The sequence below is a fragment of the Pogona vitticeps genome, chromosome 1, assembly GCF_051106095.1.
Source record: "Pogona vitticeps strain Pit_001003342236 chromosome 1, PviZW2.1, whole genome shotgun sequence".
Classification (NCBI taxonomy): Eukaryota; Metazoa; Chordata; class Lepidosauria; order Squamata; family Agamidae; genus Pogona; species Pogona vitticeps.
The window spans coordinates 66,497,105-66,569,193 of NC_135783.1; the positions used below are offsets into that span (position 1 = coordinate 66,497,105).

At 42.0% G+C, this 72,089-nt stretch overlaps 1 long non-coding RNA gene across 1 annotated transcript; it reads right to left on the reverse strand.

The window, feature by feature from the left end:
* Positions 1 to 10,228: 10,228 nt before the first annotated feature.
* Positions 10,229 to 32,880, reverse strand: LOC144585905 (uncharacterized). The gene is made up of 2 exons (XR_013540527.1): positions 17,830 to 32,880; positions 10,229 to 10,412 (listed from the first exon to the last, which is right to left on the reverse strand). It is a non-coding gene; the product is annotated as an uncharacterized LOC144585905 (long non-coding RNA).
* Between the last annotated feature and the right edge of the window lie 39,209 nt (positions 32,881 to 72,089).

Below are 72,089 nucleotides of genomic sequence, written 5' to 3' on the forward strand. Positions count from 1 at the left end.
CTCCAAGGGGCTTCTACTTTTGCATGCTGGAACATTCTGAAAAGCTTTTTTATGGAAAAATATGGAAAGGTACTTCATAGTCTCAGAACACAGAACTTCAACATTTGAAGATGTCACGTTCTGGGGGGGTTACAGCAGCAGAGTCCAATAAACCAGTCCTATGTCAGGAATTCAGGGAATGCAGAGCCAATATCCAAATACAACGTAGTCCAGGGTCAGAGTCCAAAGCCAAAATGCACAACATAATCTAGGGTCAGAATCCAAAGCCAAGGGTCCAGGGAACAAGGTTCAAGGTTGTCAGGAGCGTGGATGCAAACCAGAGGTTTGACTTGTTGCTTCCATGGATTTTCAGTCATCTCAGAGCTGTTTATATAGTAAAAACAGCCCTTGAACTGCAGGAAGCCTTTTCATCCTGTCAGAACTCAGGGCTAGTTGATAGGATGTTTCTGCGGGCAGCCTTCAAGCGATCCTCTGACCTTTTTGTCATAAGGCTTCTCTGAAGCCTGGCCCTCAGCCTGTCTACTGGGGGAGGAGATTCTGGAGTGATTCAGGTGTTTGTATTTCTGATGGCTCAGCATTCTCCTCAGCTACAGTTAACCCTTCGGGTTCCAGATCTTCAGCTGCACTCATGACAGAAGAGTGATTTTGCAAAACACATGATATTCACAACTCAGAATGATTCCATTTAGGACCAGCACTTCCCTCCACCCATGTTACTCCTTTCCCTTACTTTCAACGCATGCAGGAATTACTGATATCTGGTAACATATACTTTTAAACTCATTTAAACTAGTTTATATCACCATATAAACTAGTTTAAATGAGTTAAACAAGATGTATCTATTGGTCTATCAGGTGAAACAACTGTTTTCTTTGACTTTTGTTATACATGTATCTAGTCAGGGATTATAGGGTCAGAGTGGTAACACAAGATTAAACAAGAAAAATGGTTCTTTCTCACAGAATGGAATGTACGTCATTTACCATATTCACCTTAGTGACCAATGAGAAATAAAAAGGATCCAAAGTGACTGAAGGTAATATTATTTGGAATGGGGATAGGAAATTCACTTTCTGGGACAATGAGCAAGTTGGAAATTCAGACAATGATTAGAATCCAGTTGCACAAGTTATAATCATGCAACTGTGATGCTTGTTTGTTTGTTTAAATTTATATCCCACCCAATTAGTAGCAGGCTACTACTTTGGGCAGCTAACAGGATACACAGTCATAAACAATAATGACAAAAACAATAAAACAACAGTGAAAAAAGGGGTTCCGGACATAGCTGCAGGAACCACAACAGGAAAAAGGCTGGTGGCAGAAGGGATAGATAAAATTACTTGATTAGACTACAGTGGTGCCTCGCTTAACGAGCGCACCGTATAGTGAAGAATCCGTATAGCGATCCCTTTTTTGGGATCGCTATACGGAGCTGCCCCAATCGCCGCACTCGCTTTGCGAAGATTGGGGCGTCCCGCGGACATTTTGGAGCCGCCGAACAGCTGATCGGCTGCTCCAAAATGGCCACCGGATGACCCGAAATGCCCCCCCGCAGCGTTTTCGTGACCTTGGTAAGCAAGGGGAGGGAACGAAAACACTGACAGGGGGCCATTTCGGGTCATCCGGCGGCCATTTTGGAGCCACCGAACAGCTGATCGGCGGCTCCAAAATGGCCACTGGACCAGCGAAAACATCACTGGAGGGGTAAGTTTTGGTGCCTATTGGAATGCATTAAACTAAGTTTAATGCGTTCCAATAGGCTTTTCCTGCCCCGTACAGCGATGTTTTCGCATAGCGCAGGTTAATCCGGAACGGATTAACCTCGCTATGCGGGGCACCACTGTATTGAAAGACTTGGGAAAACAACTAGGTCTTCAGTTGCCTCCTAAAAATCAGGAGAGATGGGGCCAATCTTACCTCTGGTGGGAGGGAGTTTGTAACTGAAGTGGCCACCACAGAGAAGGCCTAGCTTCGAGTGACTGAATCCAGGCCTCCCTCAGAGTGGCCACTTGGAGCTTCTCAATATGAGAGGTGTGGGTAGGATGGGTAGATGTTTTGAGGGAGAGGTGTTCAGCCAGATAACCTCATCAGACTTGCCATTTCAGAAGAATTAAAACATTCCTATTTCTCCTACATTCTAGGGAACCCTAAGGATACTGTTAATCCTTGGGAAAACTTTGGAAGCTATAGAATGGGGTGTGGAATTTTTTTAATGCCTCAAAATTGCAGCTGCCAATTCTAGTGGCAAGACCAATGGAAGCAATTTTCCAGGCATTAAACAGTTCCTCTTACTATTGCAAGGCTTCTGTAAAATGAAGAAGATCCCTAGAGATCTCTGGAGCCTGGGATGTAATATGCAATTTTTAATTCCCCTGACACAGCATGGCTGATGACATTGTCATAGCTGTGCTGTTATAACTTGAGCAACAGGATTCCAGTCAATCTGTACTCAAACTTTTCCTGAAATTATCTGGAACTGATTTTATTTTTTCAAATGCATGCATGTAACTAAGCCAGTGTTTACTGGACATGGGACCCAAATAGCAGTGTGACTGTAAGAACAGATTATGTTACATTGCTGTGTGTAAAAGTTTCTAGAAGAGATCATGAAACCAATCAGGTGCTGTCAAGTAGTACAGAAATAGTTTCACCCTGCATGAGAACATGCCCTGTTTTTTGTTGAGCTCTGGAAGGCCTGAAAACTTTGTTTGGATCCAATGTCTCCATGGCATGTTTTAGATATACTAACTTAGTAATTCTGGGACAGTTCACAGTTGGTTTTTCAAAATCATCCATTTGCAATTCAGACCAAGCCTGATGGTAGTTCTTAGGCTGTTTGCATAATGATGGGAAGAGCTGAATTTCAATGACTGTTTGAAAGGTCATTCTCCCCTCTGCATACAGGCTCAGGCACTTCACCTCATAGAAATGACTAACCTATTTTACTTTAATTGCTTCATACATTGTTTGCAATGTTTTGGGCAATTACCTGATTCAGAGCTAGGAAACTTTACCCTTTTTTTAACCACAACTTCCAGAATCCTCCAACCAGCATGGGCATTTGCTGAGCAACTAGAGAATTCTGGAACATGTGGTCCAAACAACAAACTTCCCAAAGCTCTTGTCTTCTTGACACTCTACTGAAAGGAAGGGCTGGCATGCAGGAAATGGAGCAAGCTTATTTTCTGCCATTCCAAAGGGTAAGATCAACATTAATGAATTCAAATTACAAAAAAGGAAGTTTTGACTAAACATTAAGGAGAACTTTCTGATAAGAGGAGCAGTCTAGCAATGGAATGGATTGGTTGTTGTGGGTTTTTCAGGCTCCTTGGCCGCGTTCTGAAGGTTGTTCTTCCTAACATTTCGCCAGTCTCTGTGGCCGGCATCTTCAGAGGACAGCACTCTGTGCTCTGGTGTAGTTGGCTTGGGAGTGCAGTATTGATGGCTGTGAGATAGGCTTTTGTCTTTTTCTGTAGATGGGTGATTAGTGTGTCTTGTTGTGGGTATATTGTTGTGCTAATGAAATGGATTATCTTGAAAGGTAGTGGATAGACTTTCCAATCTAAACAAAGATTAGATTGCCATTTGTCAATGATGCTTTGTCAGAAGGTTGGACTCAGTTATCCTTATGGCCCCTTCTCACTCAACAGTTCTGTGACTATTCCAGTGATGGAAATTATCCTAAAAGTGGGGAGGTCTTAAGTTCTCCTAGTTCTCCTCTCTGCAGCTCACTCTATGCCCACCAAATCTGCTTGAGGAAGTCTGCTGACCCACTGTAGAGATTTGGGAGCATTGGGCTGGGGGGGGGGAGAAAAGGAATTATCAAAATCGCTCCCCTTTTTTAACTTCAATCAATGGTGTGGCTGTTATTGGATGTGACAAGAGATGGGCTCAAATTAATTCAGAATCCTGTATCTGAATATCGTTGCACAGCTGCTGTGCAGACTCTTTCCCCACCCACCCCCTGGATCAGCAAAACCACTCACCTTTCATGGTGTGCCATTGTGGGCCTTCATCGCCAGGGGAAGAACCAGGCAGCAACTCAGCCAGCTGATCCTCACCTCCACAGGCAGCCGTCCACTCATCAAGGAGGTGGGACAGGGATTCTCTCCACACAGCTGATGAGTGGATGGCTGCCTGCAGACACAGGGACCAGCCAGCCAAGCTCCTGCCTGGATTGGCAAGCCACCAGCAATAAAGGAGCCAGGTGATGCACAACAAAAGGTGAGGGATTTTGCTGATCCAGTGAGAGTCTATGTGGTAGCTGTGCTGCCATGAGACAATATTTGGATAGATGGTTCCAAATTAATTCAGGCCCATCTCAAGATGTGACCCATTATTATCTGATCCACAGGAGATGTGTACTCTGCACTGTAAGGAAAACATACATAGTCTATCTCAGGAGTTATGATTTAATAAATTCTGGGTTACTTTCCTCAATACAGCCCACAGTAACCATTGGCCATTGTTGTAATCACATCAGGCCTAGGTTTTATCCACACAAAGTCCTGTTAATTTCACAATAACCTTATTCAGACATTCTAGAGTAGAAGGAACATGAATGCAGGAATAAAGTTGCCATCATGGAGGCAGGTTCCATCCGCAACCTCCGTGCGTTGACAATTCACATGTGTACAGGGTTTATCAATCTATGGAGGCTGCACACAAAAAACTATGTTTTACAATCCTAATTCTAACCCTTTTTACCTATTGGTTTCATGTAGTTTCAGAAGCCTGAGATTCCTCTAAGCAATCCTACAGACTGTATAAAATGGAATACCAAAAAATAGGCAGCCGGCTCATCTTTGTGAGCCAGCCTTCCTGGTTATATAGTGCTCCATTTGCTTCATTACACTTCCGGGAACTGTAGTCTTCTAAAGCTGTCATAAGTGCTGACAATGATAAGGTAATGGTTCGTCTTCTACTTTGCTTCCCAAAGTCTCACAATCTTGCTCTCCTCCTTGATTTATGGAAAGTTGAAGCTGCTGCTGTTACTGGATCACTTCTCATGCTGGGTTATAATCCACAAATTTAAGAGCCCTAGTACTTCCAGTTTACAGGCCATACCCATTTGCTATGGGAATCATCATGGAACTTTTAAAAGAAAAAATGTATTTATTGACAACGTATTTAATTAAAATAAAGAAAACAATATTAGGGTTACTTGCTTGTGGGCTACGCACCCAACATAGACAGATCAACCAGTTGGCCAAGTCTATTCACAGCCACATATTTGGTGCTAATAAGGAAATCTTGGCTATGCATGAAACACGGGTATGTAGAGGAAGGTTACATGTATAAAGAGGATCTAGAGACTCAAAGAGGGAGGACTGAAGGTCTTCCCAGCTTGATTTACTATCTGACCGAAAATAAATTATGTTAGCGCTCCCTTTATATTTGAGGCACCCATTATAAGCTGCCCAAATTCATATCCCCAAACCTGAACACATAAATTTCAATGCTCTGCTTAAGCATGTGTTTTTATGGGCAGTTGCATTAAATGATACTGTGGGTAGATGATTATGGGTCAGACTCTGCTCTGATTCTCCTTTAGTCCATATGCATCAGAAACTGGACAGAAGGATATGTCACTGTTAGGTTGGGTGGACCTTTCAAGTGGCTTTCAGTAACATCATCCACAAGGTGCTTCTGGAGAACCTGGATGCAATGGGATTCGAAGGCACTCTTTGACAGTGGGTCCAGTTCTTCCCAGAGGGGCAATTTCAGCAGGTGGTGCTGAAGAACCTCATTCGATGCCATGCCCATTGGCCTATGGATTCCCCCAGGATTTTTCCTTTCCTTGTGCTCCTTAACATGCAGGAAACTAATGAAGGATGTCCTACAACGTCCTAGCTCTTCCTGGCACCTAAATCCACACTATTCAGAGCCACCCCATTGAAAACCGAAGGACTAAAGAAGTGTGCCTCAGATTTTTGGCTTTTTTGAATGTACTATTTGAGGAACTTTTTTTCAGAAAATTTTAATTAAGATTGTATTCTAAACAAATCTGTTTTTAAAAAATAATTACTTTTGTTTTGTTCAGACACCTTAAAGGTGTTCTGTAATTTGTTAATGCAGTTCCATATTCTGCTAGCAACAACCAGCACAGCTGTAGTGCCATTATGCCTGAAGGAAACTACAGGCACATTTCAGCTCTCAGCGAATCTTCCTCACATGATCAGTTTCATCAGAACAGCAGTAAAAGAGCTGTCCAGATACCTCTCTCTTTGGACCGGTGTCATTTGCAAAAGCAGAGAGTTCAAAAACCTGGCCACCTCAACTTTCTGGACAAGATATTCTTCTGCTTAGTGATCCACTTCACTCACCACTTTATACCTCATTTATGGAGGTTATTGGCATTGGCTTCAAATGAGTTGTTGTACAATTAGCTACATTTTTCCCTTATAGAATCATATGTCAGCAGGAGAGGTGCCCAGAAAAAGAACAATAAATAGTACCTTTAAGCACTTAATAATTGTAACCTATCTAATCTTTCCACGATAGGCTTGAATCCAAAAATCATGAAGGACACCAAATAATGTCATTCATTCCACATTCTTCAGAGAGACAAAGAAATTGAAGAAACTTTAACAAAAAAAAACACCTTAAAGAGAGAAGGATTAAAAGCATAAATGAGCATTTGTATTGTCTTTACAAAGAAAGCGAGGGCAGGGGAAAAGGCAATATTTTATCAAATATTCAGACACCTGTTCTTTGGCATCATGTATGATGACAGGCATGGACAGGTACGTATCTATTTGTATAACTTGGAAAATTAGTTTTTGAGCTACAGTTTCCAGTGATCATGCCAGCTGGGAGTTTCTAGAGGAACTGTATTCCCTCACATGCTTTGTAGCTTAATAGCCTTAATATATGGATGTGATTCTATGTTGTGAGGGGGGGGGGGAATTCACTAATTTTGAGTGAATTACACAACATTTTGTAATTTGAGAGTCATCTTTCCAACTGAATGGGAAAGTCTTGCTCATTGACTTTGCTTAATTCTTTCATATTTTCCCTGCAGGTGTGGGATGACACTGAGAATTCACTCTTTCTGAATGTGAGAATGACCTGCTCACCTGACTGGTTCTTGGATCAATAGGATATATTTGAGGATAGCTCTTCACAGATGTCACTGGATTTGGGATTGATTGTCAGGAGTGTACAAAGATAGTTCTGGATATACGGGCAGATCTCTAAGTGATTTGCAGTAGATCTGCAGGTGTTTCTGACCCCCTCACTATTTAGCAGGAGGAATTACAAAATGTTTCCTTGCATTCATCATAAATAAAGACTCTGCAAGGGTCCCCTATTTTAATTCAGGACCCACTGTGGAGATTTAGATATGAGCATTATTTAGCTCAGATTGATTCAGTTATGATCTTGTCTAAAGAAGCATCATGACCTGCTACAGTAAAAATCATACACAGTAACGAGATTACTGTTCAAAGAAATGAACTAGAAAGGCAAAAGGAGGATTAAGTAAGGCTTTCAGATTTTAAAGAAACAAGATTTGGATACGAAGAGGCAAAATTTAAAAGTTGTTAATAAAAAGACACCAGCCTAGGATTTCTGAAAGACTATCTCCTCTTGTAAATGCCTTCACAGAATCCTCAAAAGGGGTCCCCCACATTCTAGCCTTACCACAACCATCATTGTCTCCTTGCAAAGAAGGACATTCTGAAGAAGAGACATTATACTATATGCAGAGCCTCTTTATGTGTTTGGGAACCTGATTTTATTGATCCACAGCCATGTAGACACACTCCATGTGATGCATAACCTTTGTTCTTCAGACACTCAACTCAACTCTCCTTCTGGAAACAGCAACATGCTTTCATGTTGATCCTCCCCCCCCCCCGCTGCCCCCCATGCCTTATTCATGGCTAGAAACTCCAAGTAATCAAGACAATCAACAACCACCAAAACACTATCTGTAGCTTTCAGGAATCTGCTACTTACAGCTGAAGAAAAACAAAAGAACTTTATGGTAGAATTGAATGTATGAATTCAAGGACATCACAATTCCTCTCTATGAGCACTATTGCTGGTGAAAGTGCTGGTGAAATTCTTGTCTGAGATAGCAAGCTACAGTGGTCAATGAGTCCACCTCCCTTCCCATCACATCACCCTGGTGTTTTCCTTATGTGGTGCTGTTTGTATTTTGGAGACATGTGTCTGGCTTTCTTTCAATGTTTGAATGGCCAGTTTGGTCTGAAGATATTTGGACTTATCTAGATACAATTCAGACCCAACACAGACCAATCCGAATCAGAATTTGATCAAGATCAATCCAAATTGACCTATTAGTTTGCACAACCTTACAGCCTACCACCTTAATCGTGTCTGAAGCAGGTCAGACTGATGTGGATTTTCTTCAGATTCAACTTAGACCACTTTGTTCCCCTTTGGTATTTCCCCCCTCCCCCCAAAAAAAACCCAAATTCAGTTCAGGACTCAGCTAAAACAGTTGTATAGTCTTATCCTAAATTAAAACTGTTGACACGAAAAAGGTTTGTGGTAAGCAAGAGTAGCTTTATGTGTAGAATGACTTCAAGAGACATTAGGTGTTGCTTAACAGAGCAAATGTCTGGGTCCATAACTCCGTAATCACAAGAATGATCTTGCACAGGCTTCAGCTGGTAGTCCTTGGGGTTCTAATACAGAAACAAAGGTATCCCTGCAAACCTGAAGCCTGCTCACCATCTACAAGTCCTAGACAAGCTTGTGCTTGCCATTGTTCATCATGGATTCCTCCAAATTTGTGTACCTTTGCCAAGCCTGAGTCACCATAGCCTTAAGCTTTCTGAGTAAGCTTTGGGAAATCTCTCTCTGTCTGACTCATTGTTCCCTGCTTTCTAAATGCAGCAAATGAGATCTAAGGAAATATTACTAGCCAGCCCAAGCCTTGGGGTTAGGAGGAAACAGAATCCTATATAAAATCGTAGATGTCCACTGGCACACTACATACAAACACCAAGGTGATACTGATTTTCCATAGTGAAGCCCAAGATGGGAACATGTTTCAAAAAATTATTTCAGAGTCAGTATGTAGGATTCTGGTAGTTGTAGCAAAGGGAGTAACTCCCCCACCCCTTGTCTCTGATGGAAGCAGGGTTGAGTGTTTCCTGCATTCCCTAATGCAAACTCGCAGCTATCTCTGGAATACATCCAGTCACTTGCTGGCTTTGTAGGTATGATAATTTCTCAATAAGAAACAAACACCGCGATTGCACCTGATCCTTCATGCATTGAACACAGAGTCCTTTGACATTTTTGCACAGGAATAACAGGCAATGTGGATGAATTAATGCAAACATGCCAGATGGTACCTGATTTCACAAGGACTCTGGTGAGGCAGCTTTTGGAACGGAATGCTTACAATACTGCCTGTGGGAAGTGTGGAGGATTTATATTGCTTTCAAAATGATACTCTTTCACCCCAATGGATGCTTGTGTGAGGAAACTATAGCCAAGAAGACTCAGCATGGCTGTTTGGTAAAGGAGAAGAAGCACCACAATCTAATCTGCATGGAAGTCAGATGTAAGCACAGGTTTTTTTCCCCTTTGAAAAAGAACATTTATGAGGTCTCTATTTTAAATGCAAATTTAGCTATACTTCTAAGCAATGAGCATTTAATGGCCATGCGATGGCCTGCCATGAAATTTATTGTATCTGAGCGGTATATGGCAGGATGGGAAGTTCTTATTCCCAGTGATGAGTTCATCACTGCTTGGTTCCACTGGATGAATAGATTCAGAAATCAAGGTCTTTTTGCCCTTGCAGGTAGGGCAACAGTTACCAGTAAGCTATTTCCAGTCTCCAAGCAAAGCAATGCAGCAAGTATGACCAAGACATTTCCGAAGTAATGGAGTACTATATCTTCCTATCCCATCCCTAGAAGAGCCATGCCAAACCCACCTCAGGTCTCTGAAGAGTTCTTTGCCACATAACAGTTGCATAACAGTAGAGATGGCCTTAACCCTTGGCCACAAATCAGAGGCTTCTGAAAATAAGATGGGAGAGACTGTTCAGCACGCTGGAGTGACAGTTCCTCTCCAGATTAGAATTATGTCCTTGCAGTTCGCTTGTGGGGTTTCTCAAGGCACAATATTGTTCCCTACTCTTTTAAAGCTATGGCCACCTCTACCGGGCAAATCACAATTAAACTGTCCTTACTTTCACTAGGCTTGCCTTAAGCCCAAATCATAGGAGCCTGAGGGTTTTGAAGTTTGAAACATAAAAACAAAATTTTTATTAAAGCATAACAACTGGTGAAACTACATAGATTTTAACTCGAGGGCACATTCGGTTTTATCACTATTCTGATATCTTTGTGTGCCATGATGTCTCCTTTCCTTTCTTTGAAAGCTTGGTTTCCTCTTCCTTTCTTTTCTTTTCTTTTTCCTAGTGGGGCAAGCCAAGAATAATTAATGTTGGCAGCTTTAAAAAAAATTGAAATTGTTGAAGATTTTTCATGCCTTGGTTCAATCATCAATCAAAACAGAGACTGTGGCCAAGAAATTAGAAGAAGATTGAGACTAAGAGGAGTAGCAATGAAGAAACTAGAACAGATCTTCAAGTGCAAGAAGTGTCACTGGAGACCAAGGTGAAGATCATCCGTACTGTGATATTCCCAATAACTAGGCACAGATGTGAAAGCTAGACAGTGAAGAAAGGTAACAGGAAAAAATGATTCATTGGAATGTGGTGTTGGAGGAGAGCTTTGCAGATACAATGGACCATTAAAAAGTCAAATAAGTAAATTCTATATCTACTCTCTCCAAAAGCAAAACTAGCAAAACTGAGGGTATCATACTTTGGGAACATTATAAGAAGGCAATCACTGCAATAGATTAAAATGCTTGGAAAAATTTAAGGGGACATGAAAAGAGGAAGAACAACTATTAGAGGGATCAAGCCCCACCCTTAATGGTTGTTGTGGCTTTTTCGGGCTCTTTGGCCATGTTCTGAAGGTTGTTCTTCCTAATGTTTTGCCAGTCTCTGTGGCTGCCATCTTCAGAGGACAGGAGTCAGAACTCTGTCTGTGCTCCACACCCTTGAGTTTGCAAGAGCTGGGCAGAGCTGTTGACAATTAGACTTTTTGGAAATCATAGGGACATTGTTAAACAACTTAGCAGCACATGATAAAAACCACAATCATGGCACCCACATTTACTAATTCCTGCTCCCCTTAAATAAGCTGTTTTCATAGCTCTAAATCACTAATTTTAGTCCTCATGTTCCTTAACAAGCAGACAATTTTCAGGACTTAAAATTTTTAATTTATGTAATTTATGTGGATGGCAGGGGAAGAAAGCATTTTACATATTAATGGCATAGCACTGGAAGAAAGCAAACTGTAGCTCTAAATATCAAGCCAGAGAATAAAATTTCCAATGAGTCAGGATTTATTTCACATTTAATTGGTGTATAGTAAATTATATGAGCTCAGGACACCCAATAAATGACTAAGTGATTAGTCTATTTTCTGCTACACCTCCCAATTTAATATGCACAATTTTAATTAATGAGATGTTTTCATGACTTTGTTCCAAGACATTAAGAAAGATAAATAAAACTAAGCCTTGTACCAATATCTGTGATACCCCACTTGGGTGCCACCCCGGGGCTCCATAGATCACGATAAATTGTTACTATCTGTTTATCTTTCTTCCAGCAAAGTGACACAGTTTGTAACCACACCATTGAGAATTAATACCTCAGCTAAGAGGTGTTATTTTTGTACACTAATGGCAATAATTATTACCCTTACTTTAATCCCATTTTTCTTATTTATTTATTTTCTAATTTTACCTCCCCTAAAGAAGCAATATTGTCCATGATGATGATGACGATGATTATGATGATGATATGTTTCAATTGCTATTCCATTGATTTTGTGCACACACCTCTCCCACCAATGAGGAAGACTTTTGGATCTGCTGCATCTCATTTGGAACTGACACACAAAGATGCTAACCAGTTTGTCAGCCATGTGACTGTAGGAAATACAAGTTACAACTATTGCTTGTGGAGTTACTATTCACAGTACATTTGCTCTGCTTGCCCACCCTTTTGTTCCCACCACCAGCACAACATGCTTTGAGTTGTAGATAGAAAATCATCCAGTCACAGACACAGTAGATCAATAGTATCCTATCATCTGAGATTTCAGAGTCAAAATCTGAGACTGGGCACAAACCCTTGTGATGTCATGAACACAAGACAGGAAAGGGCAGAAGAGGAAGTATTTTTCCAGACTTTAAGTCTGCCAGGACTACCACTGTGTGAGTCACAACAGCAACATTCCACTCCCTGCCTAGTTTCAAACAGCATGGTAGATCTAATGATGGTGTAAAGCTATGGGATACAGCAGAACTGGACACTCTATCAGAAGCATTTATGGGAACAACCAAGAGACTATGTAAAACAAAGCTGGGAACTAATATACTGTTGGGCCCAGAAGAAGACAGAGCGTAAGGCAAAGTTTATGATATATGTATATCTACTTAGTATATACTGGAAACCAAACTGGGGAGAGTAGAGGGGTTAATGAGGCTAGAGTCTCTGACTCCAAAGGGGGGGGGGTTAGTTTAAATTGAGAGGTTAGTTAGTTTTTTTTTCTTTTTCCTTTATACTTGGTCTGTTGCTTTTCTTTCTTTTTTCTTTTATTCTGTGAAAAAATAAAAAAAATTTAAAAAGTAAAAAAAACTCAGTGAGTAAGGACAGCAGAAGAGTAGGAGGTCAATGAGTGCATGCATATGGGTACGTTTTGCTTTCTGGCGCAATGTACATACAAACACTTTCACACTAAGCTGGTGACTTAAAGCAACTTCACACACAGAAGTCAGTCTTTTTCTCCAGTACTGCTTGGTTTCAGCTCTGTCTGCCTTCCTAGAGACTCTGCTCTTCTAAGTCAAGCTGGTCACATCAACAAAGTCTGTGCAAACCAGAACACTTGGTGCAATAGGCAGATATCTGCCAGACCAAGTCCTACCGGTGTGTAAAGAAAGCAATGTGGATGGAGGTTGGAAGCAAAATGCCAGTATCAGATTCCAGAGGAGTCCAAAAAGTACAGTCAAGTATTTCAAAAGTCATGCAGAACAAGGAGTCAGCACAAAAGGTTAGGATGCAAAGCACGATCTGGAACAAGAAGAGGCATATTCTCTAATAAAACCGAGGTCACAACCCAAAAATGTGCATCACTGAGCTGCTGGAACACACACCCCAGTACTAAGCTGTAAGAACTTGGCCAGCTGAGGAGGAATTCAGCTGCAGGATTTAACCAAGTAGTCTCCCTGGGAGGAAGAGCTTTCCTCTGAGGAGCCATCTACTCTTGATGAGGCCTTTTTCCTGAGGAGCCTTTCTCTGATGCCAAGCATTTCATCTGAGGGCTTCTAGTCTTTGTCCTGTGGTTTTCTCCTGGGTTGAGTGGTGGTCCAACCTCCTTTCTAGACTCAGGACAGAGGCTCCAGGGTCTGCAGGATCAAGCAATCTCTTTGCCTTGTAAAGTTCAGAGGATTTGGGCTCATTTTTTTCTGAATGACTCATCCAGCAGTGCCAGGGCACAGACCTGGAAAGGCATAGCAATTCCTTCAGGCTTAAGCTACCAGTCTGAAAACTGGCAACTCTAAGCAGAGTAAGTACTTGTATATTTTGCTCTCCGTGGCTAACATCAGCTCTGGGGGGCAGGGAGCATTTGCATGAACAAACTGGGGTGGGAAGAAAAATTAAGCCCCCTGCTCTGAGTCACGGTCTCGATCCCAATTAAGAGTTGTGGGAAGGGAGCTGCTTTCTGGACTAGAAAGAGAATCAGGAAGTCCAGTTGGTTCTTTCCTCCATAAATTGAGATTTGGTCCTCGTCTACTAACCTGAGGTACTGTGATAAGTGAAACAACTTTTATAGTGATATTTATTTGTTTATTTATTTATTATTTGAATTTATATCCCACACCATGTGACAACCAGGCCACTCTGGGTGGCTAAGAACAATATAAGGCAATATAAAAAACAAGATAAAAATTAATTAATACATAACAAATTGGGAAATTAAAACAGATGACAATAAAGGTGGTAAAAAGGGTGATGGAGAGGATGGCAAAAAGAATGGTAAAAAGGGAGGGCGAGATCCTAGTGTTCTGGGAAAGCCTGGTGGAAAAGCCAGCTCTTCAATGTTCTTTTGAACCCCTCCAGTGAGGGTGCCAGGCAGATCTCAATAGGCAGGTTCTTCCATAGGCAGGGGGCAGCCACCAAGAAGGCCCAGTTTCTTGTTCTTTCCCTCTGAACCTCCTTCAGGATCAAGGCCCTCAACCGCCCTGCCTGTGAAGAACAGGTATTGTGGACAGATCTGGCTGGGAGCAGGCATTCTGATAGGTACTGAGGTCCTAAACCGTTTATGGTTTTGAATGTTATCATCATAAGCTTGAAGTCGATGCGGAAATGAACCGGTAACCAATGAAAGGCAGCCAGAGTGGGGGAGATGTGCTAGAATTTCTCCACCCCAGGTATTAATCTGGCTGCCAAATTCTGGACCAGTTGAAGTCCCCACATCAGCCTCAAGGGTAGCCCCATAGAGAGAGCACTGCGGTAGTCTATTCTTGAGATTACGAGGGCATGAATCAGCTTCATGAGTGCCCCCGCGTCTAGATAGGGGAATCCTCTAAAGATGGAAATGGGCTGCCCAGACCACAGATACCACCTGGGTTTCCATGGTGAGATCTGGGTCCAGGCAGATGCCCAAGCTGCGTACCTCAGTCTTCATGGGAAGAGTCACTCCACCAAAGGAGAGGGAGTTTCCCAACCCACTGACGCCAGGGCGGCCCACACACAAGATTTCCATCATGTCCAGATTCAACCTCAGTCCATTTTCCCTCATCCACTTCTGAAGAGAAGGAAATACTGTAACAGCAATTTGAAACCATATATCTTGGAACAGCCCTTCTGTAAACCTACAACCAACCCAACACTGGGTGTGTGTTTGTAGGAATACATCCCATTGGATTCAATGCAACTTGCCTTCCAAGTAAATATGGATAATGTTATAGCTTCCTGGTAAATCCCATTATATTCAGTGGGACTCTTTCCCAAGTTATGCCCTTGGGAAGGAGTCCCACTGAGCAAAATAGGATTTTAGCCCTGGTCTGAAAAATTACCTTGGCAGGGCAAAGGACTTAGGGACAAAGCATAGGTTGAAAAAAAAAATCTTTATATACAAAACTGAGAGGAGCAGTAAATTTCCAACAGACCCACAGGATATCACACAGAGACTTTGCACCATAAGAAGGATGCAGACATCCACACACTTCATAATTCTGCTTGTAGGAGAGCGGCACGGGGAATGAGAAGCACTATTATGCTATTTTTCTCTTAGAAGAAAGGTTTCAAAAACAGGGAGCTTTCACAATTGAGACTGAAATATTCATGTTAGCATATAAAGTATAGGTGGGATGCATTTTATGTCTCATAAGAGGAAAATAAAGGCATCTCATGTTGGTGACTGGAGCTAATAGGAACTGATAAATTACTTTCCATCCGAAAAGGCAAGAAATCGCAAAAGTTTTAGATTTCCATTGTCAGAGAAGTTACTTCTGCAATTCTGCCAAGAGAAGTGAATTTAGCCAGTAGAGTGAGTGTACGTGTGTGTTTAAAAATCTTATCAGAGTGTAACAAAAATTGGAAAATCCACTATTTTATGACTGCAATGTATGAATGCACAAGCTCCACTCGGACTATTTAGAATATTCTAATTTATGAATGCCACCTGCATACGACAGCCACTGACTTGAAAAGTTCAGAACTCTTTGGATGTTGGGAGCCTGTTCTTCAAGGTTTCTGTGCTGCATTGCCTGGAGAAACCAAAGGAAGAATGCAGAGCGGATTATCGCTTGAGCTACACGGGGCTTGTTTCACACTCCCCCAAGCATGTCCCTTTTTCTTGAGGTGATGCGTGAGCACCTTCAGCAGCTAGTTAAAATAGTGCAGTGCATATGGAATCTGCTTACTGAGGTTTGACGTTACTTTCTGAACCATTGACATTAGTAAAAGATTAGATGGTTTTAAGCAGAATATAATAATTTGAAGAATGAATTTTTCAAACTGTTCAGAGAGAGAGAGAGAGAGAGAGAGAGAGAAAGAAAAAGGAAGGAAGGAAGGAAGGAAGGAAGGAAGGAAGGAAGGAAGGAAGGAAGGAAGGAAGGAAGGAAGGAAGGAAGGAAGGAAGGAAGGAAGGAAGGAAGGAAGGAAGGAAGGAAGGAAGAAAGAAAGAAAGAAAGAAAGAAAGAAAGAAAGAAAGAAAGAAAACTGTGTGCTGCAACAGTGGTTCCCATTTTACAGGTAGAGAAAAAAAGAACTTTATTGGAGAAATGTTTACATGCATTTCTTTATGTCCCACTGTCATAAGAATAAAAGAACAGCCTTGCTGGTCCAAACCAAAAATGTAATCGACATTTGTTGGTAATACATCTGAGTGGCAATGATCTGGCCAGATATTGTGGAAAGGCTTTGATCCTGGATGTGTTGCACGATCTGACATGGCTAAAGGCCACGTATCCGGCTATGCAGATTATATGGTCAACTATCGTCCCTTGGTTGGCATGGAGAGATGCCAGGAGCTTTTTCTCCACTAACACTGCCCACAGGAGTGTTAATTGGGAGGTCTGCAGAGTGGCCTGCAGCGGCCTTGGATCGGTGATTGGTCACCAGAGGATCTGTATGGATAGGCCTGAGTTTTTTCAGAACGATGGTGTTCATCTGTCCAATTTGGGTTTGGATGTCTTCTTGGATGTCTGCTTGCTGAGCTCAATTGGCTCGATAGCGGGCATGGGACTTAGCTTGGCTAGTCCGTATGCTGTGGTGGGTAGTGCGGATATAACAGGTTTGGTTGATGAGTCCCATTATAATCTCAGGTAAGATATAGCCCATCTGACCTCCCGGCACTGCAGATTGTGCGATTACAGTGCTTGGGGGAAAGATGCACTGGGGCCACACTTGGACCAACAGTCAACGAGGAGAAGCTGGCTTGAGGCCCGGGGATGGTCAAATTGGGGCTGGCCAGGTTATCACTGTCTTTAAGACTGCGAAAACCTGGGACCAGGGACCCATTCATTTGTTGAGACCTCTGTGCTTAAATCTGATTCCGCACTATGGCAGGACCCCTCTTTGCCAAAGGATGGCAATATTGATTGTGTTTAATAAAGTGTGGCCCGTGATTAACCCATACTTCTTGTCTCGCATCTTTATTCCAGGGTTGGGAGGACAATGATGAAATGGTTATCTATATGAGCCTGTTCCATGTCTATTCTGTCTACAAAACAGTGATTGAATTTATTCCCCGCCCCCGGTTGTCTGCTGTCAGACTGTCACCTACTCATGAGAATCTAGGCAGAAATCTTTCCTATTATCTGTTTCTGGAGCATTTTTGCTGCCTATAAGCAAATACTCTGCCTCTAAGCTACAACCCTCTTTGGTAGCGGCCTACCACCATATACACCACGATATTTGCAATATGCATTTACATTTCTTCAACACACATCAGTAAGCTCAATCACTGTTCCTTCCTTTCCTAAGAAATAGAGCCATCATTGGAATTGGGCACAGAAGTATCAGTAAAAAAAGGTATGTGACATCTAAAGTATATGCAATGCTACACATTTGGCAATAAATGTCCTCCACAGGATGTCTTGCTCCATTTAGGGCAAATATCCTAGTGAGCTCCTACTGAGCAGAAAATCATGCCAGCGTAGTGACACAGAATCAAGTCTCTTACTCAAAGAACAATGTGTTGCTGTTATGCAAGTTGTGATTTGCTATGAAGAAAACCCACCTTTCACTTTCAGGACAGTAACACTCATCCAAGTAATGTGTTCACTTGTTGCTTTGTGATAGGATTTTCCACTCAGCAGACAATCAACTGGATGTTGGTCCATATCTTTATTTGCCTTCAGCTTAATTCACATGGCCGGGAATGCCTTCAGCTTAATTCATATGGCTGGCTGAAGTCCGTTAGTAAGCTACAACTAGAAAGGATGGGAGGGAGGGTATAGAAATATATGATTCATGTACTGTTTAATACTGTTAATATTGTAATTGTTGGTGGATGGCAATCTGAATTGTGTTTAAAAAGAGTCCACCGCTGTCCTGCATCCTCCTCCTATATATGCCCTTATACATCTCAGCTCACCTGAAATCTCTTTAGCCCATGAGCCGCCTGCAGTGTGAAACCCAATAGTGGCAATAGTTTCTTTCAAGAGATGATGATGTGAAGCAAAGAAGTACTTTGAGGATGTAATTTTCAAAGTTGCAAGGAGGGGAAAATTTAAGCACCCCCTTCGTCTTGTAACTTCTCTCTTTTTACACTGCCTCTGTCTCTCTCCTTCCCCTCCCCCTTTTTTTCTTACTTGAATGTAAAATTTTATTCCGTCCTGATAGGCAGTACTCAGGTGCAAAGAAGAGGTAGAGTTGAATCCTGTCCTGGTACTCCGCTAGGTATTCCGTACACACCAAACTTTCAAAATCTTTGTAGGCTTCTACCCTTTTTTTAAAGCAAACATCACCTGAAAGTACTTGATATAATGGGCTCTCGAGTAATTAGCGTTTCACCACGACAAGGAAGAGGCTGTGGTTCTTTAGGTTGCTACTGTGGTGCTATGCTAAAGTATAGTGTGCCTCCTAATTAATCAAGCCTTGCTAAGATCACTTATACACCAAAAGTGGTTTTTTTAGAAGCCTAAATACCTAGGAAGGAAAACCCCTGAAAATGTATATATACGAAGCACAGGAGAGGAGACAAAAGAGTTTCCTCTTGTCAGATACAAAATAAACATAGCCTGTTGGGACACTGGAAACAAATGCTGGACTATGATAGCAAGCATGATAGCCATCTAATTGTGTATGGCAGGAATGCTGTTGCAGAAATTGTTTCTCTAGCCAGCCACCAGACACCATTTTATTTTCTGGCCCATGTAGCAGCTCAGTCTGTGGTGTCTCCAAGGGCAATTAGTCCTGAAACCAGCAACACAATTTATCTTACTCCAGGGACATTCATCCATGTTCTGTTTTACACAGCATTTTCTTTCTTTCAGTCTCTTTCTCTTTTTGGCAGGCTACTGAGGGAGAAGGAGCACTGTATGTTTGGGATCTGTAAATGGCCTTCTTTCTTAAAGCAGAGGACCTGCTTTGGATCAGAGGTTGTTTGAGACAGAGAACATCTTCAAACAAGACAAGTGTCTCTCTCTTGTCTTGGAAGGGGTGTTGAGGGGTTGGGTATGTCTCATGTTTGTGGAGTCCATTCTTCTCTGTGTGTCAGCCACCAATGCAGAGCCTGGAAAAATTACTCCTTTGGACTGCAGCTCTCAAAATCCATCTCTCAGTGAAGCCACTGGCCATGCTGCCTGGAGGGTTATGGGAGCAGGAGCCCTCTAAAAATAATTCTTCCAAGCTCTAGCTAGGTGTAATGATTGGAGAACTTCCTCTACTTCTCCTCAGATTTAGGATCTTTAAATCTGAGCAGAATTTGTATCAGAGCCCCTTATTTTGGGGCTCTGACACAAATCTCAGTTCTTTCAAACCTCATTCCAAGACAATTTCCTAGGAGTGTAGGAAGTTGTAGTATATCAGTCAAAGTACAAGTACATTCACCTAGCCCGATATTGTCTACCCTGGTGAGCAGCAGCAGCTTTCCAGGGTCTTTTTATTGAAACTCAGGTTATTCCCATTCCCTTTTCCTTGAGATTGAAAATCACAAAGACTGGACTCAAAACTTGCTGCATGCTTGCTCTATAGAAGCCGGGCCTTCTCAGTGGTGGCTCCTCGCCTTTCGAACAACCTTCCTCTGGGAATTCGCGAGGCCCCAATGCTGGGTACTTTCAAATGCCAACTGAAAACATGGATGTACATCCAGGCCTTCCCTCCTGTCAACTACTGATTGCTTTGCTTTGCTATTTATTATTTATTTATTCCTGCACTATTTGTTATTGTTGTATGCTAATGTTTTTATGTTTTTTAATTGTTTTTTATATTCTGTAAGCCGTCCGGAGTGGTAGAATATACCAGATGGGCAGGATATAAATCGAACAAGAAAAATAAATAAATAAAATAAATGTTCCCTCACTCTATAGAAGTCATGTTCCCTCACTTCTCAACCAATGCCACATATATCACTGAGGAGGGACACAGAAGTAGCCTAGCACAGAACTGGAACTTTTACAGGGATCTCATAACCATTACTAAGAATTCACTCTCCCTCGATTCCCATGTCCTCCTATAGGCACAATGTGCCACCACCTCCTACAAGACCACTTGCAATGGATTATATTTCTCTAAACTTTGGGGTTTTTAGTATAACTTTGGATACTAGATTTTTCTATTTTCCCCCTACTCAAGTGATCAGTGTAATAATATAACACCTGTGGTGATAGCTTTCTCAGAAACAAAGTGGGTGGTGTTTTTTTTTGTTGTTGTTGTTGTTGTTTTTTGCTTCTGTCACAGTAGGAGTCAGGTTATTTGACACCAATGGGTGGGATATATCCCAGAAGGTGGAGAACTGACCCTAGAGAAGATGTCATCACACTCTCAGTATCAGTGGGAGCATGATAGGGCTCCACCATTCTTGTTCCGTTTGTTTGTTCGTTCATTCGTTCGTTCATTCATTTTTCAAACTTATACCACGCCCATCTAGTGGGCAAGCCATTACTTTGGGTGCCTTCCATGAAAGTAATATAAATATACAAATAAAACTGAAAAAGTAAGCATACACTCTAAAAACCCCTAGTCTAACAAGCTTCTTCTTTAGTACCCATGGTGGGGCATAAATGGCATGCACATAAATGCTGTATAAATACTTGTATAGTAATGCATTAAATAATAATGCTACATAAATTCTTCCTCCCCTTGTAGGAATCCTGGTATCTAAACTCCCTCCCCCACCACTTCTTTTCTCTCCCTGGACCTGCTCTGTGCTTTTACCCTTGCCATGCCTCTAGCAAAAGCAATGAAAAGCAAAGGACAAGTGGGTGTTCTTTTCCCTCCCTGCATTGCCTGGCACACAGCAGCAGCAGCAGCTGACATGAGTCTGCAGCTCTGGAAAAATGTTTCCCAGCAGCCCTTCCTGTGAAATAGTAACATGCCAGACCTTAGGGAAAGGATGGAGGAAAGCAAGGTCCTCTCCTTTTCTCTTCTGTCAGACAGCAAAAAAAAAAAGTCCTGGGGGGAGGGATTTAGACATTTGTGGGTCAATTGATAGTATCAGACAGAAGGCTATCTTTTTCATTGATTTTTTTAAAGAATTCTAAATCATGTTTGTCATTACTTGTAGCATAGCATAAGAAGACAAGCATTATAACACTCAGTGCTGGCCCTGTCATTAAGGAGTGTGAGGCAACTGCCTTAGGCAGCAAATTTTGTGGGGCAGCAGTGGCCAAATCCTAGATGTTCCACCTAAGACACCTGGCCATACAAACCTGCACTCCTTAAACTAGACTTTCATACTCGGGCTTTACTTCATGCCACCACTGAAGTAAATTGTGACTGCCAGTCCAGTCAATATCTGTATATGGCATAGAGAGGTGCCTCATCATGTTTTTTGCCCCAGATAGTGATAATCCTTGGGCTGATCCTGCAACCCACCTGGACTCATCTTCTGAGGCAAACTTAGGAAATGTTCAGAAACATTACATGGGCGATGTCTAGCCATTCAACTTTACTGTTCCCATCTAAGCTGGTAGTTCTTGCTATATCCTATGGGAGCAGATTTTTCTGTTAACTACACACCATGTGAAGAATACTCGTTTGCCAGGACAACATATGTTCCCTTTTATCATCTGGAAAGTGTAGGGCTTAAGGAAAAAGTCTGGCTTCCAAACAGACATCTTCTTTCAACAAGGAGTTAAAAAAAAAATGTTAGACGCCATAATGAACTGTGTTGAAATGGTTGCTTAGATCTGGATTCAGATTTCATCTCAGAAACAGGCTTTCTCATTGGTCTGAGGAAAAGCATCATCCCTTACTTCCAGCTTCTCTTTAGTACAGTGGGAATTGCCACTGACTATATTATTAGTGAAACTGGCTGAAATTAACAACCAAGATGACACTGGCTGATACATGTTCCCCAGCTACCGTGCTTCCAAATGAATGGGAAAACATTGCACTGAATCTTTCAATCACTTTTGCCCCTTGAATAAATGCAGGAAGCACTGTTCTCTCTGGTAACAAAATAGTAATATTGGAAGGAAAACTTGAGGTGCCCATGCTGATTCCACTTCCGAAACTGACTTACTTTTTTGGATACTTCAAAAAAATTTTTTTTCAAGGTACCTTTATATAAGAATAACTTTATGAAATCAGAAGCACACATTAAAATGTCAATGTTCTTTCATCCTCATGTTTCATCACCAGAGATATACATTTTGCAAACAGAATGGAGTTAATGGCTGTGCTGCTGGTACATAAGAGCATAATAGAATTCAGTTCTTATTTAACGATAGTGAAGAGTAACAGCACTCATATTCTGGTGTCAGGAAAGCAATCAACAAGCATGGACACACACACACACACACACACACACACACACACACACACACACACAAATGGAATAAAACCATCAAGGAAGAATATGCCACTTACCTGAATTACTGCACTTTAAACTCTTCTTCCTCTTTCTGGTTGTATAATGGAGGGAACAAATGTGTTTTGTTTTTTTTTTTGCATTGTACATTTTATAGCATGCATAAGGAATGAATAAATTGAGCAATAAGAACACATTTTAAGCACAGAAAATTAAATTTGAATATCATTTAGATAAAGCAAAAACCAAACTCAGTATTACCCAAAGAATATACCACACACACTCTGTTGAATCAGACCAAATGCTAGCCCAACATTCTGTCCAGTAATCTCCCATAAGTACTGCTGTGTGAAATCCTTCAGAAGGACATGAGAGCAATCATGCCTTCTTGACCATGCTGTTCAGCAATGGATGTAGAGAGGCATACTACCTCTGTTACTGGAGGGAGTATACAGCTATCTTGACTACTGGCCCATTCTTTAATTTATTCTGCCAATCCTCTTTTAAAGATAAGATGAAGCTCTAACAGGAAGGAAGGTAACATTTCAGCATATTATCCCTCTTAACCGGCACTGATTGGGGGTTTAATTTAAGGCTATCTTGACCTTTGCAGTAGAGCTGCATGCTAGCACTATGCAATGTTACATCACACTCATGGCATTATTTTCCCTCTTTTAACTGGTTCTTGTTGGTTGTTTATGCGGACTGAGTTGTATGTTTAAGCCAAAGCAATAATGGAGAAAACCAGGAGGGAGAACCTTAGTCACAGAGAGAAGCTGCTGCTTAAAATAGAATAGGCTGAACCTGCAGATTAACTTATATAGATAAAAGAATTCATTATTTCTTACTTAGTTAGAAGTCTTACAGGCTTTGATGAAATGATTTTTTTAAAAAATATATACATTTAAGGAAGAATTATGGGGTCTTAATGGTAAATTGAGAGCATGTGAAATGTATTCCATCAAATACCTCACTGATTCTAGGAGGACAATGTTCAATTCCTTCTCCTCAATACTGTCTCCTCAGTGTGGAAAAACGAGATGAAATTACCCTAAAGAGGTGCCCCCTTTTGTGGTGGCACTGGTGGATGAAAGGAGACACGCAAGAAAAACATAAAACAAAAGAGGCACCCCCATAAAAGAAGCCAAAACAAAATGGAAAGTAAAGTTTACGCCATGCACATTTCTAATTTCTTCTCAGTTTGAGCTTAAATGGGTATATGTAACATAGCTAAACTTCCATTTTATTGCCATATGTTTGAGATTTCTGGCACTGCCATATACTGTTGCCCACAATCCAACGCACAGGCACCAGTCAGTCTGCTTTTCAGCAGCACACTATCAGTACCATCAGCAACAAAGAGTTTTGCATTGCCTTAAAATCTTACATGTTTTATTAGCCATGCATTTTCCATTTATCTGTTGGAAAGGCAATCACAGATCAAATGCTTTGGGTAACTTGATGATCTGTGATTTCAGCTGTGCAGGTAGTCCTTCCACCAATCTCGATTGCAACTATTTCCCATTATGCTTATGTTCCTAGTTGCCATGGCCAGTTAATCACTTGGCAGGCAGTCCTTTGTGACAAACCTCTCCTTCCTTGCCTAGTTTAATCCTCAACTGACAGACATACTCAGCGCCTTAGCAGTTTGGTAGCACCTGCCACTGCTTGTGCTCTGCCGGCACAGACTTCAAGAGTGCAGGGTCACCACCGTGCCTTCATGAGATGGCAGATTAGAAACTTGTGGGATAACAGAGACCAAATAGTACAGATATAGCCTGATTATGTGCATTCTCTTACTTTACAGAGGGAATCACCCACAAGCCTCCAATTTTAAAAAAACCCCGCTGTTTAACTACTGGTCTTCAAGCTTGGAAATCCAGATGTTTTTGAGCTACAACCCTCAGTAGCCCCAGTCAGAACAGTAAACGGTCAAGGCTCAAGGAAACTATTGTCCAAAAATATCTAGATCTCCAAGCTTGGGAACCAATGCTCTACACAGAGTCAATAATTCTTTGATTCTATCACATAGATTTTAACACTACACTATAAAAGCTGTCACTGAAGATACAGAGCTAAGGAAATCCTCCTCAGCTCCTTAGACTTACACTCCTTCAGGTCATAGGCCAATTCATTTTCACCATGTGCTTGACAGCCAGACAATTGAAAACTGTTGGTTTCCGGTTTCCCATGAACAGTTTAGTGAGAGGAGTGGTTTTGGAAGTTAGCACTTGGAGCAAAGCTAGCCTCAGTTTCAAGATGATGCTAGGAAAATGTGCATGGCTAGTCTCCTAAATACAGCTGTCTTTGCAGAATAGTTTTGAATGTGAATGGTTGCTAAAACATCTATCAGATCTTCTGTACTCAGAATATATATGTACATGTACTTCATGCACTGCAAATTAAATTATCTGCAGTTTCACTTCAAGAAGAACTTTAATCAATAATTTTAAGATGTTCTCTTTTATTTTGCAACAGACAGGAATTTGCAGTCTAGCATTTATTATGCAAATAGTGACCAATTAAGAGTGTCCAGACTAAGCCAGGTTGTCACACGTGTTCTCTTGGTACAGAAGCTACACTGTGTTTGCAGAGATTCTAGAACCCTGTCTCTGGTTACTGTCTAATTCTACTGCTCCCTGTGCTAAGAATAATTTGAATCATTTCTTCTCCCTGTTTTGAACCTTAAATCCATTGTTTTAATATGCTATCGTATTTAATTATATTGTAATATTACAAGTTCTGGTATTCTCACCTGTATCTGCTTTTAATAGAAGGAATACAGCAAGTTGTAATATTTTTTCTCTGATTTTGTTATATCCCAACCTTTATCTAATTTCAGGAAACAAAGCAGCTCATAACATGCTTTAGAAACAGATGCAGTTAAAGAGATATTGGCGAAAATCGTCTGGCATAGCTCAACAAATAGCGTAACCTTTGGAAGCAAATTGCCCCAAGAAATCACTGTAGACAATATCAGCTGCACACAGAGTCATACAACTCAGGATGCAATTGATTATGTCTAATGATTGTTAAAATGGGGCAATTCACCTCCAAAAGTTCATGCTTCACTAGTGTGATTAGGTAAGAGAATTTTAGGCAATAAGTTACAATACAATTACAATACAATTAAATAAGTGTTCTTTAATAAGTTATCTTTAAAAAAGCACTGAATTAAAATCATTTTTAAAACCATTTCAGAGTACAACAAGAGAAAAATAACTTCTAAGAAAAGATGAGTTTGGATCAAATGATGTATTTCTCAAATACAGATGTGTATATTTACTCGCTGCTAAGTGTTTGAAGCCTGATTAATTTTATTATGACATAATAAAGAGAACCCACTTCATAAAACAAACAAAACAAACTTCAAATGTATGTTTTCTAAATACGCTTGCTAGTGTTTAAAAATGCCACAGCACTCTTTTGTTTGCTCCATCAAAGCTACAAGACAACAGATGAGCTACCTCAAGGGAAGGACCATACAAATGATTCTAGCTACGTCTTCCACCTAATTTCAAATACAGTTTTTTGTTGTTCTTAAAGTAAAATTCCAAAAGCACTGCTTAAATGAAATTATCCATGGGAGACTAAAGCCAGAAGTTTTCAATTGTGTAACTGTCTTGTGGAGCTGGTGGGTGCTATGAGAAATCAGTCACTGAACAGTTGTGCAGGAAAATATGGCTCGGAAGATGAGAATTTTTTTTGCCACAATATTTTCACCCTAGCTATTGAAGCAGTGTATTTGAGAGCCGTCTATGAAACCTGTGTTGTTGTGGCTCATGGGTGTTTTTTTTCCTAGCAGCAGGAAGAGGAGATTGCATATTTTATGACAAACACCCTTCTCAATGTTTGAGAGACACTGGATCTCATTAAACACAGATAACAATTGCATTATGAGATTTTATGAGAGTTTATGTACAGTTTATGCCAACCTAGCAGTTCAAAAGCATGTAAAAATTGTGAGTAGATAAATAAGTACCACTATGGTGGGAAAGCGCTCTGTGTCTAGTCGTGCTGGCCACGTAACAACGGAAACTGTCTAGGGACAAATGCTGGCTCTACGGCTTGGAAAAAGGGATGAGCACCGTCCCCTAGAGTCGGACACAAATGGACAAATTGTCAAGGGGAACCTTTACCTTTACCTTACAGTTTATGAGGTCATCTGCTGGGACAATTTTTCAGATATTAGACATTTCCTACTTCTATCCCAAGCCACCCATGGCTCCAGTATAATCCCTTTCATTGTCAGGAACCCACAGGACCTGCTGGGTGGTAGAAGGAAATCTTTAATAAACAAAATTACTGACACCGGGATGACTTTCCTGGTTTTGCTGATTTTCAGTAATTAAAGACTTCCTCCTCCCTTCCCTCATCCCTACAGTTTCCTGATGATGAAAAAGATTATATAGGAACCATGGGTACCTCTGAACAGAAGCAGGAAATCTTTAATTTCCCAAAAACTCTCCTGGCCAATGACTAATCAGTTTTACATGGTGAAACTTATGCAAACAGGATTTCAAGCCCATGATTCATTTTAAAGAATTCCTCATGCTACTTCAATGGAGTAATCATTTTCATTTACATATTAACAGTTTTAAAAAAAATCATTCTTCCAATTTTAAAGTTTGACCTTAAACTAGGCCCACAGTTAGATATGCCGGTGCACACAGCTCGTAAAATATAGTGGCAAAATGCATGACTGTGCACAAATATCTGAGCAGATTTTACACTGTGCACACTAACATATGCAAGACCAGACTCCTGTTTCCAGCAGTGTATGTAAAATGAGAAAATGAAAAGTAATTTGTTCCCCCTCCATCACCTCCCCTCCTCCTCCTCCTCCTCCTTCTCCTCCTCAAACAAGACCAAGCTGTCATGTACAGTAACTGGCAATCACAAAGCTAGCGTAGCGAATTAATTAGGATTGAGTGTGATCTGGACTTTAATTCAGGTATAATGTTTTAAGCACTGTGTCCAACATACTTTCGGCTCAAATGAACATGAAAATCCTAACTGATGGTGCAATATGAACGTTTTCTGTAAGCCAGAGCCTGGAGCTGATAGGTGTGGGGAGGACAGAATCTCCCTAGCCCAGAGAATGAATCTCAACACCATTTTTGTCACCCGTTCACATGCCCTGCTAATGATCTGTTATTTGCAATTACTGTTTGTGTGTCTGGAAAATGAGATGGTGAATGAGCAACTGCAAAATAGACATGGGAAATGCTGGTCGAGGGGATGTACTGAGCCTCCAGGTTCATCTTGTGGATATTGGATGTGCCCTGTCATTGGAGGAATGTCTAGAGGCTGCCAAAAAGGGCAGGAAATAGAATGTGAGTGCTTGCTAGTGACTCAGCAAAGGTAAGGCTTGCCTGCAACCTGCAAATTCTAGGAAGGAGAAGAGAAGAAAATGGATCTCTTGTATTTGGCGGGGGGGGGGCAACTATTATGCATCATGACACAAAACAGGGGCTGATTCACAAGCCCATTCTGCTTTTCCTGTTAGTCAAGATGGTACTTCCACATAGCCAATAGGCCATCTCAGGGCTAAATCAGACATAATGCATATGATCTATGGTTGATTTCCCTTTTGTTTCCTCTAAAGCATCTAGGAGGGGTCTCTTCAATGTTGATATGAAGAGAGGTGCTCTGGGAGAAGATACTTAATTTTTTATCAGAGTCATGCCCCTGTTTAAATTTATCTACCCCACTCTCCAGTATCATAAATCCTCTAACCAAAAACCAAACAGTAGCTTGAAAGGATTTTTGCAGCATATCAAAAAGAAAGAACAAAAAAAAAAATAAAATAAAAATAAAAAGAATAAAAGTTCCAAATGGTTACAAGATCTTTTTTTCAAAATGTAGGAGCAAATACAGAGACCAACTTACAAGTATTTAGGAAGAAAACACACCAGAAAATAATATACAGTAAGTTAATTTACCCTACCTATACTCATTTGAGCAGAGAGACAGCATATTTCCGGGACATGCATAGAGTGTATCCTCCCACCACAGCTTCATAAGATGGCCAACAGACTCAATTTCTCCTCCTGAGTCAAACTGAGTCCTTTCAAGACATTACTGAACAGCAGGGGAGCAAAGCATAGTTCTTCTCAAAGACATACTAGGCTAACTAACTAGTTTCCCTAATTCATTTTTATGCACGTAAATGGGTTATTACGCAATGATATCTTAAGTCCCTTTCATGTTCCATCAGGACAAAAGGTAGCTTCCTGACTTGCTGACATTCACACTATCACATCTGCATAACTCTATGGGAAGGAAGCAGGCTGACTTCAAGAGTATCCTTGCAGGGAAACTTCGATATGCCCTGTGACAAAGATAAGCAGTGCTCCTTGCTTGAGTACTTTCTTTGAAGTGTTCAATAACAGGAGATGAGCTGAAGGTGTGAACTGTCTGTGTCAATTAGGTCAGCTTGCTAGGTGCTCACAGAAGCATAGAAGAGTCCAGCAATTGAATTCTTCATATACTCCAAGTTCTCAATTTCATCACAACATTGTATCTTCAGTATATTGAAAAAACTTAAAATGTAAAGATAATGTATAAAACCAAGACATTTAAAATTGTAAATGCATTAAGAAACAGATACTGCTATGACCTATTGCCTAAACACGGATTAAAACAGAAATCACCAAGGCATGCCCCTGATACTGTAGGTTCTCCCTTGTATTACCTGCTGTGTCACCAATCTTGCAAACAGTGCAAGAAGGGGCATTCAACACAAAATTTTGCCAGAGCAGGCTGGGAATATGTTGAGGCCATTTCCTTTCCACTCCTTGGAACAGAGTTCCAATCATCAACTTAAAAATAGCACCTTTTATTTTATTAATAAAATGTTTTAGTGTGGTAATAAAGCAATGCAATATTTGCATAGACTGTGGAAGGCTTTCTCCAAGTTAGGACACCACCATAGAAAAGGAAAGGTCCTATCTTTAGAAAATGACAAGTGCACATCTACTGAGAAAGTTCTGTAGGAGAAGGCTTCCTGTGAAGATAATAATGGAACAGAGTACAAACGGATAGCCCTCTAGTTGGTGTTGGACTGCAACATCCATCAATCCTGCCAGCACAGTCAGTTATGAAGGAGGATGGGCATTGTAGTCCAACAACATTTAGAGGATGACACATTGCTCACCCACCCATTAGACCTGAATGCTTAGGGAGAAGAAGGCAAATAACTTATGAGGAACAATATTCTAAAGATTCACTCAGGGAATTATTCATGTAGGTGATTCAGAAGAAATAATTTTGTTTTTCTTAAAAAAAATTCTTGGCATTTGAACAAAATATGACTCAAGCCAGTTTCTGAATCTTTTATTCCTGTTTCCTGTTTCTTTTGAAAAGTAAAACTAGGACGGCTTGAGGCTTCTCCTTCTTCTAATTAAAATATATTACAGGAAAAAGAAGAACTGGCAAAGCCATCCCACAGCCATTCCTTAGCTGCCTGTCTAAAGGTCATTTTGTCACAGTGACTAGAAGGTCAAGTGACCCACCCCTCTCACCTTTTGGCTCTGCAATCCCCAGAATTCCCCAGGTGGTATAACCAGTGTCTGGGGGATTCTGGGCACTGACGTCCAAAAAAAAAAAAAACGAGTTACTTTTCCAGGCTCTGGTGATAAAACGGGCTGGAAAGTAAAAATGAAATAGATAAGAATTAATACAACAACCTTTAACAGTTCAGACATCAAGGGGTAAATCTAGTTAGATGAATCTATTACTGAATGGAAAGTTGACACTGTGCAAATTCGACTGATTCAGTTGGTCTACTCTAGTTGGTAATAGCAATGGGATTTAGGTCCAAGAGATTTTCATTTGCATAATAAGAGGGGTGCCTGTGAGGCAGCTACTGCAGCAGTATAATAGTAAAGATGGCTGATAGCTTAGATGGCTCAGACTGGAGAGACACGGATTGACACTCCACCTTGCTGCAAAGTTCACCTGGTAACTCTGGGCCATACGTTGTCTGTCAGCCTAACGTATCTCATGATGTATCTCACAAAACAGGCTGGGAGACAAAGAGCACACATGTGTGCATGCACACGCACACGCACATGCACACACACGCACATGCGCACGCACACACACACACACACACACACACCTCCCTCAATGACAGGAATCAGCAGAGGCTTCCATTCTGTCTTCCAGTCATTTTATCTTAGAAGTCTGGCAAAAAGGCAACAACTGCCATAGTGTACATAGGAAGCATGTATCATTTGTGTATCACACTCTCTGAAGACATTTGGGAGTAACCTCAAGCTGCTGTGGAAGGCAGCTGAGGGGACGTCAGACGCTTGGGACCTTCCTCTTAATGTGTAAAGAGAGAGGCAAACTTCCCAGTGCTCCAGGAGAAAACTTGGTTGTCACCGCTGTGCTACCAAGAATTCTTTGCAGAAGCAGTTCTCAAAACACAGAACCTTCTTGGCACATGTTTGGGAAAGTCCTCTTGCTTCCCTGATGAGATATCTGAAAAGTTGCAGAAATATTCAAACCGTGGAGCTTTGTTTTAAAGTGTGGAATAATGACCAATGGCCATGGTAGCTGGGAGGTTCTCAGACTTGTCATCAGTTAAAAAAAGAAAAAGAAGAAAGCAGCTTTTCCAAGAGAATACTTGGATCCGTATCAGTCTGGTGGTGATAAAGGGAGGCGGGCATCCGAGAGTGAAGTAGGGAGAAGTCTGCAATCCTTCCTCCTCCTTGGGGAACAGGATCTAGCAGGGCCTGAGAAGGGGTCATAACTCAGCTCCTCCCCTCTTCCTCCCCTTCTCTGCCACTTTCCTTATCCAAGCCAGCACATCCCTTGTGCCAGCAGATCCAGTTATACAAGGATGTCTGAGATCGACACAGGAGGCATCTGCTTGTTCCAAACACAAGCACATCTTTGACTTTGGATCGCATTGCCAGATAGTAAAATCAATGCAATGGGGCAGAGAAAGTACTATATAGTCAATTCTCATATTTCCATACTAAAAAATAACTTGCCTAGTGCTACAACCTACATGCATTTTCAAATATTGTTTTTCATTTACAGAGAACTTTGGGAAGGAAATAGAGTATGTTCTGCATAGTTGAACTGACTGACTGTAGTAAATGCAATACAATATCCTAAATTGATTCGGGAGGAGGCATGTAGGTAATGCAGAATTAGACTCTCAGCCCCAAAAAAGATTATTTTACAGTTATTTTACAGTTATTTTACAGTTATTGGTCTAACTGTTTTTTAAATTTTTTAATGCCGCCCAGAGTAGACCTTTGGTTGAGATGGGTGGGTTGGAGGTCTAATAAAATAAATAAAAATAAATAAATAGTTAATAGATTAAGCTTCTATTTCCAGAACTGTCTGTCATTTCTAAGCATTGAAGTCACTTAATTTAAAATTTTAAAAAACAAAAAACAAATAAAGCCCATAATACAGAATTAATAGAGTGCACAGTTGTAATGATACTCATCATAAAACATTTGTGCTGTCTTGAGTTCCAGCCCAATCCTATTCCTGTCATGCAATCTTTTCCGTTATGATCAATCAAAAAGCATTGTTTGACTTGAATCAATCACCACTTTGGAGGATGAATTGCCTTTGATTTGCCGAGTTTCACTAGTCAGGAATGAAAAGCTTCAAAGTAATGCAAATTTTTATCAAGGAAAAAAAAATCCAAAATGTATATAGTAGATTCCACCCAGAGGTACTTTCATTATTTCAGTGATGGATTTATATACTGGAGTGTATACTTTGTAGTCCAGGTGACCATATCTGCATATATTTGAGTAACATACATCCCTTCAGACCATGCTGCCTACATATTACAGTCTGGTTGCCCCTGAAGCATCCTTCAAATGCGCAGGCAGGCAGCCCAACCAGTCCAGACAAAGAGGATTAACTGCACCCCACATTTCATTACATTTAGACACGGAAAGATTTCCCTGTCCACTAGTTGGTGGACAAGACAGCAGCCACATTGCCGCCTTGGCCAGACCTCCTCAAACAGACCCCTTCTCAACCCAATAAGACAAGGGATCAGTCTCTGCTAGAGATGGGGATGAATATAAAAACGGATTGTCTTTTTCGACAAAAATAGCCAATTCGTTAAATATTCTTCCCTTCATATTTGTGGGTTCCAGAGACCTCAATGAATATGAAGGGACGGATATTTACCCATTTGTATTCATCCTTCGTATTGGTTTTTTTTTAAAAAAAATTCTGCCTGATTGGCGGCAGATAGGCAGCCACACACCCCCACAGCCAGCCACCCCAACAGCCTACCTCCACACACCCTTCCTCTCCCTACCTTAGCCCCCAGTCCACCTCTGCTGATAGCCCCTTAGCTTAATGGCTGCTGCTGAGGTCTCCTTCTGGCCTCCCAGCCATGCATGTAAAAAGGGAGACTGGCTGCCCTTTGCAAAGATGGCAAGCTGTGGCTTCATTGAGGGTAGGGAAGCTGCAGCTGTCATCTTTGCAAAGGGCAGCCAGTCTCCCTTTTTACATGCATGGCTGGGAGGCCAGAAAGAGAACTCTGCAGCAGCAATTAAGGTAAGGAGGTGTTGATGGAGATGGGGGCTAAGGTAGGTAAAGGAAAGGGGTGTGGGGGTAGGCCATTGGGGTGGCTGGCTGTAGAGGGGTGGCTGCCTATCTACCGCTGATCAGGTGATCAGTGGCCAGTAGGCAGAATGGTGTTTTTTGTTTGTTTGTTTGAATAGGAAGGGGGCGGCAGGGACTCAGCAGAATGTTGAGTCGTCCCCATCGCTAGTCTCTACTAGCTACTGCTACATGCGATGGAAAGTTGGCTGGCACTGCCCCCCTCTCTGCTGTTTAATATCTACTGCCCACTATTCAATAAGAGGATTCAACTGGGTTCCTAGATCATACTCTACCTTCTTCCACAAGGAGGCAAATCTGTAATGGAGAAAGTCCTTTAGCTTGCTGGCCAGAGTTGTTCTCCCTCTGTGGCATTCCCCCTGTCCACTTAAACTGTCCTATCATTATACCCATCATGATGCCAACCAAGCCCTGAAACATTGGGATTATCTGGCAAAGGATTGCTGTGTCCTCACTAAGGACCTGTGTTGCACTCTCAAAGCACTGGAGGACATAGAGCACTTTACCCATAGTCTCTCATTCTTCTCTGCCCAGAGGAGCAGCCGCACCAATGAAAGTCTCCAACACCGATCATGGAGTTCCCTTTGGTGCTCCAGCACTTTTTCAAGCAGATAGTGGAGTTCTATTGAGTTGCAACATCCTGGATCAGGTGGTGCTGTGGCAATCCCTATTTCCCTTACCTCTGCTGCAATAGCTCCTTGCCCCAGACACTGCGGCGAAAATACCCTGCTACCTTTCTAGTCCACTTCATTATATCAGGTATACGTCCCGATGTCTTCTACAGCTTGCAAAACACCATGAACTACTAATTAAGAGTGTGGCCCATACAACACACTTCTTTCATCTTCCTAGCCTGCAGTGCTGCCACCAGGTTTGCCCCATTAGCTGTGACAAACAGAGCATGACTTTTTGTAGCTAGACTGCACTGCTGTAGCAGGTCCCCCAGAGCCTCTCAAATGTTGCAAGCTGTGTGGCTGCCCTCCAGCACAGCTACATTCAAAAGGGCCCACCTGTATCCTGCTCTTGTGCGTGCCCTATGCCTGATTCCTCCATCTCCCACCTGACTGGGAGAATCCAAAGAAACAAAACAAAACACTACAATACAAAAAGAAAAAAAGAAAAGAAAAAGAAAAAAAACCATAACCATTATATTTTAATGTAAGCTTTTGAGGACACATTCACATGTTTTTGTCTTTTTCTGCATTGTCTTTGTTTTGTTTCTTTGGATTTTGCCTGATCTGCTTGCACAGACTAACACAGCTACGTGCCTCCTCCAAAACTCCTGTCTGGGAGAGATAGGCATTATTTGCCCCTGGTTTTTCCAGATATCACTTGTAAAATGGACCATCTGTGCCATGGCCAACTGCTGCTGTATTAGCTGTTTGACATCCCATTATAAATCTGGCACCACCCTACAGCTAAGGGTCGTTCAGGATGGTAGTTGGTAATAGCAGGTGCCAGATCTGCCACAAACCTATGGAAACCAGTGTTGGTTTCCAATGGCTAATCATCCAGAGTTATCATATCCTCTAGGTGACAAGAGGAAGTGGTCTTCTCGTCCATGACAGTTATCATTAAAATATTAAAATATAGCGGCTTAAGGTGCCACAACATTTTTATCTTTTTTATTTTTTATTTTTCTTTCATTTTTGCCTGATATCCTAGGTGACAAGTAATCCTGCCATGTTTATGTTTGCAAAAGGCATTTCCCTGCATCCCTCCAAGCTAGCTTGGAATTTATTGTTGAGATATGGGTCTGGCATTTGCTGCCTCTCACTTGTTATTATTACAGATATTCAGAACTATCAAATTTGCATTTGGATATATTTTGAACTATCTGAATATGACATTATATGGTGAATTCTGAATGCACATCCCTAATTTAGATCACTGGTTCTTAACCTTGGGTTACTCAGGAGTTTTGGACTGCAACTCCCAGAAGCCTTCACCACCAGCTGTCCTGACTGGGGTTTCTGGGAGTTGAAGTTCAAAAGCATCCGAGTAACAAAGGTTAAGAACCACTGATTTAGATAGCCACTGTAACTGGTGGCTATTGTTGGCCATCAACCTTGTGCCCTGTGTCCCACATGGTTATCCACATTGGAAGCCATTGCTTCATATTGTAGCAGTAAGTTCCTCAAAGTAAGTGCATGTCATGTGAAGTATTTTCCATTGTCTATCCTGGATTCCACACCACCCAGCATCAATGCTGAATTGCAGTACTGTCAGAGAGAAAGAACAGTGATTCCGTTTAAATTCTTCATAACATGGATCATTTTATATACCTCTCTCATGTCTCCCTCTCATTTTTTATTTTTTTCTAAACTAAACAGCCACAGTCTCCCTTCCAATACCAACCTGCTGCTTCCTACTATCCGATATAGGGTTCGGGAAACTTTGGATTAAGAATCTTTATACATGATCTTTGGATGAATTCAAAGCAAGAAAACAGCTGGAAGTGGAACCATATTAAAAGAACACAAAAAGATCACCAAAAAAATCATTTGACAAATACTTTGGTACAGAAGATATTGAAAGATTCACATCTGCATTTTTTTTCCTGGCAATCAATTTTAAAAGCTGGGTCAGATAAAGGTGGCAAAAACGAGAATTTTAAAAAGTAATGACAATTTTAAGACTAAGACAAATTATTAGAAAATAATGACAAACTAGGGAATAAGAAGTTATCAGTATAACAGCCTGCATCTGGAGGTGGTGCATTTTCTTTCACTGGAGGTTTTTAAGGGTTGTTTTAACTGTGGGTTTCCTGCACTGCCAGGGAGCTGTGCATGATTAGCCTTGGGTTCCTTTGTACAATTGTACGATTCTATGTTAACAGGATTGGTTGGCATTTAACTAGAAGTTCTTAAAAACTGAAATATTATTGAACATTTAGCTACAATACAACTGTACTAATCTGTGTCTTGTCAAAACCATTCTCCTGATCAGATTACCAGATAATCAATACAAAGCCTTTCAAGAAAGATCTAGTGGTATTTAGAAAATTTAAGGCTTGCTAGCTTAATCTATAGATCAAGAAATTTGGTGCAAAATATTGTCAACATAAAAGTTTCCTACATGCAGAATAAAAGTTGTAATAAAGGCCAGATAAAATTGATTCATTCAAACTGTGGTCTTAAACGACAGCTTGACTATGAACCTCACTATGGACTGCTGGAAAGAGAAATTAGAGAGACAAATAAGTAGGTGCAAGAACCTCCTATATTTTTATTTATTTATTTATTCGATTTCTATACTGCCCATCTGGCAACCCAGGCCACTCTAGAAGTAAAAATGACTAAATGATCATACTTGGGGAACATCATAAGAATATAAGACACACTTGAAAAGATAATAACACTTAGAAAATTTGAAGGCAGTAGGACAAAATGAAGACCAAATATGAGACTGATTGAATCAATAAGGGAAGCCCCAGCCTTGTGTTTGCTAGAGCAGAACAGGGCTGTTAATGATAGGACATTTTACAGACTTGAGTCCTTTTAAGGAGAAAAGTGCGGTTAAAATATTTCAAATAAATAAATAAACAAGCAAGCAAACAAATGTCATTCATTCATTCATAGGATTTCCGTAAGAAGAAATTCATCCTATAAAGAAGCTGTTTTTGCTATGCAAGGAACACTTACACTACAAAAATAAGCAAAACTTCAATCAGGCCTCATTCTGAGCTAAATATCTGCATGGCAATGTCCATCAATTTAGTTTTGGGATACCTGGCTACCAGCCAGTGAGTGCTCAAGTTCCATATGCTCAGCAAACAAGCCAACAGCCACTCTGCACCCCTATTGTCAGAGTAGATAGACAAAATACAGCAGAATTCTTTCCAAGCCACATTCCTTGGACTTGACTGTGTGACATTGACAAGTCACCTTCTAAAATTAGCACACTCTGATAATGAGTCTATATCCTTCTGCTAACAATGTTAAATCTCCGGACATAGCTGAGCAATCTGGCTACCCTTCAGTCACCTAGCCAAGTATCTGGCTGCAGCTTTTTTCTGTTGCAGAGAATGCCAAAGGAGGAAAGGACGAGGGAAAGATGACTTCTTTCTTTCTTTCTTTCTTTCTTTCTTTCTTTCTTTCTTTCTTTCTTTCTTTCTTTCTTTCTTTCTTTCTTTCTTTCTTTCTTTCTTTCTTTCGTTCTTTCTTTCTTTCGTTCTTTCTTTCGTTCTTTCGTTCTTTCTTTCGTTCTTTCTTTCTTTCTTTCTTTCTAAGAATTAGAACCAAGAGTCTCAATACAGTGGTCATTCCAATTAGAGTATAAGCACTGAATCAATGGGATTTATACAAGTGCTGACTCACCATCCAGCAACTGATTTGATGGGCCAACTCCATTTGGCACTACCAGTTAGATGTAGGAGAAGACCCCTGGCATTGATAAGCCCTGCTGCAACCTGAGTCAACTACGTCCCCAGCAACAGCCACCCCATCCTCATACCATTGATTAGTGGCAAGAGGGGAGAATTTGGGAGAGCTTGTGTTGTTTTACCCCAACATTTGAAGTGGGATGAAGTAGGGCTCTTTTTATTGATTTATCTTCCAGTGTTGTTAATCCATCTTTCTACATCAAATACTCAAAGCCACTAACCATATATATGAATTTAGCACTGGGAAACTGTCTTCATCTGGAGAAAAAGCTGTCTTGAGTAAGATTATACTAGCCTTGACACTACAGAAGGTCTTAAGAGTTACTTAGGAGGCATCTCAGTTGATGGGTGAAAGATCAGAAAAGTCAGATTGCATTGACAAATAGTGTAGGAACTAGAACATTTTAATTTGCATTGTTTTCCATTAATTACAGAGACATAAAAGTCAATGTGAATCAGCCCAGTTTTCCCCCCAAGTTTCTGGTTCTATCTTCTGCCCCAAGCCTTCTACGTTTTTTGAATCAAATGCCTTCGTATAAATCCAGTTGGTGCAATTGCTTGAGCCAATGTGGAGGGGGTTGTAGCCATTGTATTAGAAGTCATTCCATCTAGCTCCAGAAGCAGAAAGAAAGGCAAGCAGTAGGGAAACGGGCTGCCATTTGAATCCTCTCCTTCCCACAGTTAGTGCCTAGGTCCTCCCTTCCCTTTCCCTCCCTTCCCGTTTCTTTTCTTTTCAAGGCTTGCTAGTCTAGCACTGGGCCAGTTGGGTGACCAAAGGGGGGGAAAAAAGAGGCAAAGAAGTTTTAAAGCAACTCTCCTCTAACTTTATCTCCTGCAAATCTGGACGGCCAGAAATAGTGCAAACTTTTAAAAGCTGGAAACAAAGCTGACACAGCAACTTTTCCTCTCCCACTGATAATTTCTTGCCTTTTTCTCTCTCTCTTTGGTCACCCAGTTAGCCTAACACTAGGACAGCAAGCCTTTCAAAAGGGAAGAGGGAAACAAGCAGACCCTGGATACTAACTGTGGGGAAGTGAGGGTTCAAACAGTTAACAAGCTGCAGACAAGGCTTTTGAGTGCCAGGGTCAGAGGAATATCGTGCCCTGAACAGATGCACTCCTTGCCTTCCCTTTGTTCGGAAGCAGCTGCCATTTCTCTGGACTGAACCAAAATCAGTGAGGAAATTCACAGTCATAGCAAGATGTGGCTTACATAGGATTAATTTTCATGGGATTAACGTTTTGCAGCAAAGATGACACACCAGATTACACAAAAACTCTATCTCGATGTTGTTAATCTCTGTACCTCAGAAGGAAATGACTGTTTGAGCCCCAAGCTTTTCAGATCATACACCACAAGTTCACACATATCCACATGGAGCAGGCAGTCAGACTTTCCCAACACACACATGCATACACACTGTTCATGTGCCTTCCTTAGGATAGGTGGTGATCATGAACTACAGCCGCCACAAAGGATACTTTCCATCAGGATGGCACATGAAGAACAACCAGGTGGCCTGCTTTGGGATCTATTGGAGGCACTTTGTGTTCAATCTGGAGGCCCAAAGTGACAGTACAGAGTGCCTTCCTTCCTCAGACCTTTTACACCAACAGCTCACATTTATGACAATCACTGGGATTGAGCTGGCTTTACGGCTCTCTGTTGCCTTGCAGGTGATCTGCATATCAGGCCCACAACATAGGAACCCAGGACTTTCATTCCTTCATTTGACTTATAGCTTGTTTTTTTCCCCCAGAACTGGGGCCCAAGGCAGCTCACAAGAAGACTGAAAAGGCAAATTAAAACAGGTAACAGCTAGTTCAGGAAAAAGAAGAAGGAGCACAGAGTGCTGTCCTCTGAAGATGCCGACCCCAGAGACTGGCGAAACGTTAGGAAGAACAACCTTCAAAACACGGCCAAAGAGCCCGAAAAACCCACAACAACCAAAAAGAAGATTTAAAATGAAAGGACAATTTAAGTAAGTTTCAGCATTTAAACATTATTCAGTTAAAAGTGTTTTAAAAATGCATCCAACCTCCCACCACCCCCAAAATACAGCACCATATGAGTAAAAGGCAGCCAGTTGATTGCTAAATTGAATAAAAAAGATTTTTCCCTGCCAATGGAAGGACAATACGGAGCAAGGCCTCCCATTCGTTCGTTCGTTCGTTTAGTCGTGTCCGACTCTTCGTGACCCCATGGACCAGAGCACGCCAGGCCCTCCTATCTTCCACTGCCTCCCGGAGTTGTGTCAAATTCATGTTGGTTGCTTCGCAGACACTGTCCAGCCATCTCATCCTCGGTCGTCCCCTTCTCCTCTTGCCATCACACTTTCCCAACATCAGGGTCTTTTCCAGGGAGTCTTTTCTTCTCATTAGATGGCCAAAGTACTGGAGCCTCAACTTCAAGATCTGTCCTTCCAGTGAGCACTCGGGGTTGATTTCCTTTAGAGTTGATAGGTTTGTTCTCCTTGCAGTCCAGGGGATTCTCAAGAGTCTCCTCCAGCACCACAATTCAAAGGCATCAATTACCATTATGTATCTGATGAGCTATTTGACAAAATGCAGCACCAAGTTCAGAATGCAATACAAAAAGCATGCATGGATAACCCTGTGACTTGCTTCCATGTTCTTCTCATATATTGGCACAGTCCTTCTCCAGAATAAACAATAATCATGTGCCGTCAAGTTGATTCTGACTTATGGTGACTCTTTTCAGGGTTTTCTAGGTACAGAGTACTCAGAAGAGGTTGAGCATTCTCTTCTGGGGCATCCTGGAGCTGAGCAGCTTGGCCAAAGCCACCCAGGCTGACTTTTCTGGAAGAGCCAGTGGGGAATTGAATTTAGATGTCTGGCTCCACAGCCAGACATCTAAACCAGTGGTTCTTAACCTTTGTTACTCGGATGTTTTTGAACTGCAACTCCCAGAAACCCCAGCCAGCACAGTTGGTGGTGAAGGCTTCTGGGAGTTGCAGTCCAAAACTCCTGAGTAACCCAAGGTTAAGAACCAGTGATCTAAACCACTGAACTATCCAGCCATCTCTAGAATAACAATGCAAATCCAATTTCTCTTCCACCCCCACCCCCAATCTGGGCAGGAGCAAACATGCCTTCACCAAAAGCCACAATAAGCTGATGGTTTTCCTCCTTCTGCTGCTCAGAGAGCAAAGGTTGTGAAGTATTGGCAATTTCACACATGCTTTCCCATGTGCTCCAGAGGTAGGCTTGTCTCATGAACAGTTCCATCTGGTGTAGACTGCTGTCCGGGGCTCCTGATGCAGGAAGCCCAGGTTTGCTTTACGAACATCCTCCGAGGCTTGCAAGTTGTCAGTGTTCATGTTGAGGCTGCTTGTGCTACCACTGCACTCAGTACAGGTGTTCTTACAGCTTTATATCTCAAATGCTGGCGTCCCAGACCCAAAGCATCTGCATGGCTTTCCGCGTCATTCAAAGCATCATTTCATAGAGAGACCTGTTCATACAGAAGTCTGTTTGCCCTGAACAGCACAGCTGCAGCATTCTACATTACTAATTGAGCCAAAGGCAGAAGCACCCATCAATTAGCCCTTTATTAGTTTGATCACACTTTAGATATAGATTAGATTAAAAACAGATGCAATTAATTAACTAAAGCCAGACATCTGTATTCTTCCATTGACTCTTCTGAGATGTGATTCCACACACACACACACACACACACACACACACACACCCCTTGTGCTGCCTTTTCCCTCTGTATGGAAACCCTGACCCTCAGCAATCAGGAAAGCCAGGCTTCATCCTATGCAGATTTCTGCAGGATAGCTCAGTGGTTTAGGTATCTGGCTTTGGATGCAGAAGTTGGGAGTTTGATTCCACTGCAAGTACAGCCAGCCTGTGTAGTCTTGGGTGAGCTACATAGTCCCAGAACATCCCTGGAAAAAGAATTGTAGACCACTTATGAGTATTCTCTCCTTGGAAAATGCTGAAAATAATCATCATAAGTCAGAATTGACTTGATGGCACATGGTGATGATGATAATTAGTTCCCCTGGGTCCCTTTTAAGAAGAAAGGTTAGATGGATGGATGGATGGATGGATGGATGGATGGATGGATGGATGGATGGATGGATGGATGGATGGATGGATGGATAGATAGATAGATAGATAGATAGATAGATAGATAGATAGATAGATAGATAGATAGATAGATGATAGATAGATAGATAGATAGATAGATAGATAGATAGATAGATAGATAGATAGATAGATAGATAGATAGATCGATCGATCGATCGATCGATCGATCGATCGATCGATCGATCGATCGATTGATCTCACTGAGCTGGAATGGATACATATAAGGCTCCTATGATAGGAAGAACTCTTTTGGTCCACAGAAAGCTTCAATCCAGTGGAGTATTTCCATTGGTGAAAATGAAAATTAATTATTAAAATTAATTAAAAATTAATTTTTAAATTACCGCCTATCCCTGCAGTCACTTTCTCATCTGCTCCCAAAAACTGAGAAGAGCTAAAATGGCAGCCAATATCCAATGTAAGTTTGCCATTTAGTTTTTATCCATCCAATTGGACGGGCTCTTTTAGAGAAATTTGTTATTTTTATTTTTTTTCTGAATGATTTGCTGTCATCTGCAAAATCAGCTACACTACTACTCACCACTGACTTCACATCACCTACAGATGAATTAAATAGCACCAGTCCCAAGATTTATCTTTCAGAGCTCCTAGTCCTCACTCCTTAATTATATGAGTGGTTCATTTGTTCCTAACATCTGCTTCCTGTCCTCCAATCCATTCTTCATAAGAAATTTCATGCTCTTACTCAAAAATTGCTAAGTTTACTCAGATTTTTGCTTGAGATGTTGTAAAGAAAACTTATTTTATTTTATTTTATTTTATTTTATTTTGGACAATTGAAGTATATCATGCTTGTCTCATTGGTCTAAAAAGCTGACCGGGCAGGAGAGACATCTGAAACATGTTAATAAATCTTCATCAAGACAACTTCTTCCATACATTTAATAGTTTGGGCTTTAATAATGCTTTCTTGAAATACACCAAGGACAGATGTTGACTAAAGAACCATTAATTATCCAGCTTCTTCAACTCACATTCCCCTTTTTATTAATTGGTGTTACTTTGGCTCCCATCCAGTCCTCCAGTAGAGATAACTGGTTTTAGGGAAAAGTTGTTTTTGTCAAAGATTTACATTTCTGTTCTTTTTGAGTTCTCGAATATTTATTTCCTAGTTGGTTTTTAATTAGCCAATTTGTTCTAAGACTTTGCCTCTCTTCACCCTTATCAGTTTGATTTGACTTACTTCTTGCATTGCCTTCTGAAAAATGGAGTTGGGCACCTGAATAGCTGTACAATATTATTTGCTGACACAAAGCATTTCTTCAGGGTTTTTTTAGAACAGTGGTCCCCAACCTTGGGCCTCTAGATGGACTACAACTCCCAGAAGCCTTCACCACCACCTCTGCTGGTCAGGATTTCTGGGAGTTGAAGTCCAAGAACATCTGGAGGCCCAAGGTTGGGGACCACTGTTTTAGAATATCTCAGTTCTCATTCAGTAAACCTTTCACTCCTTCGTCACACAACAGTCCAACAATCTCCTTGCTTGTGTTCTTATTCCTATTAAAGGCAAATATGTTTTCAACATTTCTAATAGTATGTTCCACAAAGATTTTTTTTCTTTGCATACTGTACTTATTTTTCCCTTATATTTCTCAGAATTTGTAGCAGTTTTTTTCCTTCTCTTTTTTGCTTCCTTTGAGCAAGACATCACTATTTAAAGCAGGAGTGGCGTTCCAGTGGTTCTTTGTGTCCAGTGCCCATCAGCCTGGGTTACTACAGCCAGCAGATGGGGAAGATGGTAATTGTAAGCTGGAGAACCACACGCTGCCTTTCCAGATTTCTTTGATGCTGCTTACTGACCACTCCAATGTCCTCTTGGACTTTTTCTCCCTTTCCTGATCCAAGATATACAGCCTATCTGTGGTTCTATTGTTATGGTTTTATAGAATTTCCATGAAGAGTTTTGATCCTCTTGACTCTCCCTTTCAACTTCCTTTCAAGTAAGCCTCTCATCTTTGAGATATTGCCACCTGTGAAGTTAAATGGGATCATACTGAGCCTCCTGGGGTACTTACACCTCAAAACTATGTTGAATTTGGCGGCTTCCCTGTCATTATTCTTAAGGAGTTCAACACTTGCATTGTGCATCAGGTCTTGGCACCATTCAGGTGGAGTTGGGATTAACTTCCCCTCTCATCAGGTCTATGACTCATCTCTCAAAGGGACAGGAGAGGACAAAACAGTTCTTGAGAAAATGGGTTCTGCAGTAGAAAGTCACAGGGAGTGATAAGGAGCTTGGTTATTCTCCAGCTTTCTTTATGCCACCCGTTCCTATAAAGCAGTTTGAAGAATATTGCTAGAAAAGGAAGAACTGTGAATTCTTGGGGTGGGGAGGTGGACTTCCAACAGTAATTCTGGTCTTTGTTAATTAAACCAGTACAGATTATAGACATTTTCTGAGACTGGGGGTGGTCCACTACATGAACCTGCTGTATAGTTGCCTTCACTAAGGGAATAGCTCATCAGTGATCTTAGGAAAATCCACTAAGATTCCAAACCATTAGCAAACAACTCCTTCTTCCCAGTTAAAAGTGGATCAAGGACAATATTTCAACAGGGCAATCTGGTGAGGTCCCTGTGCCTTAAAGGCTAAAATCAGTGGTAGACAAGACCAGAATTTGAAGGGGATGAGGCCATCTCCTTCCTTCTCCTTCTGCTCCCCTTTTTCTCATACATGCTCTTTCTCATTTCTCTGCTCCCTCGCTTTCTCTGCACTACCACTTTCTTCTCACCCAGCAAGCTGTCAGAAAAAGAACATATGGCTTTTTCCAGAGATCTGAGCAGGCTTTCAAAATTAGGCTAAAGGCTGTACGTTGCCCCCTCCTGTTTTACCTCACTCACAGAGTCTTGTCACAATATTTATTGCCCCTTTGGCTGAGGGGGGGGGACCCATGAAATATGGCCCAGATGCCCTCTAGATCAAACTGTTCTTGTGTGACACAGTCAGAAACATGCATATGAACATTTCTTTCCAATTGGGCTCAGCCCCTGTTCAAACACTTAGCCCTGTATATTCATTAGACACAATAGGGAGAAGTAGGACTATGGCTTCTTACCCGCAATCCAACAACTGTATGCCCTCCACCACACCCACATGGCCAAAAGTAATCTGATTTCTATAGATGCCTTCAACTATGCACCTGAAGGCCTCTTTCAGTGTCTAACATGTTTGGCACTGGAGGTGGGCTGAGCAGATGTTACCCCGTCTCCTTCCATATACTCCAGATGCAAATGGGGAACATGGAAAGGAAGGACAGGTGAATGTTGTTGTTGGACTTCAACTCCCATCAGTCCTCACCAGCATACCAATGGAGAGGGATGATAAGAGTCACCATCCCACATTATCTGCAGGGCGACACATCCCCTAGCACTAATGTACACAGACTTTTACTTGACCGTGTGGCCAAAGAATACTACGGCATGCTGAGATGGAGAGCGTGCTGATACCCATGGACTGCTATACCTTGCTTTTAAAAATGTGGCACACACATACATATCCTTCTCTCAACCTGCCCTTTTCCTCATGTTTTCAGCCTGATAACCTGAGTGGAGGAGGACTAACCTCCAGTTGTGCATCACAGACCTCTCATGGCATAGATTTATATAAAATCTCATGGAACTGTGGATAATGCACAATGCTGTAGCAATCCAAGCAACAGGTCTAGCTATTCTAGTTTATACCCATCACAAAAATTAGGTTGCAGTGATGCCTTTTCTGTGATGCTGTTTGTCACAAGTGAGATGTACACCATTGTTAATCCTTATTCTTTTCTCCTATTTCAGATAAGTGGTTTTTTAAATCAGAAAACAGGACAAAAGCCTGTTTTTGTGGGTTGGATCAATATCTCTTTTCTTGTTGATGTTATTTTCTTTTAAAAAAACCCAAAATATTGTCACGTGTATCCATGTCCCTTTGACATTTTCCCCTTATACAACAAAATACTAGTTGCTCTCCTGTCTTCAGTAAGAGGGTCAAAAGACAAGTATCAGCCAATACAAAGTGCATTCTCTTAATGTTCCCACTGATATCCCAGTGGACACGCTCACTGAGGCACACGGACTCACTTTGTTAGCTGACTTGACAACTGCCAGGTGAAAGCAGGCAAGAACAAGAGAAATATCTATCTTTCCAACCCAGTAGTCACAAATATACTTGTTGCACTTTTTAAAGTTGTCCAAGCACAGCAAATTCAGAGTTTTGATGTGGAGAAAAGTACTGCTTGACCATACATTTTGATTTTTTTTAATGCAATGTTCCTGCTTTCTTAGAAATATTTTTCTAGCTTATATCAAAAAGGAAATAAAAATGCTAACATCAATTCTTGAAAATAAGTCATCTAAAATTTACCTTTATAAAAGCATATTGAAACTTAGCATTCTATAAAAGCCTGGTCAATGGTAAGTCCCACTGAGTTCAATAAGTCTTACTCCCAAGTAAGTGAATATGGGATTTCAGCCTAAGTATTATCCTTCAGTTTGAGAAAGAGCTCTGTGAAATTTAACAACTAATTCACTATGATTTGTTTGTTTAGCATTTTTTCTTTTGTAAAGGTCATATAAAGATACTGGCTGAAATCTTATTAGGTAACTACATGGGTGTAAATGGTGATATCATCAACCTGTGATGTAACTCTTTAATTTAAGCCTTGGAACTTGAAGAGAGGAAGAGGAAATTTTATATTAAGTTAAATTCAAGAGTATCAATTGAAGAGTATTTTTTTGATAAAGTGACTACATTGGTGGACCAAGAAAGCACAGTGGATATAGTGTACTTAGACTTCAGTAAGACATTTGATAAGGTAGACCACAACCTATTTCTGCATAGAATAGAACAAAGTGGGATAGACGGCACAACTACCAGATGGATTTGCAGCTGGCTGACCAACCACACTCAACGTGTGGTCCTCAGTGGAACCACATCTATGTGAAGTGTGCAGTGGGCCACCCACAGCATTGGAGTGTGGGACCTCGACAGTCCCTTGAGGTTCTGTCCTGGCCCCAGAGCTCTTCAACATCTTCATAAATGACCTGGATAAGGGGATTGAAGGAGCACTCATCAAATTTGCTGATGACACAAAGCTGGGGGGAATTGCTAATACTTTGAAAGATAGACTCAACATTCAAAAGGATCCAGACAGACTTGAACATTAATCCCTATCCAATAAGATGCAGTTCAGTGGTGGAAAAAGTAAGTTCATGCACTTAGGCAGGAGAAACCAGATGTACAGATACAGAATAGGTGATGCCTAGCTTGACAGTAGTACCTGTGAGAGGAATTTAGGTGTCCTGGTGGACCACTGCCTAGGGATGAATCAGCAGTGTGCTGCAGCTGCCAAGAAAGCCAACACAGTCCTAGGCTGCATCACAGGGGGATAGCGTCAAGATCACGGGAAGTGATAGTACGACTCTATACCTCTCTGGTGAGGCTGCACATGGAGTGCTGTGTCCAGTTCTGGTCCCCACCATACAAAAAAAGGCCCTGAGGCCCTGGAAGGGGTGCAGAGAAGAGCAACAAAGATGATAAGGGGACTGGAGGCTAAATCCTATGAAGAATGAATAAAGAACAAGACATGTTTTGCTTAGGGACGTGGTGGCGCTGTGGGCTAAACCGCAGAAGCCTGTGCTGCAGGGTCAGCAGTCGTAAGATCGAATCCACGCGACGGAGTGAGCGCCCGTTGCTTGTCCCAGCTCCCGCCAACCTAGCGGTTCGAAAGCATGCAAATGCGAGTAGATAAATAGGTACCATCTTGGTGGGAAGGTAAACAGCGTTCCGTGTCTAAATCACACTGGCCATGTGACCACAGAAAGATTGTCTTCGGACAAACGCTGGCTCTATGGTTTGAAGAGCGGGATGAGCGCCGCCCCCTAGAGTCGGACACGACTGGACAAAAAATTGTCAAGGGGAACCTTTACCTTTACCTTTACCATGTTTTGCTTAATGAAGAGAAGACTGAGTCTTCCAATATCTGAAGGTTTGCCACAGGGAAGAGGGCATCAGTTTATCCTCCATTGTGCCTCAGAGTAGGACAGTGGGTGGAAACTTGTCAGCGGGAGATCCAACCTGGAAATCAGGAGGAATTTCCTGACGGTGAGAACCATTAAGCAGAGGAACAGCTTGCTTCCCAATGTTGTGGGTGCCCCATCACTGGAGGTTTTCAAGAAGAGATTGGACAGCCACCTGCATGGGATGGTATGAGATCTGCCTTGGGCATGGGGTTGGACTAGAAGATCAAGGTCCCTTCCAACCCTGCAATAATTCTATGATCATTGTAGGCTGATCATGTCATCAGCAATTGCACCAGCTGACTTGTGCCAACTGGATTTCACCCACTTGCCAAAAAGCAATATATAACTTCTCACTTTTATAGCAAATAGTTGTATAGTTTTAAGTGATTTTTATTTAGATATTACTGAAATGACAAGGTTCAAAATTAAACTGAGACATAGACATTGTTGACTATGTTACAGCAGATTTTAAAACGCTGGAGCAAAAAGTTAGAGTAGGGGTAAGAATTTTTTTAAAAAGCAAAATTAGAAAAGCCATATATAAATACAAGGTAGCATAACACACATAACATAATTTTAAATCTTATTTGGACTGGGTAAAAAGCAACGTGATGTGACAGTTTCCTTTCTCTTATGCATGACTGAAGAGAGCTGGGCAAAAATAAAGAGTAAAAATAGGAGAAACAATAAGATTTCAACCTCGTATTTGCCCAGCAGAGTGCCACAGCAGAAATCAGGAGGGGGAATTGATGGCCAGAGAGAAGATTTTAGGAGTTCCAGTGGTGTGGGAACACAGAAGGACAGTCGAAATTATCAACCAGGCCAGTTCTGAGATAGCAATGGTATTTAGCTGTGGGAGGAAACAGTGGAAACAGGCACAGACTTGTTTGGAGAATAAACCAGAAAGTGTAGAACACGTTAAAAGCAGAATGCCTTAAGAAGAGAAACAAAATGGAAGCAAAACAGGTTTCCTGAGTGAGGAAATATTAGATAAAGGAGGCATCATACTGAAAGGAAAGCAGGGTAGCCACATATGTCAAGTCTGTTGTGAAACTAAGCATTAAATGTCTCTGTGAAGGATGGCTTAAGCAGAGCTACAACATTTGATCTAAGCAGCTTTTAAAAATATAAGTACAGGTAATTTACATATGGAATTCAATTTTTCCACTAACAAGCATATAACTAGGTAAATGTAAAGCTTCCCCTTGACAAATTGTCCAGTTGTGTCCAACTCTAGGGGGCGGTGCTCATCCCCATTTCCAAGCCATAGAGCCAGCATTTGTCCAAAGACAGTTTCTGTGGTCACGTGGCCAGCACGACTAGACATGGAATGCTGTTACCTTCCCACCATGGTGGTACTGTACCTATTTATCTACTTGCATTGCTATCAAACTGCTAGGTGGCAGGATATAACTACATTACATTAACACTGTAACTTAATGGGGGTTAGCACACTCTTTTAGTGGTATGTAGGCATCCTTCAGTCTTGAGAGACTATGGTAACATGCTCTGAATAGAGGTCTTGAAACAGCATCTAGTGTGGCTGAGAAGGCCAATTCGAGAGTGACAATCCCTTCCACACTGAAGACAAATACAATCTGTCCCCTGTCCAGCTCCCTGATTTTGCTGGTTTTGGGCCTGAGTTTTTCACTACTTTGATAGTTTTGAAGGCGTGGCTTCATTTGGAAGTGGTTCCACTTCTGAATTGTACTTTGCTTTTCACTGATAACCAAATGTAGAACTGACTGGAGACGTGGGACAATCAAACACAATTTGTGAACAGTTAAGAAGTTTTTTCTGATATGCAGCTGAAATCTGGTTTCCTGTAACTTGACCCCATTATTATACGTCCTGTACTCTGGAATGATTGAGAAGAGTTCCTGCCTCTTTTCTGTATGACGATACTTCAGCTATTTGAAAAGTGCTATCATATCTCCCCTCAGTCTTCGTTTTTTTTAAGAGTAAACATACACAGTTCTTTCAGTCTTTCCTCATGTGCCATCAAGTCAATTCTGACTTATGGCAACTTTTTTTCAGAGTTTTCTAGGTAGAAAGTGGTTTAACATTCCCTTCCTCTGGGGCACTCTGGGACTGTGCAGCTTGCCCATGGCTACACAGGCTGGCTTTTCTCCCAGAAGGCTTAGTGGGGAATCAAGCTCCCAACTGCTGGTTCCATAGCCACGTACATAACACACTGAACTGTCCAGCCAGCAATGCAATATCAGGGTCTCTCAAAAGAAGTATTGTGCCTCGACTGAGGGAAGTAATAGTATTCCTCTCTTCTGTTCCCTTCAGTCCTAACTTGGAATACTGTGTCCCATACTGGGCTACAGAATGTAAAAAGGCTCTCAGGAGGCTTGAGTAAGTCAACAGAAAAGCAGTCAATATGGCAAAGGGTCAGGAAATGGTTGAGGGTGTGGGCCATTTCAGAGGAGAACAGAAGAGAAGAGAGGTGGTATGAAAGCCATCCTCAAATATTTGAAGGGCCATCACATGGAAAATGGAAGAAACCTGTTTTCTGTGACACCAAAGGGTAGGTCCTGAACTAATAGAATCAAATTAGAACAAAAAGAAGACATAAGGAAGGATTTCCTGCCATTAAGCACTATTTTTAAATTCAAAAATTTACCGCAGAGGATTGTGGGCTTTCCTTCACTGGACGTTTTTAAACACACGTAGATTGAGTGAGCATTGTTTGAGTGCTTTATCTATGTATTTTCTGCTTTCACAGGAATCAGCTCAACAATCCATTAAATCCCTGCCAGTTCTACAATGATTCTGAAGAGCAGAAAAAAAATGTCCTTAATTTTAACACTAACATGTGCTCTGTTTTGTCTTTATTAGTCTAACCCTGCATTAAGGCAGTAGGGCTATGCCTCCATTTGGAGAGTAAACCACAGCTTTCAAGTATAGCTTTTTGCCTAAAATAGCTTCCCAAACATGAGTACAAGGTTTTGTATCTACATCAACACAGAGAGGGATCTGGAAATCTCACCCTCTTGTTTTTATGCGGCTGGTTCATGCTCTAGAAGGACATATTTTGTGACAGGCTGGAATGCAGTAAGAGGTCGAGTGCTCTTGATGGCATGCGGACCTGCCAAAAAAGATCAGAAGGAGAGCCAGAAAAGCCTGCCTGACAGTCGCATCCCATCTGATTGTAATAATACACTCTCTACCCACAGGGCAAGAGAGGGAAGCTCCCAGTGAGCACTTACCTACTATAGAAACCGCCACCCCCCTTCAACAAAGCAAGCCTTTGGTAAACACAGAACAGATGCCAGTCAACACAGACCTGAAGAGATGGCTCATCCTTTCCCAGCTCTGTATCTTTGTCTCCTGACAGCCCAAGTCCTCAGCATCTGGCAGCGCACGGTTTGGAAACGGCCACCTGTCAGGCCTAATTGTGCAGCAGACAAGGTTGTTATCTGAGGCTGCAGTGGCTTCAGGGGCCGGCACTGAACTAAAGGGCATTCGGCAATGTTTGAAAAAGGAGATAGTGGATCTTTTTCATTTCTATGATAATGTACAATTGTGGCATGCTTTCTATCACACAGCATAATCTCAACAACTGTCTTCCATTATTAGTCTGTACAGCAGTCCATGCCTGTCCTCCTCAGTTCACCTAGACACTCCGGAAATGTTAATGCTGTTCAAAGTGGAATCTCAACCAAGCAGTTGCTCATGCTTAGTCATTCTGTCCCATATTTCTTTGCTCTATATTCTCCCTTTCTTTCTCCACCCACAAGTTACAAAATGAAAAAAGAAGGGAAGGGAAGGGAAGGGAAGGGATGGTGTACTTGTAATCGAAATGTATTGTGGATTTGTGCAGTTTTGCTAAATTCTTTGCTATGTTTGTATAGAAAAGTCAGCTAATATACCTTTATATACAAACAAAAGATTATGAATTGTCACAGAAAACATGGAAACAACATACCGGTACTTCCATGTGATATGTTAACATGGACCTGTTTCTTGGTCATCTTAATAAGAAATGTAAAATAATAAATCTAAAATAATTCAGATGTCAAAAATAATAGAATTAATAGGATCTACAGAAGTATAACAAATCCAAGAGATGAATAAAGCCATCCTATGCTTCTATAATCAGAAATAAGTCAGTAAATTAAACTTGTCACATAGGCAAATATGTATAGGATTGCAACTATGGTGATATCCAAAGATATTTGGTTTCTTCTTTTCTGATTTTTAAAAAATACTCCTTCTATGTGACATGTTGATCTTGCCAGCACAATGAGGTAACTCAGCAAAAATATCTGATTAAGGACATTTTCATATATTCCAAATAGCTGCAGAGGTATGAGAGTAATTTAGATTGAATGGGGGGGGCATTTTATAGGTTAATTAAACACCAAGCATTAAGGCATATCCCACTGATGCTTAGCAGTGCTGTAGATGTGGACTTATTACATAACTGTTAAACTTGGTGTTTAGCAGATAACTTTCTTATTAGAAAGAGATTAAAGGCCTATTTGAGAGGCTTCATTTTTAAATGTCATCATTCCACTTTTACTAGACTTCTTGCTGTGCTTAATGCCAAGTAAGTGTATTTAAAGTGATAACAAATAAGCCATCAACTGGTGTACCCATTGCAGTACAAATTCCATAAAACACAATCCATGCTCAGATCATTCTAATACTTTTCAGCAAAAAGAGCTACATGTTCCTCTTTCATTAGTTGCCTTCCCGACTCATCCACATGCTTGTACAGAGTATTTACCATTAAAATGTTCAGGGAGTTATAGTCCAAAAACCACACCTCTATACAGCCCTACTTACCATGTTTTCCAGGGATATATCATGTGTTATATTTTTTTGAAGGAGAACAAAGATTATCAGTTGTGCTAAACCCAAGGCTACGCACTGGAGTTTTGCAGTTGTGACTCCCAATTCCATTTTCCTTTTTGAAAAAACAATTATAGGAAGAGTAATGGGCTAATCCAGATTGAATTGATGGTATCTGATATAGAAAGTTTCAATCATGTGCCTGCATATTAATTTCTTTTCCTAATTCTCCTCTCCACAAGCTGCTCTGACCATAGACAAGGAAATACATAGGCACAAACGGCTTTAGAACTGGGGGTGGCAGACCCAGATGAATTTCCAGCAATTTTCTCATCAGAATGGGCCGTTCATCTGGAATGTTCCTGACAAAGAGGATTCTTGCCAGCAATCCTTAACTACTGTAATAATGTAATATCAATAATTATGTGCTGTCAAGTGAGGTCCAACTAATATCAACCCTCCCAGAGTTTTCCAGATCTAGAAGTGGTCCGCCATTCTCTTCTTCTGGGTCTGTGCAGCTTGCCCAAGATTAGACAAGCTGATTTTTCTCCCCAGAGGCACAGTGGGGCACTCATGTTGTCCTATTCAATCCCCACGACCACCACTACCAAAATCTTCACAGAGAAGTAGAATTAGATAATTTCAGATCCTTTCCATGGGCCTACAGCCTCCAACTCATTCAAAGCAACTTGTGCTATTGTATCACATTGAAATGTGGGGCTAGCCATACTGTACTTGAAAAGGTGAACCTGCCCACTAATTCTGCTGGACGGACCCCTGGACGGCTACCCAAACTTGCTATCCAGAGTGCACCAATATTACAATGGTATGACTATAAATCAACTATGAAAATCAAATTTCTTCTGATGCTTGGATTCCTCTTATTTTCACATGTGAGATTTTAAGTTTTCTCAGTTAATCCAGATTGGCTGGTTTGGGATGCTCTGCTTTTATTGCTTACTAGCTTGATTCAATTGAACCTATCCTTGTTAAGGACATAACACTAGTTCTCTCCCTCTGGCAAACTGAGGTCTATACTCCATTCTTTGGGAGGCTGCCAGATGGATAGAAGCCTTGTAGCTCCTTGACCTTCCCTGACTATATTCTCAACTCTGTCAGTGTATGAAGAAACCTTGCTTGAACAGTGGAAGTATTGCTTTCAGATATGCCTTCCAGCCCTGCACTTTGGAGAATCCTATGATGTGCTAAATTTAGGCTAGCTCAGCCTGCCTAGAAGAAATATTCTACCATCTCATGCTGAATACATCAGTCTGATATTTTAGAAACTACTTGGATGAAAGACCTCCAGGGATTTCCAGGCAAGAGTTAAGAAAGAATCATGTCTGAACCCTTGGAGACTCCCTACCATTCAGAGTTGATGACACTGGGCTGGATGGACCAATGGTGGAACTTGGTACGTGGTAGCATCATGTATGCTTATGTTCCTGCAAGTCCCTTATGAATTAAAATGCTATAAACAAAGGAGAGCCATGACTGTGATTAAAGGGCTTGGTTTGAGGAAGCTGCAGTATCAACAGTTCCAGAAAAGGAAGTGAGGCTTGCTCATTTGTTTGTTTATTGTTTCAGCAGTTTGCATCATGTGTCTCATATACAATCTCCATTCCCCAGTCTCCCACCCTGTTAATTATACAAGGGAAGTTCTGCTTCCTGCAGGGACCTCCTGGGTACTCTCCCATTGTTCACAGAGCTGACACACAATCCGGGCGACCAGCATAGAACTGCTCATTGATGAGCTTGTGAGAAACACTCCAGAGATCTCAACTCTGTGAATAGAACAGATGGTTTTGTTGGCAAAGGCAAATTTCTAAACTAGTGGTGCATCTAATAGGGCTCACCCAAAGAAATTCCCAGTAAAAACATAAGGAGTTCATACATCTCAGGTCGTTTTCTTCCTTCTTTTTTTTCTTTGTCAACATATTGCTGTGTTTAGTGCTGTTTTATTCTGGGCACCATATTTCAAACAGACTGTTGATAAACTGGAAAGGATTCAGAAGTGATCAAGGGTCTAGAAAATAAACTGCAGAAAAAATATGCATATTTGCTTTAATGAAAATATTGTCAAGTTCCACCCCAATATACACTTGCCTAGGAATAAGTCTCAGAAATTAAAGCAACTTATTTCTGAGTAGATGTCTGAACAAGTACAACCTAAATTCCATTAGACACAAAGAATGGTGATTGTTTGTCCTTTCTTTTGAGGATAAGCAGCAATGGATTTAAAGCATAGGAAAGAAGATTTATTTTAAACATCAGAGCCATATCCTACTATTCTTTTCCCACATGTGGGAATACAATTATGCAAGTGTGGAGCCAAGACTAATTAATGAGGTGCTAGTCTCATGACCAGGCTTACGCCTGGCAACTTACTCATCAGTTTCAATTAGCCACTGAAATATCTGCAACTGTGCTACCCCATGCCGGGGGGGGGGGGGTCAGGATTTTGGCCCAGGAAGCATTATATTTAAAAAGTGAACAACTTCTCAAGCTGCCAATGCAGACTGCGCAGTCTTTCTCCATGTACATTTTCAGAAGAACACTGGTCGGAAATTTGTCAATGATTTTTCAGGTGCAGGAGTATTTATATTTATTTGTTTATTCAATTTGTATTCTGTTCCCATTAGTGTCGTAGCACTACTCTGGGAGGGTTACAATGTCATAAAATAGGAAACAAAAATGAAACTAGAAATACAAAAAATGATTTTAAAAACCTTTAAAAAGAAGAAGAAAGAAAATCAGATGGCACCGACTAATCTCAAAGTGGATGGAGGAAAAGAGGGAAGGGAAGAGGAGATGGAGGGAAGAGGGGGGGAAGGGGGAGAGAAAGTTGGGCAACTGCAGTTGGTGTGGAAAGCCTCCCTGAAAAGCAATGTCTTTAATGGCTTCTTAAAAGTCCACCAGGAGGGGACAACGTCCGGAAGCTGGCTCCATTAGGTTGGAGCCACCACAACGAAGGCCCTACCTCATGTAGAGGATTTATGAGCCTCCCTCGGGGTAGCTGCACAGAGGAGCCTCGACTGGGATGACTTTATGGGTTGGGCAGATGACATTAAGGACAGATGCTCCAACAAGTAACATGGGCCCAAACCATGGGTGGCTTTGTATGTGAGTCTCAACACCTTGAACCTGATCTGGGATGCCATGGGCAACCAGCGGAGGTGAGTCAGAATTGGAGTGATGTGGTCAAATTTACTTGCACCAACCACCAGCCTGGCTACCACATTCTACACCCACTGAAGTCTCTGGATCAGGTTCAAGGGAAGCACCTTGTAGAGGGCATTCCAGTAGTTGATCTGGAAGATGGCAAAAGCCTGCACCAAAGTCCTGAGGGAGTCCTCATCTAAGTAGAGGCAAAGTTGGGCATATAGCCTAAGCTGGTTGAAGGCTGATCTCTACATGGCTTAAATCTGGGACTCCCAAGAGAGAGACAGGTCCAGAAGAATGCCCAAATTATGAACGTGGTCTCTAAACTGGGGAGGAGTCCCATCCAGCCTAGGAACCATCCCCCCCATACCTATCGGAGGTCCCCCCCAGGAACAAAATCTCTGTTTTGTCTGGGTTCAGTTTTAGCCTCTTAGCCTTAGTCCATTCCAGTACTGCAACCAGGCAACGCTCCAGCATCCAGACGGCATCCACTGCAGAGGTGGTAATGGAGAGATAGAGTTGTATATCATCAGCACTTACTCCAAAACACCTGATGATCTCCCCCAATGGCTTAACATAGATATTAAACAGCATTGGGGATAGGAGTACCAACAGGGTGTATCTGCCCCTGTCAGATTCCCTTAAAAGGTCATCCTGTAGTGCAACCAATCTCATCTCAGTGCCCCGTTTGGAAGGATCAGGGCAATCTTGCTTCTCCAGGTATGATTGCAGCCAATTGGCCACCTTTCAAGACAAGAACCCTATCTTCACAGAGGAGGTGGGATTAGGTCATGCTTAGACCCTGAACTAGACAGGTGATTAATCTTTCTGGCAAAACAAGGCCAGCCCACCACAGGGGATAATGCACAACACAACAAAACACTGCTGCCTCCTTCAAACACATATCTGTGATTTTGTGTGGTTGGGCTGGCTAGATAGCTCAGTGGTTTAGGTATCTGACTGTGGAGCCAAAGGTTGGAAGTTCAGTTCTCCCACTGTACTTCCTGTGAGTAAAGACAGCCTATGGGGCTTCAGGCAAGCTGCACAATCCCAGGGTGCCTCCAGAAGAAGGGAACAGTAAACGACTTCTGAGAAAACCCTGAAAAAGGGGGTCGCAATAAGTCAGAATTGACTTGATGGTGCATGATTATTTAATTAAATCTGATCTATCAATGTGGGAAGCAGATAACAGTGTGGTGTGGATTTTGTATTGCAATCAGAAGTGTGCTTAAGCCTTGTGCCACAACTTCCTGCAGCACACACCACATCTGGTGTACATCCTCTATATTTCTTGTCGCATTCCATCACATGACTTCTGCCTTACAATAATCTTATGAATTAATGACCTCCAGGAGGTCCTATAATTAAAGGCCTGATGAACTTTTGAAATTCAAAGGTTGTGGCTTCCTGTATTGAGTTAATCTATGTCAGATTAGTCTTCTACTTCTCTTAGAATTATTCTCTCCCTCCCCCACCCCCACCCCAGCGAGTCTTGCCATCTCATAAGTGCCCGGCTGCCATTGTCATTGTTTTGCTCTAGGATAAAAGTGGGAGGATCAAGGAGAAAGTGATGATAAGCAAGGGTAGCAAATTGAAGAGAAAGATACAACTATGCAACATATGCTTCTATACAGAGCCAGCCTTCCTTAGGGAGCTGTCCAGCTGCTGCCGCCACTTTCTTTCTTTTTTTGCTCCTCCTCCTTTTGAGGCATGGGGTGGTAGACACTGTTGTCCCCGTTTCTGCTACCGCCCACCACCACTGCCATCTTCTCCCTCTTCCCTCTTCTATTTTTTGTCCCAGGGGAAAAGACCATGGAAATTAGGGAGGTTGTGCTGCCTCTTCCTCCTTTGCTGTGGTGGGTAGCATGGATAACTTTGCCTTTGCCCCCTATGGGGTGAGTGGCAGAGGAATGCCCCCCTCTCCTCCTTGGCCAGGGTCGTGTGTTGCTATACATACAACTGCACGTATGCACAGACATGGGGTATAAGGAGTTTGGGGGTGGAATGAAGCACCTTGTTTCCCACCTTAGTCAGTGGGAAAACTTAGGCCTCCCCTGACCACAACAGATATCCATCATCTCCAAAGAATTTGCAGGTGGAGGAGAAAACACCACACCACCACTCCTTCTCCAGTGTTTGGTTCTGCTACTCACCCATACTCAAAACAATTATTCAGCATTCACATTCAATGCTCCAAAAATGTCTGGGTCATATACTATATCTGTAAGTCAGCTGTTGGAACATATTTTCCCCATTAGCTACATTTCTCTCCTTGCTATTTTGGTTTACACTCAGCTCATCAGTAAATGCTGACATCCATTGCATTTCTGACATTTACTGGTTGTCTCTTTCCCAGTCAATGTCCAAGCCTCTACAGGGAGATCCACTAGGCACTCTGAAAAGTCATCAGTGAGCTTTTTGAGAAGAAAACACTGAGGTTGGAAACTTAAAAGGTCAAACAAAGGGAAGTGTTTATTGTGATAAACTATATTATTGCTTAGCTTTCTCCCTAAGATTATCCCTAACTGGTGTATTATGAAGACCCTGAGGTGGACTAACTTGCAACTGTCATGATCAGAGATACCGCTGAATATAAGGGCATTAGAATACTCCCTAAAAACTTCAGCAGAAGTTGAAGTGTGCTACTCAGTGCAGGTTTCACACTCTCACACACTACCAAGGTACTTTTGTCCCACCCCCTTCACTAAGAGATCGGTTTGGCACTGAACCACTTTTGCATTTCTTTTCCTCTTTGCTGCCTTCCGCAGTGCTTCAGAGAGGCATTCAGTTTTTAAAAAAGGAAACAAAAAGAACATCTGGTTGCAGGGCATGCTCACCCATAATCTTAAATATTCACTGTCAATGCCTTTAAAAAAAACCTGGCAGAAATTCTTTGGAGTGTTTTCTGCACATTGAAATATGGCTCCAGATGGAAGAATGGGTGACTTCACGCCTGTGACAAGAAAAACAGCCAATCAGCAGTTTGCACAGTCAGCCTTAGATGAGATCAGGAAGAATAGGTCGCATCTCAGGGCTTGATCTCACTGACAATAAGAAACACTATTGTGTCATGTTCTGCATTTTCAGAAACAGTTAAAAATAAGGTGTTTCTATGACGTAAACAAGAAGCAAACATTACTTTGCCAGGGAAGTATGCTTTCTGGTTGAAAAGCGACTTAAAACACTCTTCCACCAGAGGGCTGTTTATTTTAGGGTGCATATGGAACCCTGATTTATTTCAATCTTTTCTGCATATCTAAACACCTCTGTCACTGCAAATTGCATCTTTGGGTAACCAGCGGAGGTTGTGGGAGAGGCTTTGGCAGCAACAAGAGCTGGAGTGGGAGGAGGGGAGGATGGAGGGATGGACAGGTACAGACAGTCTGAGAGGAAGGCGAGGACACAGCCATCTTGGTGCAGGGTTTTGTCTTTGGGCCAAAAAAAAAAGGATTAGAGGCTCAGATTTCCACATGATTTTTACAAGCCCTCAGTTTGATTTCTTGTTGAAGGATTTATGTCTGCCTGTAAACAAGATGTAAAAGCAGAGCCACTACAAGCCCACCACTACAACCAGCAACGCAAAAATGCCTGCTGGCTGAGGAAACCTGGGAGTGATAAACCCACCCCTAAGATGGAAATTTTCCAAACTGAGTTCCAGGACCACGCCTGAGAAGATTAGTCACAGAAGAGCAACAGTCAGAGAGGACTGCTGTTTCTCACCTCCTTTGCGTATGGAAGAGAATGTGAAATGGGTAGCAACTGGCCTGCCCTAAGGCCAGAGACAAGCAATAAACAGTATGCCATTCAAACCTTCTTTAATGGCCAAGGAAGCAGCTAGGACACAGGACATAAACAGACCAACTTCTCACAATCATTTCTGACTTGCTGTCCTGGGAGAATGACAGACTCACCAAGAAGAGGAAGCAACTATCAGAGTGAAAACCTGTGTCTTAGAAACATAGGTCTTCTTGTATATGTTATTGCCCTGCTTATAGGCATTTGGTTGGCTGCTGCGGGAGCCATTTTAATCCCTAATTCTGCCTTATGTGGAGAGGTTTAGTTAGGATTAGTGGGAAGCACCATTACTCACTGTACCTCAGAAATCATAATCAATGTATTTTCTGGAGCAATCCACAATTATAACTTCTTTCATGGGAAAATGGAGTGACAGGGAGCAGTCTAAAGATTCAATCTATATCCCAAGAGGAGCTAACCAGTTGCACACTATGTTTGTATTAACTGTGGAAATAGGTGTGGGGTTTTGTTTTGTTTTTGTTTTTTGGGGGGTTTTTTGTGAAGACTTTTAAAAAGAAATTCAGGTCAATAGCTCCTTTATTTACACAGGTTTTGCAGGCCTAATAAGTCTGTTTTCCTTTTTCCCCACCCAACATTTTTGTCAACACAGATCTCTAGAAAGGAATTTAATCCTGCCAAGAACTGCATGCTTTGTGGAGCAGAATTAGTGCATTTAACATGGCCCATCCCAGAATGTGTGGGAGAGGGTGTCCAAATGGTAGATTTCTGTTGTTGTTGTTTTAAACTGTTTTCAGAAAAATTACAGAAAATAATAGGAAACAGCAGTTAACAGCATCAAGTCAAATAGATGGAAGAATGTTTAGGTCATATTTAGGTTTGAGAATGCTTAAAGATGATAACAGAATTAAACTAAACATTCACTGATCACAGATGGTCAGGGGCTCAGGTTGAAGGGCCAACAAATACTCAAGATGACAAACTTCAGGTGGTGACTGCAGACAAGAAGACTAGAGCTTGCAGATATGGTTGGTTGATCAGGGTGGCCAAAGGATAAGCTTGTATGAGAGCATGTGCAATACAGCACATACAATATTGGACTAAGTGAGTAGGAGATCCAGTTTCAAATCCACACTTGATTGTGATGCTGGCTTGACTCTGGCCAGGTAATCACCTCCCAGCTTAATCTGCTTCATAGAAATATTTTTGGGATTTAAAAAAAAGGATCATATGTTGCAGAGTTTTGAATTTCTCATAAAATTCCCTTTTGTTACACAATAGAAGTGCATGGACCCACAGAGGAAAATAGCTCCAAGTTCCTCAGATAGTCCACCCCTTTCTCACTAACTGGCACTTCAAGTCTCAATAACTCATTCTGAGGTTTTCATATGAGAAAGAATAAAAACATTTATTTAGTTACAATTATTTGAAATTACAGACTTTCTTTAGTCCACACATACTTAGCAACCAACTGAACAGATCAACAACAAACAGCCACCAAGAGAGGAAAGGGGGGGGGGAAACAACACTCAACAGAGAGGCAGGGCTCTCTTTGTATTTAAAGGCTGAAAAGACCAAGTGCTAGGTAAATATACAATCACCTCACCCAGAAAAGTCCCTCCCAGTTAGACAGCCTGTTGGGTTGCAAATAAAACTCTAGCAACATGTAGACTGCATTGAGTTCCTTGGGATGAGCATGGACTACAACTGCAGTAAAGAAATGAAATTAACTCTGAAGATTTACCAGTCTACACTAAGGGAGGTGCAGCTAATCAGGAAGATACTAGGAGCAAATGATCAAACCACAGAAGAGATGGGAGAGAGGAAGAAATTATCCACAGGGCTCTTTGATTGACAGATTGAGCATGCAAACTTGAGTCTTGCAGCACCTGACAACAGGCAATTTACTGTTGTTTTATTTCTAGAATACCTGATTGTGGCCCAGTGAGGTTTATGTGGTTGAAGTACAAAGGAGCACATTCTCTTCTGTGACATCCATGTGCGGAACAGTCCCCCCCCCGCCCGCCTTCCTTGGAATCTGGACATCTCTTGATGCAACTTGTTCATTCCACCAGTTGAAGGAGGACATTTGCTTAACTAGACATTTTCCTGATCACCAATCCAGTCCACATTCCTAGTGAATGTACTTGTTTTAATTATATATTTTATCATCATCTTGCTGCTTTGCAGTTTTATTACTTAATTTTATTATATTTTATGAGTTTTAATATGCAGTGTTATGAACCACTTTGGGATTTTTGGAATGAAAAGGAGTAAGGAAAGGTTTAAATGAATGAATGGATAAATATCAGGCTGTGTACTCAAATTAGGCTTCCATTAATGCAAGAAGGTTACACAAAAGGAATTAATAGAAGCAAAGGGGTGTTACATAACAGCACTGATGTTACCTGTCTGTCATGGGTTTGGAGGGAAAGTTCCATCCTATGGGGAGTGGAAGGCGGGACATCAGGAGGAGGGGCTGTACTGTATAAATATGTGATGCCTGTGTGGTGAAGAGGAGATGCTGAGACAGACTGTGAGACACTGGGAGGGACGAAGCAGCAGCTGGGGAAGAAGAAGCTGTTGTGGGAGTCTGTGTGTCTGACAGGGTACTACTGTGTGTCAGAGTACCAACCTGAAAGGTTCAGGGGTCTGTTGGTTAGCCAGAACTGATGGGTTCAGGGTCTGTGCTTTAAGTTAAAGGTTCTAGGTGAACCAAACTGTATGCTGGTGTGTGTGAAAATAAGCCACGTTACTTTATTTTATTCACCTGATTGTTTTATTTACCCTGTTTGTATTTAAAATAAACCTTATTCTTTATTTGTTTAAAAATCCATCCCTGGTCTGTGTGACTTCTTAAAGGGAATGGTTGGTGGCAGCTTAGTGTAACTGTGTGACAGATACCAGTAGGTCTGGGTTTGTCACATTGATTGGTGTCCAGCGTGTGGGATACGACTGGTCCAGTTGTCCAGTGGTCCAGCAAAGCCTTGGCAGGTGTGCCCAGAGCAAGGGGGGTCCAGTCAGGGACAGTCTGAGGCGCGTAGGTAATCTTCTAGGTGTACCTCACGGGGAGGTGCACTAGTAGAAGAACATGCCAACTGGGGAGACTTAGATTAAGGTGCTCTGAGGCAGCCTGATTTTGGCGGGAAAACGCTGAGGCAAAACTGCGTAGCAACAGCGAGCTAGCTTGCCAGCTGAGAGGCCCAGCAGAGGGGGGTAGGCTCTGACTCGATACTGTTGCAAGTAGTGCTGAAGAACAGCAGCAATCTCTAGGGAGAGCTGGTTCTGAGGCAAGAAGGAAAAAAGTGGTCGTTTTATTTTGAGGCTTGACTTTTTAAAGCAGCCTGTTCTGAGGGGGGATTATGCCCTTGACTCGAAGCAAGATAGCAGACATGAGTGAAGTGAAAGACCCCCAGATTGACCAAGGTTCTGAGGATGAATTTGGCTCAGTGCAAGGTGACAGCACAGGAGAGCAAGACCCAGAACTCAGAAAAATACTCATAGCCCAACAGCATGAACTGAGGGTGAGGGAAATGGAGGAAAGGGAAAGAGAGAAACAGCGGCAATTTGAATTAGAGAGAGAGAGAATGGCGTTTGAATTAAAGAGATTGGAACTGATGAACCAGAACAATAATAATAATAGGGATTCTGAGGGGGGCCAACTGTCTAAGGCTGACCTGAAGAAATTCCCTGTGTACCACAAGGGAGATTGTCCCGAGGTGTTCTTTTCCTTAGTGGAAAGAGCGTTTGTGGACTTCTCAGTGAGGGAAACTGAGAAGATGACCATCATGCGGTCTTTAATCGGTGGTAGCCTGGCTGAGGTTTATGCCGAGATGCCTGAGGAACGGATGAAAGATTTCGCAGAGTTTAAAAAACTGGTGTTTGCAAGACATGGGATAAATGCAGAGCAGCTGAGACAAAGGTTCAGGTCCCTCACTAAAAAACCAGAACAGACTTTTACCCAAGTGGGGGCCCAATTGGTGAGGCTGCTTGAGAAATGGCTGTCGCAGGAGGGAACAGAGACCTATGAACAGCTTAAAGACTTGATAGCCCTGGAACAGTTCTATTCAGTTCTGCATGGGGAATTGAAATTCCAGGTGAGGGAAAGGAAACCGAAATCTGTGGCAGCAGCCGCAGAAATCGCGGATTTTATCTCCCAAATAAGAAAGCCCTTGGGTGAGGGGAAATCTGTAGGTAAACCCAAAGAAACCTACAGCAAGTACTCTCAGGGACCAGGGAAAAGCCAGCAAGGGGGAGGGGCCCATGGTGAAGGGAAGCCCTCAGGCATGAAACCAAGCCCTCAGAATTTGGAGGGAAAACCCAAACAAGAGGAGAGAGAATCAAAATACACCAGAAAATGCTATTTCTGTCAGGGAAAGGGTCATCTGATCTCAGAGTGTGAGAAATTGAAGCAGCTAAAAGGAATGGTGCCTCAGAATTCTAGTGGGACCAAGCCAAAAGCTGTGTTCTGTGTCCAGCAAGAGCAAGGCTCAGTGTCACAGAGGGAGCCTGTTGCCATGGCTACTCAGTCTGGAACAGCTACCTATGCTGAGCAGGCTGAGGAAAATGGTCCTCTTGTGGAGGTAAAGCGCTGCTTGCTGATAAAAACAGATTCTCAGTTGTTTGAGACAGCCGGGGTGGACGTAGGAATACTTGACCGTCAGTATAGGGGGCTGCGGGACACTTGTTCCCAGGTAACCCTGTGCCATCCCGATATCATTCCCCGGGAGTTTATAATCCCAAATGAGAGCATAAAGGTAGCAGGTATTGAGGGGCAGGTAATCTCTCTGCCAGTAGCAGAGGTACCTGTCAACTTTCAAGGCTGGAGGGGAGATTGGCGGATAGCGATTTCATCTACTCTGCCAGCAGCCGTGCTCGTGGGAAATGACCTGGCTGAACATGTGAAAAGGGTGCTAGTGATTACACGCTCACAAGCCACCACGGGGACAGTTCAGGGGGGTAATGATGAGCCAGAGGCGGAAGCAGAGGGGAGTTCAGAAGCTGTGGTGGAAACCTTAACCACAGACAGCAGATTTGGACAGGAGCAAAAGGCAGACGCCACTCTCCAAAAGTGTTTTGAACAGGTGACTGACGCCCAGCTAACACCTGAAACCCCAGTGAGATTTCTGGAGAAAAAGGGGATTTTATATAGAGAAACCCTGAGGAACATCTCAAAAGGGGGAGATGGGATCAGAAGTCAACTGGTGGTACCTGAAAAGTATCGCCCCATGATCTTACAAAGGGGGCACTCTGACATGTTTGCTGCACACTTAGGGGTCAACAAAACACAGCAGAGAATCACACAGAATTTCTACTGGCCTGACATAGGGAAGCAGATCAGGGAGTTCTGTAAACAATGCGATGTGTGTCAAAGGCAGGGGAATAACCGCGACAGGACCAAAGCAAAGCTGTGCCCTTTGCCTGTGATTGACACTCCGTTCAAATGCATAGGGGTGGATATTGTGGGACCTTTGCCCAAGGCCACAAAGAGGGGGAACAGGTTCATCCTAACAATTGTGGACCATGCCACAAGGTATCCTGAAGCCATACCCTTGACTAATATTGAAACTAACACAGTGGCAGATGCTTTGGTGGGGTACATGTCCAGGATGGGATTTGCCTCAGAGATAATCACAGATTTGGGGGCATCGTTCACGTCAAAGCTCATGAAACGCTTATGGCAAATCTGTGGAATAAAGCACAAGGAAACCACTGCTTATCATCCGGAAAGTAATGGGTTAACTGAGAAGTTCAATGGGACTCTAATGCGCATGATTAGGGCTTACTTGGCAGAGAATCCAAACAATTGGGACCAGAAGCTGCAATCCCTTTTGTTTGCTTATCGATCAGTGCCACAAGCCAGTACCGGGTTCAGTCCATTCGAACTTTTATTTGGGAGAAGGGTGAAAGGGCCCCTTGATTTGATAAAACAAAATTGGGAGCAGATCACCCAGGATGACCCACAAGACGTTGTGACTTACATAGACACCTTGATGAATGACCTAAAGCGAAATCTAGAGCTGGCAGCAGAAAACCTGCAAGCGCAGAAGGTCAAACAGAAAACATGGTATGACCGCAAAGCTAGAGAGAGGCACTTTGACCCAGGGGAGGAAGTGCTTTGGCTTAGGCCCTGCAGAGAGAATAAGCTGCAGCTCAAATGGGCAGGACCATATAGGGTCATTTCCAAGATGTCAGATCTGAACTACCTAATAGAGCAGGAGGAGAACCAAGCAAGGAGGGTGGTTCATGTGAATGCCCTAAAACCCTACTACAGAGGGGAACAGAGGGTTCTATTTGCTATAAAAGCAGCTGAGAGTGAGGAAGCTGAATTACCCTTCTGGGAGGGTAGAGGGGAAGTAAAATACAACCCAGAGGAGGTAAAGATCAGTCCTGCACTCACCCAAGACCAGCAGCAAGAACTAAAAATGCTGCTTAGCAAATATCAACAGGTGTTTTCCAACAAGCCGGGGATAGTGAAGGGAGTGATGCATCGGATCCACACAGGGGATGCACCCCCGCAGGCAGTATCCCCATACCGAGTAACGGGACCCTATAGGGACAAGGTGCGGAAGGAGCTGGACGAGATGCTGAGGGAGAACATAATCGTCCCCTCTTCTAGTCCTTGGTCCTCTCCGATAGTCCTTGTGGACAAGCCTGATGGGAGCATTAGGTTTTGTGTCGATTACAGGAAATTAAACCGTGTAACCACTCCTGATGCCTACCCAATGCCCAGGCTAGACAACCTGATTGAAACCATAGGGGGTTGTCGGTTCATCTCATCATTGGACCTGGTAAAGGGATATTGGCAATTAAGAATTGATCCCAGGGATCAAGAAAAAACTGCCTTTTGCAGCCCTTTTGGTCTCTATGAGTTTCGAGTCCTGAGCTTTGGTCTCAGAAATGCACCAGCCACATTCCAAAGGCTGATGGACCAGACCTTGGCAGGGCTCAGTGACTTTACAGTGGCCTACATTGATGACATAGGGATCTTCAGTAATACCTGGGAAGATCACCTGATACACCTGGAGTTAGTGCTGCAGAGGTTAAGTGCAGCAGGGCTAACAGTAAAGGCCAGCAAGTGTCAGCTGGGTAGCCCAGAAATAAAATACTTAGGTCACATGGTAGGGGGAGGAATGATAAAACCCCTGGAGGCCAAAATAGAAGCTGTTCGAGATTGGCCTAGACCCACCACCAAGAGAAAAGTCAAATCATTTCTTGGGTTGGTGGGCTACTACAGAAAGTTCATCCCGAGGTTTAGCGAGATTGCGGCTCCGCTGACCGATCTGACGAGGAAGAAGACTGATGACCGCATCCCGTGGACCAGCGACTGTGAGGCGGCGTTCCAGAGGTTGAAGGAGGCGTTAATCAACTATCCTGTCCTGCGTGCTCCAGACTTCGACCGGGAGTTCATCATCTACACCGATGCGTCTAACAGCGGGGTAGGAGCAGTTCTGTGCCAGGAGGATGAGAATGGTGACCAGCATCCAGTGTCCTACCTGAGTAGGAAACTTCAAAAAGGTGAGAGACATTTGGCAACCGTGGAGAAGGAGTGTTTGGCCATAGTCTACGCGATCCAGAAGGCCAAGCCTTACATCTGGGGAAGACATTTTGTTCTGTGCACTGACCATTCACCACTGCAATGGTTAAAGACAATGAAAACCCACAATAGCAAACTTATGAGGTGGGCTTTAAACTTACAGGACTATGACTTTGAAGTGAAGGTGGTCAGAGGGTCAGTGAACTGTGTTGCTGACGCCTTATCAAGAAGACCTGAAGACTGAAGACGGCGAAAGAACATGGACTATATGTATATAATGAAGACAAAAAGTTAAAATGTACCTGGTTTTAAATTGGTTTGTATTAATAAAGGTAAAATTGATGTAATGCATATGGTAAATGTTTGAAATGCCTATTTGCTATGTTTAACTTGGAGTGTAAGTATATGTAAGTATTATAGGGTATGTATTACTGTTGTTGTGTATTTTATACAGGTTGTTTTTTGGTGAAAAGCACTTTTAGCTTTCCCCCTACAAAACAACTTATAAAGAGGGGAGGTGTTACATAACAGCACTGATGTTACCTGTCTGTCATGGGTTTGGAGGGAAAGTTCCATCCTATGGGGAGTGGAAGGCGGGACATCAGGAGGAGGGGCTGTACTGTATAAATATGTGATGCCTGTGTGGTGAAGAGGAGATGCTGAGACAGACTGTGAGACACTGGGAGGGACGAAGCAGCAGCTGGGGAAGAAGAAGCTGTTGTGGGAGTCTGTGTGTCTGACAGGGTACTACTGTGTGTCAGAGTACCAACCTGAAAGGTTCAGGGGTCTGTTGGTTAGCCAGAACTGATGGGTTCAGGGTCTGTGCTTTAAGTTAAAGGTTCTAGGTGAACCAAACTGTATGCTGGTGTGTGTGAAAATAAGCCACGTTACTTTATTTTATTCACCTGATTGTTTTATTTACCCTGTTTGTATTTAAAATAAACCTTATTCTTTATTTGTTTAAAAATCCATCCCTGGTCTGTGTGACTTCTTAAAGGGAATGGTTGGTGGCAGCTTAGTGTAACTGTGTGACAGATACCAGTAGGTCTGGGTTTGTCACAAGGGGTACCAGTCAATCCTTCAGGTTTTTCAAATCACTCTGGACTTTTCATAAGGAAGAGGTCACCCAGAGGAAGAGTTGGTATACAAAACAGAAAACCTGAGGAAAAGAGTGCTTACCAGGAGAAAGAGGTGAAACTAATAAAAGACAGAACCATGCATCTCCCATAACTTTAATGGAAAGAGAACTTTGACAGGTAATGCCTGCTTATAATGGTAACTATCATAACTGTACAGCAACCCTATGTGAGATGGCTTAATAAAATAAATGCATTATTAATAACTGAAATAAACTGTATTTTCATTTTTCATACAGGGGAAAAGTTATATGAAGAGTCCAATCGAGTTCCAAATGAATTTGGCAAGATTAGCAAACTAAAACCCATTTTTCCCCTCTGAGATTCCTATGCTGTTAAACGCGAAGATAGTCGAGTATTCCAGAATCAATTTGTCTGAGCCAAAATTAGCCTTGGCTTTTAATCTCAAAATGACTTAAAAGGTGAATATGGCCGCATTAATTCACTTCAATTAATAGGCTAACACAGTGAGATGTTTCGGGAAATATAAAGATTAAATCAGCTACTGTTGGCTCAGTAAGATGACTCGTATCAGTACATTCTGCATCAAAGGTGTTTTAATAAATGTTAAGTCACCAAGCATTGCTGAGGACTTTTATGTGGGGCAGAGGGATGATACGTGGAGAGGTAAGACCAAATATTGCTACCTCATCTGACAAAGAGTCTGACCGTTCACTAATTCCCCTTGCATACCATTCTGTCACACTCATGAGAGGAGATATTTAATGTTTCAAAGAGACTTTCAACAATGTGCAATCAAATAATTGGCCAAGAATGTCAATTCCCTTCTAAAGCACTGAAATGTTTAGGCTCTTCGAGACTTCTTTTCTTCCCATTCTTTATCCCCTCCAATGTCCACCTTAAGTATTTCCTTTTCTTGTTAGAGGTTCTGGTTCAAAGTTTTAGTCCTAACAAGGATCCCTTGAATCAATGGAACTTACGTAAGAGTGGACTTCACAAAGTTCCCTTTGTTCCAGTGGGTCTGCTGTAACTGAGACTAATTGTTGAATAGAGCTTTGCCTGAGTCCCTTCTCTCTTTTTGTGTCAGTCAAATATGTCACAGAAATGTCACATACTCACTGGAAAATGCTGATGGGCAGGTGCTCATTGGGGAGCTTCCATAGCTCCACCTGCACGGACAATCCAAAATACAGGCAGTCAAGTTCATCCACATCTCCACCAAGACCATCTTTTTCATGGTATCAATGGATCTTATAATAATTGTACCTGGAAAGCTCAGTGAGTTGGGTCCTAGACTCCAGAGACAAGGATTGGGAGTTCAATTTCCTACTGCGCCTTCCAAGAGAAGAACCAACTGGTGTAGCCTCAGGCAACCTCCACAGTTCCAGAGCACCCTCAGAAGAAGACACTGACAAATCAGTTCTGAGTATAGGTAGAAAACCTTGAAAAGTGTTGCCATGAGTCAAAACCAACTGGATTTCACATAATTAGTATTAACGGATCTAAGCTTCCCATAGAAGACCAAGCTACATGAAAATATATTGAGCTATAGGCAGGATTCATCATAACAAGATATTATTGCTAGGAAAACCCTTCTCTGTTTCTACTGATAGCCATTGGGAGGGTTGCAGATAGATATCTTGGAGATAGAGAAGTTTTATATGGGTGGCAGATGACCTCATCATCCTTACTAATTAAATTGGTTTAGTGTTCTGACCTTGGAAAGTCTGACTCCACTATACCACTGGCCATAGCGTGTGGCCTTGGTTGGTTTTGTACTTCCCATGTCAAATCAGTTCAACCAAAGGAAAACCACAATTCCTTTTCTCACAGAATTCCACGAGACTGAAAGACTTTGGGGTAGAGACAGATCAACAAGAGGTCTCTTACCCTCCAGGTTCCACACAGTATCAGCATTAGAAAGATGCTGCAGTATCTACATTGGGGGGGGGGCAAACAATGGCAACACAATGTTGTCCATGCAATGAGATAAGTTTTCCCTCTACTTGCAAGGATGCAAGTGGGTAAGGGCAGCCATGACCAATAATTTTTCCCCCAATGTTCACTACAGAGTATTCATTCTCTATAGAATTTATAGAAGAGGTTCCTTTATTACTATCCATAGGGTGGAACAACTGTATATATGCAAATTAGAACTGCTCCAGCACATACAAGCTTGACAAATCCTAAGCCATGTTCTCGGGGCCAAAAATGTCAGCACTGGAAAATGATCAAAGAAGTTCCAAACCAACTGAGAAGGTCAAAAGGGAGGGGGAGAATAGTTTCCACTTTCCAGCATGGTTAGTATTCAGGTTTCATTCATGAACGTCCCAAATATGCTTGACCTCTCTGTATCCCCCAGAGCACTTCATCTGAGAGAACAGAACGACCCTTTTGACTTCATGCTAACTCCATTTGAACTGTGTTTTTAGCCCTATCTATTGAAAATAACATTCCATTTGCAAAGCTTATAAATGAGAGAGAGAGACAGAGAGAGAGTGCACAGGGGAGGGAAGAGGAATTAAGAAAAACCCTTGGAGTTATTTCAATTAATCTGGGTACTGAAGCCCCCCAGGGAACTGCTCTTCTTAGAACTACTGAACTAGAACAGAGCATCTCAGGGGCTCAATTGCACATTAAAATATCAGCCACACAGCAAAAGCCTTTTTCCTTCCCAGCTCATTCATCCTCACAAATGCACTGCAGCTGCGGGTGCCTTTTAGCTGTGAATGGAAGTTTAACCTGACAAATTTGATAAAAATGTGCGGCTGTGCTTTAGCATACAGAACACACATGCACTCATGCACCATCCCCAGCCTCAAACATGCAATAATTGATGAAGCAGAAGAAACATATCTCGAGGCTCAGCAGTCGTATTCCATAAAGGAGGGGTGTCAAAGATATGTGTTCTTCACAGAGGATTTGTATCATGATTTCATTGGGTTAGGCTGCTTTTAAAAGTGTGTGTGTGTGTGTGTGTGTGTGTGTGTGTGTGTGTGTGTGTGTGTGTGTGTGTGTGTGTGTGTGTGTGTGTGTGTGTGTGTGTGTACCTATGTTGTATACACTGGCACTGAAATACATTTCCATATTGTTGGGAATTTAATCTAATACATGTTACACAAATGAAGCTTTGGAGAATCCAGACTCAAGTCCCCACTGAGCTATGATCCTCATTGGGTAATCTTGAGCCAGTCACTCTCTGTGTTTGCCATCTTGAGTTCACTGGAAGAAAGTTTAGGTACAAATTTAACTCCCAAATTATAGTTCAACACATTGTGTTCGTCGAAATGGCATGACAAAATAGGAACAACAAAAAGCATCCAGTTGCTCCCCTTGGCCACACTGTAGGAGGAGGGATCTGAAAACCCAATCTTCAGGGTGGCTCATTCCTGATTTAACATGACATGTGACTGTGGCTGCTGTTAGAGGAGCGACACCCACCACCAAAAAGAAAAAAATCATTTTTCATACAAATCCACTGGTCAAGATCAGGAAACAAACACACAGATGGAATCCATCCTGTGGGTTTTAGCACATGCCTAATTATGGCCCCGCTGTCTTCACTCCTAATCATTGCCTGGAGCAACAACATTATGCTGTTTCATTGACATCAAGCCATCCGTTTGCATCCGTGGTGTCCAGCCTCCAGAGCATTCAGTTAAAAAAAAACATTTTAAAAGCCTAAAAGGCAATTTGCCAAACTCAGGAGATCAGAGAAGCTAATCTATGGGTTTGCTTCAGCAGTGGGACTGTTAATTTCAGTGAGCAATATAGTAACTGATGCTTTACAATTAATTTTTGTTTCACCTGCCAAGATTTGCTGGAGGATTTTATTTTACAAAATCTATAAGCAGGGAACATTGGCATTTCCTTTTGTACTACAGGCATGAAGGAATTAAAGGATTCAAGATTGCAAAGCTTTTCATGAATAATTGAAGCAGCCGTTGCTGCGTATATTCACTTTGCTACGGGTGGAAAGAGACAACCACAGTGAACTATGGAACACCCATCCCACACTTCAC